General features: G+C 47.7%; 2 protein-coding genes across 2 annotated transcripts in view; both read right to left on the reverse strand.

Annotated features, from left to right (window-relative positions):
• Positions 1 to 4,174, reverse strand: part of LOC149364394 (putative chitinase 10) — a 12,252-nt gene extending 8,078 nt beyond the window's left edge. Inside the window, exons 1-3 of the mRNA XM_089570102.1 lie at positions 4,033 to 4,174; positions 2,709 to 2,920; positions 693 to 787 (exon numbers count right to left, since the gene is read on the reverse strand). Coding sequence (XP_089426228.1) covers positions 693 to 787; positions 2,709 to 2,920; positions 4,033 to 4,168 — 443 coding nt within the window. The 5' untranslated portion in view covers positions 4,169 to 4,174. The remainder of the gene's footprint in view (positions 1 to 692; positions 788 to 2,708; positions 2,921 to 4,032) is intronic.
• A 9,588-nt stretch (positions 4,175 to 13,762) lies between these two features.
• Positions 13,763 to 44,594, reverse strand: LOC149364395 (uncharacterized). The gene is made up of 11 exons (XM_089568681.1): positions 44,566 to 44,594; positions 43,676 to 43,771; positions 42,940 to 43,038; positions 41,314 to 41,423; positions 31,980 to 32,171; positions 26,960 to 27,174; positions 25,493 to 25,587; positions 24,721 to 24,832; positions 16,815 to 16,979; positions 14,823 to 14,942; positions 13,763 to 13,894 (listed from the first exon to the last, which is right to left on the reverse strand). Exons 1-11 carry the CDS (start codon positions 44,592 to 44,594, stop codon positions 13,763 to 13,765), a joined length of 1,365 nt encoding a protein of 454 aa, XP_089424807.1.
• Between the last annotated feature and the right edge of the window lie 27,495 nt (positions 44,595 to 72,089).

Here is a 72,089-nt window from a genome sequence, read left to right on the forward strand (position 1 = left end):
TCTGGACCGATAGTTCGCAGCGCTGCCGCAGTGTGGCGCCAGTTCCGAGAAAAATACTCCCGCCTCACTGCTTCTGTCCATGCCTTTCCTCTTCTTTTCACTTTTTCAACATAACGGCGAGGGTTAAAAACTTGAGCCTACCCGTTGCAAAAGGGATAGCCAAATCATCATCATCATCATTGCGATAAGGTCGAGCCCCAAGTTCAGAGATCACGATTTTGGAAATACTTGGTCGACTTGTACATAAGAAAAATACGGCAAAAAGCAGAAAATACGGCATGAAGCGCTATTCTTTTGTACAAAAACACGTGACATATAACATTCCAAGCTTCCGTGGCTGTAAGTAGCGCTATGCCTAGTGCACATAGGAGGCGCGTGCCGCGCGCTTAATGCCTTAGTGATTAAGGCTGATTAACGATACAAAATCGCTTTCTTAATATCGAACAGCTGTCGAGGCTGGTGATTACCCACGGGCGTCAGGAAATAATGAATGAACTTGGGATTGATCACCCTCTACCCGGAAAGTTGAATGCCTTCTCATATATTACGGAACACAAGTGAAACACGGTGCGCCATTTTTTTTTCCAGATGTCCAAAGACAGTGTATATCCTTTACCGCTTCGCACCTGCCGGCGAGTCTGCCATGAAGTGGGAATCGATATAGTGAACGCATGCGTCATGCGTCGACCTACATTTTCAAGGCGGTGAAATTGTAGGCGTAGATGACAGTCGGCGAGATGTGGGCTATTATCTTGAAAGCAGCGTCGCCGAACTCCTTGCGCACCGCCTGTAACAGAACGAGTACACATTTGTATCATAACGTCACCCCTTCGCTGCAAGTGTAACGTCCGCGTCTATTTACAGCGCCCGCTTCGTCGGTTCGCTGTTCTCGTGCAGGTGCAAATTTAAACGCTCCTTATACAGAGTTTCGCACTCACAAAATAAGTACGCTGTTGAACCTAAACTCGGCGTCAGAGTGCCCAGAAGGTTGCTATTTGAGGAAACGAATAGTGATCCACTTCCCACACACTCTCGCCCCTTTATGATTAATGTCGCCGCGGTGGCTGAGTGGTTATGGTGCTCGGCTGCTGACCCGAAGGACACGAGTTCGAACCCAGCCGTGGCGGTCGCTATTCGATGGAGGCGAAATGCTAGAGGCTCGTGTACGTGCGATGTCAGTGGACGTTAAAGAACCCCAGGTGATCGAAATTTCTGGGTCGTTTTGAGACGTTAAACCCCATAAACGAGAAACATTTATCATTACCAGCTGCTGCCTGTGACGTTACGGCTGATGCCCCGTAAGTGATAGCCCAGTAAGCTGGCGATTCGCCAGCTCAGGCTCCAAGGATTAGCTGGCCAAAGGAGTAAATGATATGGTATCGTATATGGGTTAATCTCCGAAAGCGACACGTGGTCTACGAGAGATGTCGTAGTGGAAGGCTCCGGATTTTTTTTTCACTACCTGACTTTATTTAACGAGCAATTTCGTCGCAGAGTACGCGGGCCTGTACATCGATATGCGGCCTCCGCGGCCGGTACTGAACCCGCGCCTTCGTTCTCAGCAGCTGAGTGCCCTAACCATTGAGCCACCGCGCGGATTCGAAGGAGAAAACATGAACTAAAGAAGTTCGTCATTGTAAGTTACGACCCCGCTCTCAGCTTCTTACAGCGACAGCTGTTAATCGAAGTTTCATGTTTATACGGCGTCGGTGCCGTTGACGTGATACACAAGTGCAACGCGTCACGCTGATTGGTTAGAACGGAGTGACGTCACGCAAGAGGTCATGATGTCGCTACACGCTGACTGGTAAGAATGGCAATACCTGACTGGTCCGATAATGACACAATGACATGACGTCATTACATTCCGATTAATGGAACCACCCATATCCTTATGAATAGATATGGATGGAGGAAAAATCGACCTTGTGTAACCGTGCTTGTTTAGCGCCCAGAGTTACCGAAAACTCCGCCAGGCATCGGCATTTCACGTAACTACAGCTGTCGCTGAATTTCGCACTACTACAGTGGTAAATATCGGATCATTCTTTTCCCCGCCGTTATGTACAGGCTACAAATTGTAGGGTCAGCAAGAATGGTCCGCAAGCCTTAAGCGGAACGGAAAGTAAAACAACCGCTTACCGGCCTATAACCAATAACGTGTGCGCCTAGGCTAGCTCTGATAAAGGGCATTTCAATTTGTTTGTGGGTGCAGGCTTTCTGTCGTGTAAAGACAGTGTCGGCCCAAAGCGTGGCCCTACGGCAAAACTGCCAAGAGCAAGTGTACAAAATACGTGCTGATCTGCACGAGCGATAAAGTTTGCGCAAGCCTTTGAAGCACCGAGAAAGCTTGTTTACATGGCAACGAAACACATTCACTGTAGTGGCTCTTGTGTGCTGAACATAAAGCGGTCCACTTGCAGCAGTTGTTGAAAGGCAATTAGTACTTCAGTTTCTTTTGAATAGGCCATTCGTGTAACTTCCACTTTAAAAAATTTCCCGCAGAACATCATCTGCACGAGGTAAATGCCTTCTTACTCATGATGCTAAACGTGTGGCCGGGATGAGAAGTTACGATGAAACGAAGACAAATGCTGCGCCCTTCACTGCGACGCAAACACACTGCGCAGTGTTAGGTATTAAGGCAATCTGTAGTCTTCCGAGGGTCCTGTGGGTGTGTGCATGTACAAGTCACTTTCGCGGCTCACCCGGTATAAGGCGACCTCCATTTGAGCGTCGACGGTCGTCCAGATGAATGCGGCGCCGTCCCACTCTGCGTAGCTGCTATGCAACGTCTGGGGGATGTGCGCCACTCGCAGGTCCGCCGCACCCGCGGAAGGTGCAGGCTGGAAGCGTAGGCCGAACATCACCTTCAGGTCCGTCGCGCGCTTCAGCTCCAGCCAGTCCTGGACGGTGTCCACTGCGAGAAAGCGGCGGTTTACGCGCAGTTTAATTACGGGTGACCAGGAACGAGCGAAGTGCCGGCCCAATACGCCCGGTTGCAGAACAACCAGGGATTCAAAAGGCCGGGACTTTCGCGGCACCGGAAAAACGCGGATATTTCCACCCAGTGCCTATGGCCGGCTAGTGGCAATTGGCCCAAACAACTAGAAACCTTTCTTATGGCTGTCTACAATTGTAGATTCAGGCTGATATACTTTTCTAAAGACAGCTAAAAAACATATGTATGGTTCCGAAGCTGTAGCTCTAGTGGCATAGATTTTTCTATAGCTGGAAATAAGTACCGCTTTGGGCGTGTATAGATCATAATAAAAGGCCACAGACGGACACAGCTTTTTCCATAGACGGGCCGTTTTTCTATGGGAAATAGGCCGAAAAATAACTGCAGGCCAGTAAAAGTGCGGCACTGGTGGCTATCATGGGAAATGAACTGCATGCTTGATAGGGTGCCGATGTATTCGAATCGTAGACCGACTGCGTGGCCATTCGGGAATTCGCTATGGAGTTGCATAGAAGGAACAGGTGTGTCACTCAAACGCCTCTGCTTTCCGTCTGTCTGTCTCTCTGTCCGTCTGTACAAGCACATTATTACAGCTCCCATCTATGCCTGCTCTCTGTACTGAATGCCACGCCGTCTATTTACTGCAATCAAGATCTTTTTGATCTCAACCACTGCGAAACTTCCCGTAGGGCACCTGACTGTTACGCCACTCGCGACATCCCAGTGAACAAAAACAGCCTAGTGCTTCATAATTACTGCGAAACTTCCCGTAGGGCACCTGACTGTTACGCCACTCGCGACATCCCAGTGAACAAAAACAGCCTAGTGCTTCATAATTACTGCGGTGAAAGAAACATCACGTGGCGCCATCGTATAGTATAGTTGACTTCTCAGACCATAGGCGGCGCCCTTGTCGCCAAGCTCTAGAAGCTAGCTTACGGTTGCTACACTTGTGACCAGATTTGCATTTGAAATAGTGTAACGAGTAGGATTTAGACAACTGTGCAGCCGTCCTACAGGAGCAACGGCCCAGTTCCTAACAATTCCTCCGCTCTCAGCGTGACTCCTACCAGGCGCCGCTCCGGTGCCGGTTCTCTGCTTGATGTTCCCCTGGACGTCGACCTCGAGGCCGTCGTAGATGAGGTAGGAGCAGCACTCGACGCACAGATCGGAGCGCGTAAAGGGGGGCGAGAACGTCGTGCTCATCGTCGGATCGAAGTAGCACAGCACCATGGGACTTGGCGTCGGAGTTGGCACTGCGTTCACCGTGCAAGCATAATTATGCAAGAATTCTTATCCGGTTGTGTTAAGGTACGGATTGAACACTCTGCGCTAGTAATACGATGGGACATCTAGTTTACAGGCGGTGAGTTTTAATTCGACAGAATATACGTGAAACCCTCAGAAACAAGTGTAGTGCCCATCTTGTGTATTTTAGAGTAGTGGATGGAATTAAAGGAAGGGCGACGGGGGTGGCGCGATGAGCGAGATATTATCCATCAGAAAACGCTGCCATCCCCAGACTGGTGTATATTGAAGGATGCTCCAATTGTTCGCGGTATTCACTACTTTCACAGTGAAGACTGTTTAGGGGAGCTCCTCCAGGGTTTCCGCGTTAACCTCATGGCTATTCACAATGTTACCAAGGTGTCCTTGAAGTAGGCATACTCAAAAATGTTACAGAAAGTGTTCCATGAGTGGCTGTGCGGCCCATGTGGGACTTGTGGGCCGGGAAAAGACCGCTCAGGGGAATGTGCACCGTGGGATGATCACATGACTCAGGCGGCCTACTCCATGGCTGGCTAGGGAGGCCTCCGGTAAACAATCTGGCATGGGAGGGGTATGCCGAGTAGGTATCGCTTTCACATTTTTGCCTAAGAGAGGGTGAAACATTGCGAGTCCTTTATGCACGCAGCGAGAGTAGAGAGCGTGGTTTGAAGCGTAGACACTTACGCGTTGTACGGTCACCTGTAAAATGTAGAAGTATAATGACGCACAAATGTGCATGTCTAAAGAAATACACAAGAATACATGTGTATATGGTTTTGGCATACCACAGGAAAATTGCCACGGGATTAATTACAAAAGTAGCCTGTGCACTGTGTCGTAAAAAGGTTGCAGTCATTGTATTGACGGCACAAGGCAATGCGGGCATTAATTTAACGGTTGATGGGTGCCGCGCCAACTGGCGCTCCTCGGCTCTGAGTCCGCTTCTGAGTTTGCGTTCCGCTCCCTTTGCTCCGGCCTCATTTAGCAGCGCGTTCGCTAGCGTCCAGCAAAACCAATACAGTGACGTCATCTGCCGTGCCTACAGATGTATACGATTTGTCGCTGCAGTTGCTATGCTATAAACACAGAGGATGCCACATATCAGTCGATTACACGACATATGCAGCGGGCCGTGCCTCTCAAAATTTTACGATTGTACACAGTAAACTCATTTTACCAAAAAACGTTCATCAAGATCTTTATTTAGAACGGCATGCGTCGATTTCTGATGTCTTTCACCCGTTGCGTATGTTTTCGAGGGACATATGTGTTCACGAATGACCTCAAGATGTCCTTGAGAAGAAGAGGGAGGTTGAAAGCGCACGTGCAACAGACTACTGAACATTACTTCGGAAGCTACGGCTGGCGAAGACGAACTGGATGCCGAGTCTACGGAGCCGCTCGTACGTGGGCGTGCTTCGTCACTGGCTGGTCAGAGAGACTGGTGATGGGCCACAATTACTCTGCCAGCGAATCAACATTTTCACACCTGCAGTCAGGCGCCTGCATTCGACAGCTGATGCTTTCGCTTGTACTGTTACATTATTTTTCTGACAAAAGTTTGATAAGACACCACTCATACCATGAATAAACGCAGCCGCGGGTGACTAGGACATCCTTATAGCCACTTTACCAGCTAGCGGCCATTTGCAGCATAAATAAATGCTTGTCATGAAAGGGACACGCTCCTTATAAATAGGGCACGTTTTCTTCTGAGGAAGCGAGCATGGAATAAAGAACATATGCGGGGACAAAACGGGTAAGAAAGTGCATTTATTTACGAAAGAGATATTGCGAAATTTGATGCAACGAAAAATCACTCACTTGACGAGAGAGAGATAACGTATGCGAGGACAGCAATGAGCACGAGCAGCACGAGGAAGCCGCTGAATACGGCGTACACCATGTATGTGAACGGCGGCACTGACATTTCCTCCCTGCGATAGAGAAGGGGTGGCTCTCGACTCTGAGGCTTAATAAATGTTCGGGCGGCCAAAGAAAGAGTTAGAAGTCCGCTTAGAACGTTGGCGCCTGTAAGGATCTCTATTTCCCGATTTATCTACACTACTCTTTGGTAATCACGCGAAAACCGCTTCATACACGTACCCACAAGGGCCACAATGTAGTCAGTAAACTACTGTCGATGCGATGTTTGCTGTAGGTTCTGTCGATGCGTGCAGTTACAGTCGCAATGCTGAAATGGAATTGGTGCGGTCAGAAGAAGGAGGCTGAAGCGAGGGGTCGGAAAGGGTGGTCGGCGTGGAAGTAGCTATTGGCAGTGTTAAAGGCACGTATCTTGACACACTTCTTAACTTGCGTATTTGGCATACATAGTTAAAGCCGCGGAAAAGAGGCAAGAGTGGCATCTGGAGCCAAAAAGAATGTTAGGATTGCTACAAAAGCAGTTTGGTGAACTGTTCACCTGTGCACAACGAGAGAGTCAGAATGTAACCGCCTTCACAGGAAGACACCATGACGTGCTCAAAGAAAGAGAATGCGTCGAGCACAGCACACAGGTCGGACGCTCAAGTGGCATAACTCACCGTGAGCACCAGAAGTACTCAAGCAACCCTTCCACAACCTTATGCATTCACCAAGAGAATAAAGAACTGCACCTCATTACCAGGAATTCGGGACAGCGCCCAGCCAGTGCCGCTAAGCCTAGCGGCCTATCACGTTCTGTTCTGCATGCCACTCGGCCACTCTTATCACGAATGGTGTAAACGCATTATTTTTGAATGTTCAAAGCTATGCGCCACGTCGTGGTAGCCAAGGGAACTAGAAACACTTTTCCCAAATTCCTGATACTAGTAACAACACAGGGACTGAGGCCTATGAGAGGAACACCCAAACGTGTAACTTTGGTACTCACGCATCGATGTATGACGGCGGTGTCGTTCCTTCGAATTCTTCGGGCATACTGACACTGCGCTGGTACCATGGCTCCTCTTCATCCGGAAATATGATTTCACTGGAATTGGAGATTAATGGGAGATGATTTGGCCCTGCAGTGGATTTTAGTGTGGCCGATGCTGGAGATGATGGTGATGGATGCCTAGGATAGTGCGCTAGCTGTTGTCTGCAGCCGCAATGCAAAAATATGGAGAGCTTTAGCGTATCATAGCTAGGAAATAATGTTATACTGCTACTTCATTGAGCGTGAACAATCATGCTTGACCTTCACTTGCGTGCCAGGTATTTTGGAAACGTTGAGTTATTTTACGCGAAACATCCTGCGCATGTTACATGACTACGTGACAATGAAACTACTTATAACAAAACGCCGTGAAGTTTTCAACATTAATCGTTTTGTGCAATAAGTAGCAAAGAAAGAAAAAAGCTGTAACTTAGTTGGCGCACCCAAGCGAGAAAGAAATCGCGTACCCGGCTAGGACGGCCTCTGCTGGCGTCAGTTTTAGCGGTGGTTCCGGAGGTTTGCCGTCCTTTGAGACACCGATCTGCAGGGTCCTGGTCACGCACAAGGGCGAGTCCATCGGGAAAAAAGTAGAAAACACTAGAAACACTCAAGAACGCTGGTGCCCAAGCCCATCTGCTGCCCAGTGACAGCGCTACCCACATGCGCAAGAACAGTTGAGAGTCATACGGGAAGAGAAGAAGGCGCTCATGTCGTGATCTAAGTCAATTACATGTATTCTAGAGGTGAGGCACAATTCAGGTCATTTTAAGTTTTTTACGTTTTATACATTGTACTCAGATACATGTCCATGGTGTGGTGATATTCCTACATTAACACACATTACATGGAAATGCACAACTAAAGCCAACCTCTTAAAGTCGCCCAACGCGGCGCTGGTGCAGTGGGAGGTGACGCTGGCCAGCGGCGCTCTGGGAGACCAGGGGGCGCTAGGCGCCATCACGGAAGCTACTGGAGTGCTGGACCGAGGACCTCACCCACAATCCGCTCCAGTCTCGTTGCTTACAATAAAAGTTACCTCTCTCTCTCTGTTTTTGCCCCATCGGAAGTCCAAGAATTAGTTTTTGAAAAAAAGGAAATGGAGCAGTAATTGTCTTACATTTCGGTGGACACCCGAACCGTACCGTAAGGTAAGGCAGGAAGGTGGGAGTGAAATAAGGAAATCGGAAGTCTGAGACTTTTCTACATTTCGTTCCCGGCGAAATATACTAAGAAAGCCGCCCTCACCAGAGCAGCAGAACGCCATAGCGGCAGAGCGCCATAGCGGCAGAACGCCATAGCGGTAGAACGTCATAGCGGCTGAACACCATAACGGCAGAACGCCATAGCAGCAGAACACCATAAAAGCACTTGTAGAACAGCACGAGGGAAGCAGACGGCAAGAACCAGCACACACAAGTACCGCTACAGAGCTACATAAGTGTGCTGACTACGGGCTGTTCTATGGGTGATGAGAAAACCAACTCGCCCAAACAGACTCAAGCGACATGAATGGAACTCCATCGTACTAGAAAGCCATAGACGCTGAGCTGCCACAGCGGGCTCTGGTTGCGACAAGAAACACAGGGATGCCAGGAAAACGCGCACAGCAAGAGGCTCACTTTACAGTTGACTGCGCCGTACTATCTGATGCTTAAAAATGCCTTTAACGCATGCGTATGTTGACCCCTTTCGACTCGTTCGCATGCTTACCCCTTCTTGTCGACAAATATATCTTTGGGGGTGTCCTGGCTTTGTTGTCCGCTCCTGCGGTGCAAGGAAGGAAAGAGCGGCACACTTAAAAATCCATCGTACTAGAACGCCATAGCAGCTGAGCTGCCACAGCGGGCTCTGGTTGCGACAAGAAACGCAGGGTGCCAGGAAAGCGTGCACAGCAAGAGGCTCACTTTACAGTTGACTGCGCCGTACTATCTGATGCTTAAAAATGCCTCTAACGCATGTCGCATGCTTACCCCTTCTTGTCGACAAATATATCTTTGGGGGTGTCCTGGCTTTGTTGTCCGCTCCTGCGGTGCAAGGAAGGAAAGAGTGGCACACTTAGTGAAAAGGAAAAAACAAGAAAAAACGAGCAGACTGGCCGTACTGAATAAAATAAAGTGTGCTTACACTACAGGCGAAGAGCTGTTGGGGCTGTTCGGCTGATCCATTCTTTCTCCTTCTCTTCTTCTAACAAAGCTGCACACGCGGTACCGGACATCACTATTCTTCTTTCTCGTTAGATTTACTGGCTGGCATAGGAGAAATACTGAGGAGCGCTTCGAAATGAAGAAAGGTAAAGTAAAAAAATTCGAAGAGACACTTATGACTGCTTACGTGTCGGAATGCGAAAGCATGTCGTGGATGCCAGACGTAGACGTTTGGTTGCGGTTTACGAAGTGAGTTTATTTAAGAGGATGAGTCTATTTTTCTATGTGTGACACCACCCACCCGCACACACGCGCCTATGACACCACCCGGAGCTATCCACGACGAACGGTTGCATCACAATTTTGATACGAAAGTCTGGGCAGGCATGCAATTGAAGGTGCATATATCATCGGTTTGAATCCCATTCGCAAACTAACTTAAAACTTCAATAACATATGTAAGCTATATGCAATGATGAATCGTTTGGCACCCCCCGCAACGATGTTCGACAAATGGTTGCGTCACTTTTGGTACGAATGTCGGGAAAACTGGCGCCACATGGAGGTCGGCCAGTGGCGAGTGTATACATATATAGAAGAACGACATGAATAGGATTGCCTGAAGTGGCGGTGCTCGGCTTGCTGTGTGCGTCATACGGCCGCTTGATGACGTCACCCTATTTTTCTTGCCATCGCTGGGATTTCCTGTACCATCGGCGACTACAGACAAACCCCCGGCTTTACTCGTAATGGGACTAGTAATGCGGAGGAGAAGGAATGAGAGGAAAGGCAGGGAGGTTAACCGAAAGAATAATCGGTTTGCTACCCTACACGGAGGGAAGGGGGTGAGGGGATAAAAAAATGAAAGAGAATGGAAAGTAACAGAAAATTCAAGTCACAATGAAGTAATGCTTTCCTATTAAAATAGCGAAGATTTTACACAAGGATACCACAATTTTCAAGCGATAGTTACAGAGGGGACCTTCTCCATTTTAAAAAGCGTCGCCATCTGCTCAGTACGATATAACCGAAAACTCCCATGTTCTTCTGCAGTATGGCCAGGCAGGTCCTCCGTCACCGTTGCCGCATGGTTAATTGCAAATTGGTAAATTGGTTTTTGAAGAAAGCAAACGGTGCGGTAAATCTCTCGCATCTCGATGGACACCCTAACTGCGCCGTGAGGGAAGGGAGAAAGGTGGGAGTGAAAGAAGAAGGGAAGAAAGAGGTTGTTTTTCTTGTTGTCCTCATAATAACGACGCGTACCCACTGCGGGGGATTGGCCAAGATACGTGCGACGACTGACAGGTGCTCAATAAAATAAATAACGAAACAAAGTATATTGGTAATAATGATATTAATTGGAATTATGAAATAAATGAAAGCAATTCAGGTTTGTAAATTGGAATAAACTTAACAAATAATGTGAGTTCGGTGACTGATAGAGGGAACGGGGCTAAACGGGCCATGTTTAGGATAGCTTTCGTTGCAGAGAATTATTGATCATGAGAAAGAGCAGAGGTGCTGCAGTGGTGGGATCTGGAATAATTTCGACCAACTGAGCATCGGCGGGTCGGACTAAATGCAAATGATTTGAAATTAATTTTCCTTTTCAAATTGAATTTGCAGTAAAGAATTTCGTTTAGATTTGAAGAATCGACGCCATGACAACGGCTCCAAACTAGGAAACACTATCCAATTCGCTTCAAAAAGAAATGCTTCCAAGACAGCCACCGAACATTCCGAGATCGCACCCTACGGTTACAACTAGTGCTACCTTTTACCAACTGACTTTAATATCCATATCGTGTTTGCATGGCTCCTTAGTAGCCTTATCAGAGCAATATCTGCAGTCAGGCTGCTGATGATTATGATGACCGTGCAAACATTGAAGACCGCCTACTCCTCGCTCCCTCCTGCCTACTTCTGTCTGTCTATCTGTGTCAAATACTCAAAGATGGTCTCTCTACTTTGAAGTCTATAAAAATCCTAACAACTACAAACCATCCATTCACGTCGTCCCCCATGTATCTAATAGGTCCCAACTTTCCCCTTCCTTAACAAACCAAATATCCCCAACAAATGGCCTCGAGCTTCCCTTTCTAAATAAATAAATCATTAATTCATTCATTCATTCATTCATTCATTCATTCATTCATTCATTCATTCATTCATTCATTCATTCATTCATTCATTCATTCATTCATTCATTCATTCATTCACGACGTAAAAAAGAAGCTTCAAAAAGTCAGTGAATCCAATATTACTTATATAAATGGGCACAGTGGTGTTAGGGTAAACGTACCAGCTGATATACAAGTCAGATCAGCTTGAGACGAAGGAAACATCATGTTCCGGTTACTAAGGGATTTATACATAAAAAAAACAGTTAAGAAAGCAAGTATTAGACAAATGAAACGAGATATGGCGTGAAGAGGGGCACACAAACCTACATATTTCAAGGTCTTAAAAACGGTAAGAATGTATCACCACTTTTTCCGGCAAACCTGGGTGGATATGGCTGATTCCCCTACTATGCCTAAACCGCTTTGGGACGGCTGACTAATTCTGCATTCTTTAGTGAAATTTTTTTTCTCACTCATAACTATCCCTATGTGTGTTCAACCTTCTAGGTCGGAAAATCTGGCTACTTAATGGTTTATAACATAGCTTAGGAAGCTGTCAGCTGAACTTTCTCTGCCGTCTAACCTCACAAAGTGGCCACATGGTTGGCCAATCATCTTTGGGTCCTAAGGTGAAAATTACCAGCTTGATATAAATTTTACGCGCTCTCTGGGGTTTGTTATTCCTTTTAGGTCTTAGGTAAGCCACATTTACACTCTTGAGTCGCGTAGTCCATAAATAGGGTTTAAGCCTTGTGGTTGTACAATTTGCAGTTGGCGAAAGTGCGACCCGTTTCCCTGGCTGGGGAGTCGCTGGTGGCTTATTGATTGCGTTCTCTTACTTTTCTTTTCTCTTACCTTTCTTTCCTCTTTTAATTCCTCATTCTCCCGACAACAATAATCCTTTGAAGTCTTTGGGTCGCCAACTACCTTTTGGTAATAACCAGTTTATATATATCGTAGCCTGTTGTCTCCCCTTTCAGCGATACATCAGTGGTGCGGGAGGCGACTACTTCTAAGATCTCCCTTTAAGATCTGACTAGTGAGCGTCGTTTCTGCTGGTAAGTTGCGTTTAGCATCGGGAAGCCTAGCATATACGCCATCCCTCAAGTTGATGCTCTCTTCCAGACCTTTTAATGCGAGAGCATTTGAAGTCGCATCGGAAAAAAAATGTGTCGTCAGTCACAACAATTAGCTGATTGGATGAAGTGGACTGACGTCTCCAGACCGGATAATTCCCATTAGTTCATGAGAAGTGACGTAACCAGACCCGACGTGACGTGATTTCTGGTAAAGGCATCAGCAGCTTCAAATGCTATCTCAATGCCATCAAAATTATCTAACTAGGTGAACGGTGCGTGTACTTGGTTTCTGGCATGGCGAACCTTCGGCATCGCGTGGAACAAAAGCAATGTTAAATTCTCTTAAGAACACGAACCTGATACGTGCCTCTTGGAAATCCTGTGTGCATATGCGAGTGTTTTGGTCACAAGTGAAACTGCGCCTCCTCCTATTCGTTGTCTCAGCGTGCCGACAACACCGATAATCTCGCGCTCCCAGCGTGAGGTGGTGACACAGCCTGTGGCGCCATTTCGTGAATATACGATGACTATGCGAGTTTAAGCTGTTTCACCGCATCAGCGATGCCGCAGGGAATGTCAGTGGCCATAGTTCCTAACGTGCACTAAATTGCAAAAAAAATGTGGTTAGTTCGACTGCGAATTTTTATTGTGTTCATTCAGCAACTGCGGATAGATTCTCAACACAGGATATGGAACATAAGGAGCTTGTGGAAGTTTTCTTAATGTTTGCCTCCATGGGAAGAAAACTTAGTACACTTACTGAACATGGACAGCGATTTTTTCATTGCCACTCTGAAAGTGGAGATTTCCCCCTCTTAACTTTGCCGCTGGCCAACCGAGGCTACAGACGGACGGACGGACAGATTTTACTAACTTGGAGCTCTGATGCTAACGCATTAACTGTTTCTTGGCTTAGCTAATGTCACCTGCAGTCTACAAAGGATGCGACTGGTACTAGGTAAGCAGGTACACAACGAGGAACTTTGCACAGAAATGGAGAGCAAACTTAATAGTAACTCTCGGTATTATGTTCGCAGTAACTGCATACCGGTCATAAATAAACGTGCGTGCAGAAGCAGTTCACGCAATACCTGGAAATTAGAGCGACTTCCGACACTTTGCGTAGTATTTTACTCGCGTTGTGCATGACGAAAGTTTTCTATGTCTTATTTCTTCGCGGAAGGAAGAACTCTTATCCAAAAAAGTCTGCAAAGTGATCATGAGATCACTCCGGAGGAACTGTTATTAAACGCCGGCCGCGCCGGTTCTCAGCCGGTGGTGAGGCCCCGGTGCACGGCGCTGAGAAGGTACGACGTGTCCTGGCTGCAGGCGGCCAGGTCATCCTGCTCCACGTTGAGCACGGCGAGGCCCATCAGGTGCTTCTTTTTAACGAGCTCGGTCTGCGAGAAAGGTTGGAGTTTCACGCAAGCAAGACACCACGTTGAGACCTAATCGTCATAGCAGCTGTGCCAAAAGAGTTTAGGTAAAGACGCAGTGAATTACGCCCGGCTATAAAAGCCAGAGTTAAGGGACCAGCGTTCGGTGGGTAGCTACATTACTACCGCTGTTGCCGTTGGCATTTTAAGACATTAGGGGAAACTTCCTAATAGTCCCGGGACAAGGCGTTCTCAAAACAGCCAAGGTGCTGTTAGTTGTGAGAAACTGGAAGCGAGTAAGATGTGATTAGAGGATCGGTGGAAGAGAAAAGTGGAATAGTAATGCTGGGGAGAGGATTGAGCTATGAAATATCCAAAAAACAAACATAACACGAGAATCAGGACGGCTGAGTGTGCAAGAGCATCACAGTTCCGTTCATACCTGGGTACTGGAAAAACCAAACGAAGCATCTCATAGGTCGGTTACCACGGTGTAACACGAGATTGAATGACAGATGTTGGGGCATTTATTTTCGCGATATATTGAAGTCAAGAATTTCAGAGCGGCATGTATATATGTACCAGTTGGACACCATTATTTTTTGTTCATACTAGTTCTTCGACTAGCAGTCCTCTACAATGAGGAGCCTCACATTGGGCGATGAATTTTGTAGCAGACGTTGTAGAGGGAGAGCGGCACATGCCTCCGCTCTCGACATACCTCCCATTTCCACGATAGCCTACTTTAGGCCATGCCTGCTTTCACAATAACCCTTCTCCTTCCGTGGTAAACACCGTCCGCCCTCGCCACACCGTCCTCCAGTTCCTTTCACGGTAACCACCGTCCAGTACGCGTTCCTTCCTCAATAAATCGTGATCCTCCTCCTATTAACTTTATTACTGCGCACCGTGGTCAAAGAACGGTCGTTTAGACACGTTGGCGTTGACGTACCTTAAGGACGACAGACCTCGCGCTTTCGAAGCCAATCCATTCATGCTTGCTGTTGGAGGCCGTATCACATTTCGTATTATTTTCCCACTTTAACGTCCACGATGCCAGTTCTTGGCAAAACTGTGCAATGGAAGAAAGTAGCGTTTACGTCAGACACTGAACCCAGCGGTTTAGGTATGCGCGTGCTGCAATTTCAGTGAGCACGAGGCCATATTACACCCCTTTGAATCCGCCCTTTTCACAAGATGTGGCGCCCCGTGGGGAGTGGTGATAACTAGTTTACTACTGGTTGAAAGCAAATACACGTGGCAGACACAGGTGCGATCTGGTTCCACGAGGAGGCAGCAGAGCCTGCGAAGTGGCAGGTGTGTGTGCCTGACAGCTGCCGCCATCTGTCGCAGGCACCTGTCACTAACATGAACTTCGCATGCGCAGTATAGGAGCTGGCGGTTTTATTTTGAACCAGTGGAGCTGGGGTTGAAGATGCGCGCATGTGCACGGCGGCCTTGTGAAAAATGTGGATTATATGGTTACTTACTGAAATTTCGTATATGCGACATTCTTTACGTGGCTGACGGCGCAGAATGTCATTTAGTGAACGAGGTGGGGTGGAAAATGTATAAAGTGCTGAGCTGCAGTGTTTCCGACTAGGCCACAAAAACAGGCTTGGTGATCCATGTTTCCTTCAAGCTATAATTTCATCAGTCACGCATTTGCCCCTATACGGGCACTGCAGGCAGGCGTAGCAAACTTGCAGGTATAGCAGAAAAATAAGTGGCTATATTTTGCAAAAATATAGCACGCAAAAGCGAAGAACAATTGATATGCAGCCGGCAGCCTAGGAAGAGTTTTAACACAACGCTGAAGTTGCTTATTTTCCCCATCTCAGGCTTCTTTCTTCAAAGGCTCGAGCTCCACCACCAAAACCGCGTACACTCACGGTCCCCTAAATTCCCCTAAGAGCTGTTTCAGTTATGTTCAAAAACGCTGTTTCAGTTATGTTCGGCGTTGCGTACATAACAGAGTAACCGAGGCTTACTTGGCAGACACCACTAGGACTAGCTACGTTTTCTGAGGGCTGGGATTATTCCGATATTGCCTAGACTCTCAGAACCTATACTGCGGATAGGAAAACATATTTTTCTCGAAGCAGTGCCACTCCTCGTGCATTGCTGTGATTCCACGTACATATTCACGCCTCACTGTGTCACTGCGGTGGAAACTAGCATGCCGCGCTGCATGCGATAATATAGAGTTTTAGCATAGCGCAGGTGTATTAGCGTACATTCTGTACGTACTACAGCGGACCGGCATGATGCCACGCTCAGGGACGAACACGCCATTGCGCATGTGCACAACACCAGGCCAGTCCACAATGTACAGACGCGTACAGTCCCGGTCATAATATTACGGAGCGTGCATCGGCGATCGAACTCTTGTTGCGCCTTACCTTGAGAAAAATTAAGAAGTACTGTAAGCATATATTAACACATGCGGCTGGTGCGTTAGCGCATGTAAACAAGAAACCATCATATCTTCTTTGCAGAACTGGTGAGAAAATTTCAAACGCTGAAGCCTGCTCCGTAGTATTTTACACACCTGTACGATCTTGCCAAGCTAAAACTCTCTACAAGAGAGGATTCTCCTGCGTTGTCCTCTCATTAAATTTTACACACAGTATGTGCGTGCGTGCGTGCATGTGTGTGCTTGCGCGCGTGTGTGGTTGTCTGTGTGCGTGCGTGTACGAGGGAGAGAGAAAGAGAGAGGTCAAGCACAACGGAGACGTACTAGAGTGCACAGATGATGAGATGGCTGCGGTGGGACACGAGGGGAAGACGCTCGCAAAATGCATGCTGCGAAATTGAGCTTCTCTTGAAAGGAAGAAAATGGCGGTCACATGTTACGTCCTGACGTGGTCTTGACCAAGTTAGCGCATGTTCCTATGCCAGTCGATCGTCACGAGGGCTGTACACGCGGCGTGGTAGTACGTACCACGACGAGGGGCACGTCGTCAGGTGTCGACTTGACGACCAGGTCGCCCATGTCTTCCTTGGCTGGGTCGGCGAAAACGTATTTTTTGCCCACTGTCGACACGGTGGGCACCAGCTTGCTGCTCAAGTGCGGTGCAGGGCCCATAATGAGGTTGAGGACGTCTACCTGCAGAAAAAATAAAGAAAAACTCGCAGAACCGTTACCTTTGTAAAGTGAGGCTTAGCAACAGCTTTTTGCTGCGTTGAATGTATTCTCGTTTATTTGCTATTTGTTTTCTCTTTTGGTAGAATGTGCGTGACGCCGCTGCTTCGTCACTTAAGACATCACTGTGTACGAATCACTCAGCGTGGTGCGTTGCCATGGTACATTATAGGGACGTCATGCCTGACGTCACAGCATGAGGATCAGTCAGCGTAGCTCGTTGCGGTGGCGTAACGCGTGATGCCGCTGCATGTTGACCAATAAACGAGGTGCGCTGTTATACGACGCCGACGCCGCAGAGCCGGGAAACACGCCTTTAACAGCTCTCGCTGTAAAACCCGACAGTCTCAAGTGTCCGCCATCTCTAGCAAAGCGCTTGTACAGCCTTCCTGTCCGCGCAGCATTCGCGGCGATTTGCTCACGCAGGGCGCTGCATTTGAGGAGGCACGATTGGCAAAATTACTGCATTGCTGCGCCCGTTTAACGTATTTCCTACCTTCAGTAGAAAACCAAGTTGAACTGGTTGGTATGTTTTTGTCTTAGAAAAGGATTAAATAAAAAATGGAGAACACGAGACAAGAAAAAGAAAAAAGCTACTGGACAAATACCAATCTGCGCTCTGTAGACGATTTTTTTTCGTGTGCTGCTTTTTCCTCGCTGTTTGCTAACTTGAGTAACCGGTTCACAGAGTGTGCAGACACGGGTTCGCTCTATGAATCGCAAATATGTTTGGGAAAAGCACTTTGATGGGCAAGCGCATGAAAATGTGCATTGGCAATGGCTGGGAGGTCCACTCCTTAGAAGTGAATGGAATTTTAGGCTGGTCTCTGTAGACATTGAGAGGCAGACATTAAGTGTCCAGCCATCAAACAAACAAAACCTAAAAAGTGCGCCGATCATTATTTTGGTATCCTCAGTACATCACCGGAGAGGCCACGGACCTGATGCCGTTGTGAAGCCGAGTAATAAGTTTTCGACTATAACGGCATCCAATGCGCACCACGTCCATGTGTGCAAACCGAATGTTTGTATCAGAACAAATAAAACAATTTTATCGCACGAGTGCTCAGACCAAGGAACCCAAATTCAGGAAATTGGTCGTTTTCGCGAGGTCTTGGTGCGCCATCGAGACTGTCTAGTCTGCTTTCTGGGGATTTTTTTGGATTGGATTGTAAAACGTTTATTGCCAACAGTCTGAAGGGCATATAGGCCCCCCGCCTAAACGACGGCCAGAAGGTCTTGGCTCCTGGCGGCGTCTTCGGCCAGTTGGACGACTTTTGTTTGAGTCTCCGGATCGGAGCTGAGTAGGAGAGCCTCCCATTGTTCAAGTGACTTTATTTTTTGTCCCTCCAGGGGGGCAAAAGGGCATTTCTAGAGAATATGGTTGAGATCCGCTTTGGCCTTACATTGCTTACACTCGTTTGAATATTGTCCCGGATAATAACGACTACACATAACCGGGTTCGGAAACGTATAAGTTTGGAGACGGCGCCAAGAGGTGGCCTGACTCTTTGTCAATGATTTATCAGCAGCGGGGTACTTTGTTCGATTGAGCCTATAATGTTGTGTGATTTCTCTGTAACCTACAAGACGATCCCTGTCTGCGAAGCCCTCGGTATGGCCACTGGCTCGGAAAGCAAGACCTCGAGCCAGTTCGTGAGCTGCTTCATTTCCAGCCAGGGATGCGTGTGCAGGTGTCCAGACTATGCGAATTTTGCGGTCGTCCCTTGCAGTCCGCAGGATTCCGTTCGTCAGAGGGGAGACCCTCCCCTTGGCAAAGTTCATCACTGCTACCTTTGAGTCACTGACTATCATTGACGCATCCGTGCCCACTATTGCAAGTGCGATGGCGGCTTCTTCTGCAATTTCGGGACTGTCCGTCGTGATCGAAGCGCCGGCTCGGAGATATGTCTCGGCGCTAGCTACCGCTATCACCATTCTCCCCCTCCCGCAATTAGCTGCGTCCACGTAGGCCACGTCTTCTACCGGATAGTTTTTGAAACATTTGCCGAGGGCTTCAGCCCGTTTCTCTCTGCGATCCTTGTGGTGGACGGGATGCATGTTTTTCGGTAGTGGTGGGATCATCAGCCTATCGCGCACGCTCTTAAGCATGTCCACTTTCGGACCTCGCTGACTCTCGTAATTTATTCCTAGTTTCGCGAGGATTTGCCTGCCTGTAACGCTTCCCGACAGCCTTTCGTACTGCGAGACTGTCACGCCTTCCACAATTTCATCCAATGTGTTGTGAAGACCTAGTTCTAAAAGTTTTGCGGTGGGGGTCCGAATTGGTAAACCCAGCGCCTGCTTGACACTTCTGCGAATGATCCCTTCCAGCTTGGACTTCTCCGCTGCCTTGAGATTAAGGAAAGGAGCTACGTAAGCAATCTTACTTATTACAAAGGCTTGAACTAATCTGATTAGATTCGTTTCTTTCATGCCATAGCGCCTATTTGCGATTCTGCGGATGAGCCGCATAGTCTGTTGCGCGCATATCTCCAACTTCTTTATTGCTTCTCCATTGAAACCGTTGTTTTGAATGTACAGCCCTAAGACTCTAATCCTGTCCACCGTCGGGATATCGAGTCCCTGAGCCTTAAGAGATATCCGCGGGGGATCCGACCGTGATTTCCTCTTTGGTTGGTAAAAAAGCATTTCCGATTTTTGCGGGGAGCACCTAAGCCCCCTATCATTTACATACTTTTCAACTTCTCCTATGGCCATTTGGAGAGTCTCCTCTATTTGACCGTCAGTTCCTTTGCCAATCCACATAGTAATGTCATCCGCATACATGCAATGACTGAGACCTTCAATCGCTGCTAGTTTGCTAGGAAGCCCGATCATGGCCACGTTGAAAAGAAGCGGGGACAGTACAGATCCCTGCGGGGTCCCCTTGCTACCTAGCTCTATGTAGTCTGATTTACTTTCCCCGAAGTTAATTTGGGGCACTCTGTCGGAAAGGAAATTTTTAACATAGTTGTAGGTTTTCGGGCCTACTCCCAGGAGGCTGAGATTATCCAGGATCGCCTTGTGCGTGACGTTATCGAAAGCCTTCGCCAGGTCAAGACTCAGAATGACCTTCGCGTCCCGCGTTTGTGAGTCCAGAATTTCATGTTTTAGTTGCAGCATCACGTCCTGCGTTGAGAGATGAGACCTGAATCCCACCATGGAGATAGGATAAAGATGGTGGTCTTCCATGTAGTTGTTGAGACGTGTCTGCACTACATGCTCCATCAATTTCCCTGCACAGGAGGTTAGGGATATAGGCCTTAGATTCTCGATCGACAAAGGCTTCCCCGGTTTAGGAATAAGTACCACCTTAGCCGACTTCCACTGCTTAGGAATCTCACCCGCCTCCCAACATTTCTGCATGTAGGCAGTGAGTGCTGTTATAGAGTTGTCGTTGAGATTTCTGAGCAATTTGTTGCTTACCCCATCCGGTCCGGGCGCTGAATTAGTATTTAATCTAGCAAGCTCTGCTCGCACTTCGGATTCAGTAATGGGTTCGTCCAAGCGATCGTTGGGTATCCCACAGTAACCATGCAGAGGTACCTTCTCGGTGTCCCCTATGTACTTAGATCGAATCTCATCGAGCAGCTCTTGCTCTGTACCCTCATGTTTATGCTGGATCTTTTGGAGGTTTTGCCTCTGGGCCGTTTTACATCCGTCAGGGTCTAGGAGGTATCTGAGTAAACTCCACGTGTGAGCCTGACTTATATTCCCGTCCATTTTGTCGCATAGCGATTCCCAGTTTTGCCTAGAAAGTTTGAGCGCATATTCCTCTATCTCTTTGTTGTGCCTTGCTATCCTTCTGCGAAGGTTACGATTCCACTTTTGACTTTTAAGTCGCTTTTCCATACTGGTTTTGGCTTGCCACATATGGAGGAAGCGGGTGTCCATTGTTTCTAGGCCTGAGTCTTCCGCCACAGTCTGGGTCGCTTTACGAGCGTCCAATTGGAGCTGCCTTATCCACTCCTCAATGTCATCAATTTCTGTGGTGTTAGCGCTCTGTTCCCGGATTTTTCGGAAGGCGTCCCACTCAACAAGTGAGTGACGTCGGCCTGGGCGTTTATAGGGCCCAGCAGTAATTACCGTTTCCAAAATAAAGTGATCACTGCCTAAATTTTCTTGAGTGTTAACCCAGTTTGCGCTGCCGACGTTCTTAACGAGGGTGAGGTCCGGAGATGTGTCCGTACTGACGCTATTTCCCGTTCTAGTGGGAGACTGAGGGTCCGTAAGTAGGGTGAAGGCCCCTTGTTGCACATCGAGCCAGAGCTCTCTACCCTTGACACATTCTCTCTGGTACCCCCAAGCAGCGTGATGGGCGTTGAAGTCCCCCATTACCACCACCGCTTGTTTGTTAGCAATGCGTAGAGTTTTTTGAAGAAGCGACCCGAAGCGAGTCTTTCTTTGTTTTGGACTGCTGTATATATTCAGCACAAATAGGCTGGTCTTAATTTTATTATTCGGAATGAGTTCTAGAAGAACGTGCTCTACGTGACTGATCCCCGTGTCATGCGCAATAGCCGTTATGTTTCTTTTGACGAGGGTGGTAACTCCCGCCTTCTCGCCAGAGGTATTAAAAGATTGATAGCCTGATAATTTTGCAATCCCCCCAGTTTCCTGAAGAGCGATCACGTCCGGGCAGTCTTTACCAATGAGGAGTTGTTGAAGAACTGCTCGCTTCCGGCGGTATCCCCGACAGTTCCACTGCCAGAGCGTATATCTATTGTCCTTATGTTGCCTGGCCATTTTGAAGTTGTTGAAGGGTTATCGTAATAGCGTCTGTCTTATTCTCTACGGCCTGCCGCCATGCATTCATAGCTAACAGCTCGTTTCCTAGCCTTTTGGTTTCTGTAGTGATTTCCTGAACAACGTTAAAAATGGACTGAATTTGTGCCTGAATTTTGTTATCTGTGGCCTGAACCTGGGCATCAATTTTGTCCTCTAGCCTCCTGCATACCTCTGCGAGCGTGAGCTCGGGCTGCGTGTTGTCACACGTCCTCTTTTTTGTAGGCGGGGGAAGCGATGGTGGCGCCACCGAGGCATCACTGACACCGGCCGCCGCCTCCACCAGTGCAGGCGTTATCTTTGGTTGTTGAGTAAGCCGGGATTGGCCCATCTTCCGGAGTTCTGAATTTTCCTTCTCTAACTGTTCTGTTTTTTTATTAAGTTTCCTTACGGTGTCAGTAAGGCTCTCAACCATCTTTCTCAATTGGAGGAGCTCATCTGCCCCCTTATCCGAATTATTTTGGGAGGATCGACCTACCCAGCTCACCTCTTTATGGTCGGCTGCCGTCTTGTTCTTGGCTGAAGACACCGACGGTGATCGCCCTCGGGAGCTCAAGCGGCCCCTGGACTGGGACCTGGTCCTGGAACCAGAGTGGGGCTTGGATCTTGAACGGCCCCTGGAGCCGGAACGGTCCCTAGAGCTGGAATGGCCCCGTGACCCGAGACGAGGGAAGGAAACCGAGCGGCCGCGATAGCCCTCTTCCTCCTTGTTCCTAGGTCGGCTCCTCCGGTTTGATGTATTGTCTGATGAATTTGCCGTCTTGTCGTGGGTCTTCTTCTCCCACTGGCGCTTTTTGAGTATGTAAGGAATCCTATACATCTCACGGCACTTTTTGTGTCCCAGTTCATGTCCCTTGCCACAAAGAGCACACTTAAGTTCACACGAGTGGTCTTGCGTTGGGTTGTCCATGCCACATCCTCGACATTTGACCACGCCTGCGTTCGGGCAGACATCGGCGCGATGTCCGAGCTGGCCACACTTGAAACACACTTCGTATTTTTCTTATATAATAGGCACCGAAAGGGGGTGCTCGCGTAGTAGATCCAATATGGCACCTTTTCATCTGCGAAGAGCAGCAGAATAGAGCTCGAGTCTTTTCCTAATCTTCTAACCCCGACAATCTCAGGGTTGTACTTGTTGATCAGGTTCTCACGCACCCGTTCAATCGTGTGAGTCAGCGGAACTCCGTGAATAACTCCTTTGCCGTGTCCATCCGGCGTCACAAGATACGCAAACGTTGCAAGTTTTTCCGTCCCTAAAGTGAGATGCCCAATATTCATATACTTCCGCACTCGTTCAGAGCTGTCGGTGCCTACCAGAATGGTGTTTTGCTTCTGATTCAGAAGGACGATATCATCTCTTGCGTCAGCCGCCGCAATACCTGCCGCCGACTTCACGATGTCAGAGACCGTCTCAGTTTTGCATGCTGAGAGTGGTCGAAGTCCGCCTTGCGGTCTAATGACGACTTTATGTAGTCCGGGGGGAAGACGAACGTGCTGCGTTTCCACCGAACGCATTGCCATCTTCCTGCCCTCCGTCTTAGCTGAGTTGGCAGCCCCTCGCTGACCATCTTGTTGTCTTCCTTCGTTCGGAACGCCATCCTGGCGTCCCCCTGCCTCATGGCTGTCGCTCTTACGAGCGCTGCGTTTTGACTTATCAATCGTAAACCATCCGGCTTGGATGGAAAAGTCATCCGGCGATAGCGTCTCACCTTCAACCGTAACTTCCATGTCGGCCTCCGAGTGCAGTCCTGGGCCACAAGAGGCCGGTGACTTGCCTCGCCGGCACCCTACGGGCGTCGGCGGCCAGAGTCGACGTTAGGCTTAGCTTGGTCGTCAAGCTGGCGAACTGAAGATCGTGATGTGAGCACAAAAAGTCAGTTCACTTGCCGTGGATTTGTTATCCCGGTAGTCCTGCAGACTTCCGGCGTCGGTCCCCGCAAAAGTTTCTGAAGACGCAGACTTAAATCCGCAGAAAGCATCGAAAAACCACGGAGGCGATGTGAGACACGTCCGCTTGCCTCAGCCGCTCGTAGCGCCCCCCCCCTTTCTGGGGAAAAAAAAAAACTATACGAGGGCACCATTTGCACGAGTGTGACGGGTTAGTGAGTTATGGCATATTCCAGTCGGCGATACGGACTAAGCTTTCTTGTTCTGCGAAACCGAACAGCGTGTTTCAACGGACTATTTGGATCCTGATCCTGAGTTCTGATTGGACCGCTACGGGTATCGTGCTCCCTCGCAGATTCGGAGCGCTTTTAGGATCACTGATTGCAATGAGCCTTTAGTTAACGGCAATGAATGGCAACATCGCGCTGCTTTTCAGCAGTGTAGAGCAACTTACGGAAGTCTGCTTTGCACTCAACTGATCGGTTTTCTAAAAATTCTCAGGCGATCCTCAGTGGGTCATTTGAATGCATTAGCATTTTCTGTTACTGCTGATTCTGTTGTTGCTTAGCCTGCAGGGTAGGATGCGGTAACGTTAATGGGTTAATGCCCATACACGCGGAATTGGTAATTCTTCACTTTTGTATCATAGATATCTGAGACTCCTCGTACCACTCCTTGCGCAGTGTTGCAGTGGTTAAGCGATGCGTCACAGCCCCGGCAGGTTGCTGTTTCAAACAAAGCCACCGGTTGGGCCTGTGAAACCCAGTCGCTCTTCCTGAGCAACTTCTCGAGACCAATCATTAATTAAACGGCTGCCCGCCACGGTGGGCAGTTTGCGCAAAACCCGTTGGGCAGGTTGTGATGACGTCACAAGGTTCGCATCACGTCACGTGTCAGCCATGACGGCGGTCGCCATTTACGCTTGCAAAGACCGTTATAATGCTAACGCATTAATAAGCGAAGACATGGCAGGAATGCACGCGAGATGGCGCGAGAGGAACGAGAACGATGAGCTTGCTGCACGCACCAGGTTTTTGTTGAGCGCGTTGATGTTGCCGCCCGACTCGTACATACAAGGCGGGTAGGCTCTTCCTTGGACCACGAAGTTGTGAGTCTCCACAACGATGGCATCCAAGTCGCTGAGGTATGAACATAAAGCAAAAGGTGCCAGGAGTGTCTGCTGTCAGCACAACAAATTTAATTAAGATTGCCGTTGGCTTGAATGCTACACATGCTGCCATCTAGAATTTGACGGAGTAAACTGAAAGTTCGCTACAGGATTGAGAGTAGACTTGACGGTCTCATCTGTCCCACCTACCACCCTGTCTATAGTATACTTTGTATTCTGCTGAACGCAAGTTCGTAGGTTAGATCCCGATCGTGGGGCCGTATTTCGACGGAAGAGAATTACAAAAAACACGTGTGCTGTGCGGTTTCAATGAACGTTAAGGAACCCCAGGGGGTCTAATTAACCAAGAACCCTCTACTACGGCGTCCCTCATAGCTTGAGTCACTTTAGGGCGTTAAAATCTCAATATAAACAATCCACTATACTTTCTTGTCAGTGTTGTGTCTTCAGTTTTTCCTGGCGCATTTTGCACCAAAGTTGGGTGCAATGATATTCCCCGAGGGAAGCTGCAGGAAGCGTTAATTTGGTGCTTAATGGCTCATCCAAGGTTGCAAAGTTTTTTTTAAATTTGATTATCACAATCGCGCTCCATTCCTCGCGCTCTTCGTTCAGAGCATTGTGAGTGAGACAACACCTCAAAGTGTGTAGAGGCAAATCAGCCACTACTAACCCGCCAAACGAGGTCCAGTCGTAAGATTCAATGGAGGCTGGCAGTACGTGAGCCCATATCTTGAAGCCCTTGTTGGCGACTTCTTTGTGTAGCGCCTGCAAAGGCACGACAGAGGAGCCCGTATCATTTCCCATGCTTACAGAGTGCGTGCCGCGATAGCTGCCTTCTGTGCCACTGATAACGTGCAAGTCCACAGAAGCGATAATGAGATTATGGGATCACGTCAAAGATGAAGGGACGAAGTGAGCTAATTAGCGAGTGAGTGAGTGAGCGAGCGCAAGAGCGAATGAGTGATGCTTGAAGAAGAGAGTGAGTATAAAAAGTGAGCTCGTATATCACAAGAACGCATAAACAGCGGCACCGGGCACTTTCGTCACAAATGCACGGATATGACGTGTATCATATATGGCTATAGTAGGATAATGCTTCAAAAAAAAAAAAAACTGCAGTTAGTAACTGTGGGTCATGGTTCGCTGCGCCCTGCATTTTTCTGCTGACTAACAACAGTGAATAGAATTAGTTTTTAATGGTTGACTGTATCAAATCAACCAGAAGCATCACATTTATTGAGCTTACAATTTCATCTTGTGATTAGCTTCTTGTTTAGGTAACAAATAATAATAATAAAATAATAATAATAACAATATTTTAATAATAATATAAAGGAAAAAATTTTGCTGGTCCCGGCATCTGCCATCGCTACTGGAAGCACCTGAGGTGGGCCAGCTTAAATGGAGGGATAGCAGGCAGACTGGAGAAGTGAAATGAAAGAGGTGAGGGTACAGCCAGAAATGATAGCGGGGAGAGAGGCATTGTATGCAAGTATTCTATGTACACAATAAAAGTATTTAATGTACACAATGTATTCTATGTACACCCTGTAGACAATGCACAGGCTGTCTATACTCCAGGTCAATGTTCTGTGGCACTAAAGCAGAGGCCAGAAAAGAAAGGGAAGGCGACTGGTTTTTGTCTCCGTTCCGTGGGGAGTGGATTGTTCATTGTTCGAGCTGTGGGTGCGGACGGGTGAAGGGAGGGGGGGGAGGAGGCTGGAGAGATGGTGCGGGGCCGCTCGGACTGAGGTAGCCCACTCACCATACACGAGGAGAAAGGCCCGCTTCCTTCCTTTTCCTGGCTATAGCCTCTGGTGCAGTGCCCCAGAAAGCTGACCGGAAGTACAGTGTTGTGAAAGGTCTTCAGGCGTCCGACACAACTCAAGAACGAAGCTGCAGATGCCCCTAAAAGGAGGCCTCCCCGCCGATGGGTTAATCCCCATTAATCTCCCACCCCATGCGATTTCACCCTGGCAGGTCCAAGGGGATCGGTGAAGGAGGAGAGGGGGAGTATCGATCGACGCCATTGGCTGGAGGGGCTCTTATGAGGGGCATCTGCCGCTTTGTTCTCGAGTTGTATGCGGCCAGTAGCATTCACTAGTAGCACGCGCACTGCCTGCGCCGCACTCATTGCCTCGTAAAGGACCGTCTCCTTTGCCACGTCCCCGAGCGGCTTGGTGAACACGGCCCCGTCCCATCCGGTGTAGCTGGTGCGCAGGGTGTTGATGAGCCCCACTAGGAGCGGGTCCGCCGCCGTCGTGAACTGCGGAAGTGCGGCGAACCGCAGACCGGCCAGCACTTTCAGGTGAGCCGTCTGCTTCAGCGCCAGCCAGTCGGCGATGCCGTCCACTGCGAGGGCAAGGCCGACGATTAGTTCCAACGAGCTTCTACTACTCACTGCGCGTATATATAGTTCCAGTAGTTTGGTAGTTAAGCATAAAAGCAGATACAGCTCTCTACAGATTTTTGATGCGTCAGCATTATTACGCCTATGCGCGCAAAAAGTGCTCAGCTATGTCGGCGCGTGAAGCCTTGAGGAAGAATGGGTGGGTTGGAGGCGACGGGTGGCGAGAGGGAGACCGGTCGGTAATCAGAATAGAGGGCTGGGGACAGTGGTAAGGTGGTACAGCGTGGCATACTGTGATGGCTGGATTTCATCGAGTGAGTGTAAAGGGAACCTCGATGCGATGACCATGCATGTGGTTCATGGACCATCATACTTTCCACGAACTAAACAATAGCACAACCATTGATATCGATGGCCTCCAGATAAAGCCTATATGGTATATTTTTGACCTTATTTTACCATACATCACGCATATCTTAAACATTTGTGTCAGTACCGCTGTATTTCCTCGTAAAATGCAGATTGCACGTGTAACAGTTATCTTTAAAAAGGGTGATAAAAACCAGCTCGGAAATTACAGGTCAATATCTATCTTACCCGTGTTTTCTAAGCTACTAGAAAAAGTAGTACTCAGAAACTTTTTGCAATTTGAAGAAAAACACAAAATTATAACAGCGGCTCAGTATGGCTTCCATAAGCACCGCTCTACTGAACTTGCACTATTAGATCAACGAGAATTTATATTGAACGAACTCGAAATGATAGGATAGTCATTGGTATTTTTCTTGATTTTTCGAAGGCATTCGACTTATTAAACCATACAATACTTCTTCGTAAACTTGAGCGTTGTGGCTTCCGCGGCCCTGCACTATCGCTTGTGCAGTCATACCTCATGGATCGCAAACAGGCAGTAGCAATAAATGGTCTCCTCTCAGATATGCAATCTGTAGTCTGTGGCGTTCCACAAGGTAGCATTTTGGGTCCATTTCTGTTTAATCTTCCCTTCAATGACATTGTACATGCAACTCCATTCGTTAAATTTATCATCTATGCTGATGACACCGGTATTTTTCTTGCTGGAGATAATGCAGCTGAACTCACAGATACTGCACACAATGCACTGAAGCAAATAGAAAACTAGAGTAAAAGAAATGCGTTGCGGATTAACACAGCAAAGACTAAAGTCGTTGTTTTCAGAGGTAGAAACAAGAAGGTCTGTCTCACCAAGAATATATTCCTTCATTCCGTACCCTTAGAAGTTGTGCCTCATTTAAAACATTAGGTATAATATTTAATGAAAGAATGTCATGGCATGATCATGTTAGCTTTGTAGTAAATAAATGCTCACGTATTATTGGTCTTCTTTAAAAGAACCGTGAGATACTTCCGCGAAATGTAATGCTAATGCTATATAATTCATTGATACAATCTCATTTCAGCTATTGCCATTTAACCTGGGTGCAATAACAGCAGGCAATCTTCAGAAACTACAGTTGTTACAGAAAAAAATTTTAAGAATTGTTGAAAATGTTTCGCATACCTACCATACGGCCGCACTTTCCTCAAAGTATAGCTTACTTCCAATTACTAAGTTTTATGACTATCGTCTAAGCAAGTGTGTGAAAAATGAGGTGTTGAACAATATATCTTTTCTATCCAAATTAGCTGGTTTAGAAAAACGAGATGCAATGTACAGCAAAAGAAATATAGCGCAATGGAACGTAAAAACATACAGAACTTTCTATGGTAATCGAACATTAGAAAATAAACTACCGCGACTTCTTAACAAACTCGCACAAAACGATATTGACCTCCAAAATACAACACGCCACAAACTGTTCGAGTATATTTTACACTACACGTAACCTTTTTTTTTCTGTGATTTGTTTACCTAATTCTTCTTTCTTTCACCATCATTGTAAGTTTTCCTTTTCAGCCAGGACAATGCTGTTAATTTTATGCTGACTACTGTAACCTGATAAGAGCTCTGCTATATGTATTTTTTTCCTTTGTTATCTGTATTTCCTGTATTTTCTTTCTTTTTGCGTGTGTGTGAAAAAAAAAAACCAAACCACTGCATTGCTGTCAAAGTGGGGGCCCGTGGCCTTGTCAAGCTGTCAAACGGCAGCTTTTACTACGGGTCCCCGCCATCATCTGTACCATGGTGGCAAAATAAAATTTGAATTTGAATTTGAATACTGTTATCAGGTAAAATCCTGGTGGCTATTTTCGTGCAGAAAACGAACCAGGCACCGGTGTTGTTTCTACGCGTCATCCACATAAAGTGGTCTCTCTAATTAGCGGCCGCGAGTTCAACTTCCTAAAGACTCACCTTGAAGCCTTTATTTCTGCGCAACCCGTAGTGTACGAGCACATCGCGGAGGTTAGCAGGCAGACACACCAGGTGGGAACGTCAAACAAGAACTATAATTGTTCGTCTCCATTAACTTCAAAAACGCTGCTATGGGCTGCTTATTTTAGCTTTTAATTTCTCTTTTGGAGTACAATACCTATCAAAGAAAGAATTGGGCGTGGGCAGAACATGAAATGCGATGGCAAGATAACCGATGCTCATTAAGGGTAACGGACTGGATTCCAAGAGGATGTAAGCGTAGCGGGGGGCGTCAAGAAGTTAAGGTGGCGGGGGTTGAGGTAAAGAAGTCGCCGGGGATTTGGCGGCCGCAGCTGGCACAGGGCCTTATTAATTGGATAGATATGGGAAAGGCCTTTGTCGTTCACTGGGCGTAGTCAGGTGAATCACGATGATGATGGATCTAGCCTTTTTGTTACTGTGTCTGTTCCACCGATTTTTGTTGCCAAACACCACAGCGGTTATACACCATATCGGAGTTTATAACCAGTACGCAGTCCATTTTACTGTCCACAGGCGTCGTGATAAACTGCTAACCGCCTAGTTTTGGCCCAGTAGGTGTGCTGGATTTATTTGTGGCAGATCTAGGCCCGGACTCCACCATTCTGAAACTCAAGAGAGTAGGCGAACAGGTAGGGCGCATGATCCGCCGCGTTTCCAACAAGCGGGGCGGTCTGCGGGGCAGGGACGCGCTTCGGCTCGTCTATGCCTTCGTGACTAGCCGGATCCTCTACGCCGTGCCATATCTCCGCACTACTAAGCAAGACGAGGCGCGAATAGACGCCATCATCCGCAAGGCAACTAAGCGAGCCCTGGATCTCCCGGTGGCTACCTCTAATGCCAAACTCACGGCATTGGGGGTGCTAAACTCCTACCAGGAGCTGCGGGAGGCCCACCTCGTGAACCAATACACGCGGCTCATGCAGACGGCCCCTGGGCGCCGCCTGCTAAACCGCTTACACATCCAACACGACTACACTCCAGAGGAGGCGGAGCGTATCCCAGTACTGTGGCGCCATATGCTCTGGGTCTCCCCGCTCCCCCGTAACATGGACACCGACATGCACGTAAACAGGCGACAAGCGCGGGCTCGGGCTCTTGAGAGACAACACGGCTCCCGACCCGGTGTATATTATGTAGACGTAGCAGGCCCATCGCCCACGGGATTTTACACGGCCGCTGTCGTTCACCAGGAAATGCACGTTGATGGACTCTCTTTTCGAGCCCCGAATTCAATGCGAGCCGAGGAAGTAGCGATAGCGCTTGCTGCCGCCCACGCCAATTCGAGAATCATCATTACGGACTCCCGAAAAGCATGTGATCATTACTTGGCAGGGGAGATCTCCCCCTTAGCTGCTTGTATTCTAAGACGGACTGCCACTGATCCAACGCCCAAAGGAATCATTTGGGCTCCTGGCCACCATGGCTTACGAGGTAATGAGGCCGCTGACGCGGCTGCCCGAGCGCTTACTCACCGGGCTCCTCATCCCAGCTCTTCTGGCTCGGAGACTAACCAGCCGCTGCTGCGATTCAGGGAAATTATAACGCATTATAGCGACATCCACCGCCTTTTGCCGGCCCCTGCAAAGGGGCTGAGTAAGACGGAGGAGCGAACTTTAAGGCTCCTGCAGACAGGTACTCTACTCTGTCCTGCAATCTTAAAGCATTACGATCCTAACACGGATGGGCGATGCCCGCACTGTGGGGAGACCTGTGATATCTTCCACATGATGTGGGCATGTACTCAAAATCCCCACCTCCCCCCTTTCCCTACCCCCTCCAGAGAGGCATGGGAGACTGCCCTCCTCAACTGCTCCTCGCTTGAGTCCCAAAGGGCTCTGGTGAAACGGGCGAGAGACGGGGCATTGTCATGTGGTGTCCCGGACTAGGGACGCCGACCATGTAGCGGGGCCACTCTGTGGCTCCCAAACTCTAATTCAGTAATTAAAAGTTTTCACCACCACCAGGCCCATTTCGCAACAGCTATGATCAAAGAGCTCTGACATGTCCCATTCGTCTCAGTACCTTCTGGATAACTCACTGACCAGTAGATGAACGAGGGAGAGGTTAGTTTCGAGAGCCTACGCCGATGGTGACTCGGCTCACCCAGGAGGGAGTCTTCGTTACAGCTATTTCCTTAAAATACAAAACGTTAGAAAATTATACAATGAATGTGTTGTGTAATACGTTGAGCGCTGCTGGTGGCTTCCGGCGCTTCGAGCAAGGTTTCTGATACGGAAGCACAAAAATTTCGAGGGGGCACTCTGGTGATCTAAAGTGTGGTGAGGCGAAAGGCTTTCCCGCAACGCTCTCCAGCGTCCTTACGCTAGACAAGGAGCATTGAATATGCGTTGGCAGGAAGCCGGGGTAGCATGTGGATGGGTGGCCGCCACTATGAGCCATTAAAAGCTTATGCCTTAATATCACGGCGCTCACCAGGCGGCGTTGCGGCCCCTGTCCGCTCCTGGATGCTCCCCGTGGCGTCGATGTCGAGGCCGTCGTAGACGACGTAGGAGCAACACTCGACGCACAGCTGAGTCCGAGTGAAGGGAAACTTGTGCTTGGTGCTCATGGTGGGGTCGTAGTAGCACAGAGCCGCAGGACTCGTGCTCGTCGCGTTATTCGCCGCTGCGTCAGCAAAGAACACGGCCAGCTCTCAGGGACATGCTCGATGGATGAATGGAAGATAGGAGCGTCCCCTTTGAAACGGGGTGGCGGCTGTTGCTATCATCCTCGGCCTTTTATTTATATTTTTTTGCAGGTTTTTTGAATTGGTCTATAAATTTGCCATTTCCTTTAAATACATTTTAATGCGACACTTCTAACCTTAAGTCACCTCGCTGCTTTTGAGCCACCAAACTTCCGATCGCTTTTTGTTAACTTCCACCGCAGATTCATTCAAGCGAACATGACTATCTCTAAACCACAGGGCCTCAGGGACAGTGATTGCGCCTGCATCGAAATCCGGATGGATACCATCACGTCACCAACTAGCGCCATCTGTCGGCTGCCAGTAGCGAACACCGCGTAGCTCAATGGATATGTTTTCACTTATGTTTGAATAAAAAGTACGATGCAATGCTGCGAGGAGATATTGATACTGATGACCTTCTCTGCCTATGTGCCGCACAATACCACTTCTAAAATGCTTTCCGCGCTCGCATCGACTAATTCAATCGGCCTTAGGAAATCGCTAATTGTACTAAACATTCAAAAACTCCTCCCGTAATTTTTGATGATCGGCACCACGTAACACGTGGTGGTGGGCGCGCAAAACAGAAGCGTTTGTTCAAACTTTATGGACTGGAAAGCAACGAAAGTGCATTATTCATTCGCCACTTGTACTTTGCCTAAGGCCTCCTCGATACGCGCTGAGAAACATGCTCTACCAGGACAGCTGTATGACAAGAATTGTGTTCTTCCGGATTTATCTAATTCTTATCGTCTTTCCAAGTGGCATATTGTTCCATTCCATTGCGGGGTACTGGAAGGTCTGAAATGGCTAGAAATGTTCCCTCTGATCCGGTACTCGGCTTTTGTTGTGTAAAATGCTCCGAAAAACGGGTCTTTGACAACTCGTGCAGACCAAAACACGTTAGGAATGGCGCGCTTTGGCCAAGGGGTTCTTGCGACATTAGGAAAAAATAATCATGATCATCACCACCACCATCATCATCCGAGTAGCCGATTACTTGTATTGCGGATAGTCGAAGATGCAGAACCGAAGCTAATACTCTTCTTATACCTAGTAAGCCACAATGACGCACTTCCCGATGTCAGTTTTTACTTTATTAGGCAATTTTTGTCGTCTCACAGATTTAGGTTCATGAGTTTTGTAGTTTTGTTGAATTTGAATATCCTACTCTGCACTTTCATTTCAGTAATGCGCTACCTGCATTATCTTCTCCTACAATGCACTCGAAAGAATGCATGAGTTTGAATTATTAACAAAAGAATAAATTAAAAATAAATTAGGTGCCCCTAATTATCTACTGAAATATTATTTTGGCGAGGCATGAGCACGAGCAGATGGGTGCAAAGCCTATATTTAAATGCCTGCTTCCCAGAAGCAAGCGGCCTTCATCAAACACAAAGTGGTAGTTAAAAACAAAGGGACAGTGCATGCTTACGTGGTGGAGCAGCTGCCAATAAAACAGGAGAAAAATGCCCGATAGTGCATTTCACATTTGCTCTGCCGCCGAAGCATTGCAGAGGACAGTGAACTATAAGAGGGAATATACGGCATAGAAGTTACAAAAATAAATTACAGAAAATACACTCAAGAATAAATGGGTCGTACAATATCACAGCGGCAAAATTAAAAGCAACAATGTAATAAAATAACGCTCAGGTAAGCGTCATCAAAAAGGAGCGCGAGAAATGCCTGAGAAAAAGCGCATAATATGCCTTAATTATGGGAATGTGCATACAGCTGTTTGATGTGCACATACTTCATAAGAACGATATTTAAAAGGTGTCTGCGGAAGTTAGCTAGAGCAGTTTTTGTAGGTGATCGGCACTTGAGGAGTGATAGATCGGTGACAATAAAACAAGCTGCCGCAGCTGGTTCATGTCATCTAAAGGTAAATTAACAGCGTAAATGAAGAATGAGACGCCATGCAGTCTCGTCTTCATTCTGGTCTAGTCTTTTTAACGAGCCATATGACACGATTCGAATACTGATTGCAGCAGATTTAACTAATTGGAGGGAAAAATTTACATGATGAATACGCTAAGCCTTTGCACCGACTGATGTTATGTTGGCTGTTGGAATATAGTTAGACAATGCGAAGCATATAGCATTATTCTAGACCATTTCAACCGCAAAATTAACATTATAATGGTTACGGGATCTAAGGTAAGCAGTATAGTTTTCGGCACCGAAGAGTTGTACAGAGAAGCAACTAAAAGGAAATAGAAGCGCTAATGAGCTCACGCTGCAAAACTTTAATGTGTCATTAGCACTGCTAGTCATTTGGTCAGCTCAGGAGTTCAAGGTTGAAGGAATGATTAATCCACTACACCTAGGCCGAATCGGAATGTCGCTTATACAACGAGGCACCTTGACCCTGTAGGGAGAGGCATTATTTCCAATTTATTAATGTTAAGTTCTGTTCTGTTCTAAGCAGCCGACAGACGCTTCAGTGGCAGCAACGCAAAAAGCTCTTTATTCGAGGCAGCAGCGTCGTTTTATAGGCAACGCTGCATGCCGGTCAGGTACACGTCATTTCCGTTACAATGTTATCAGACTGACTGGCTGATACAGAACATTCCTTCCTCCTTAATCAAAGCTACACGAGTTTCTTTCCGCGTTCATAACTGGAGGCTTGATAGCGATCAGGAGGACGTCTTGTTCGATTACTTCTTCGCAAATGGGCCTCTTCGGGTGTAGCCATGGTTGATGCGGTGGAACTTGAAGGCTGCGCTGCCATGTGTCTTGCCTCAGGCTGCGATGCCGGTTCCTCATTTGAAGTGGCGTCATCTATGCGAACATCCTCAAGCTTGTCCGCAGTGGGACCACTAATCACGGAGCCAGCAGGCACGGAGGGAGCTGATGGCAAGTCTCGCTGAACAGCGGCACTTGGAGTGGACTCAGGATGCGCTTCCTTTGCGACGTCGGGATGGAGTGATGACTTTGCACCCGATATCCAGCTGGGTCTCAAGTGGTCGATATGCACAAAACGAAACTGGTCACCGACTTTGACTACAAACGTAGAGTCGCTTACACGTTGCATTACGACCGCTTCCTCCCATGACAGGGTTTCCCCTCTCGTAGTCTTGACGAGAACTGCGTCACCGGCTTCCATCTGCGGGTCCCTTCCTCGGCCCTCGTTGCGATGAGTGGCGTCTCTGGCTTGGCGGCTGTGCATGTCCTGCACAAAACTTGGCTTCAGGAGCGAAAGCTTCACTCGGGGTTGTAATTTCAGGAACAGCTCAGCCAGCGTTCTTCCTGTTACGGAGTTCGGGGTGTTCCTGTAAGCAAGCAAGAAGTCGTTAAGTCGTTGATGCAGAGTTCTGTTCTGCCCTGTTAGGTTGTCGTGAAGCACTTGCTTGAGTAGAGTGGCCTTTGTCGTCTGAACTAGCCTTTCTGCTGCCCCGTTCGATGAAGCGTGGTAGGGTGGCGTACGCGTGTGGCGAATCTCGTGAGAAGAGGTGAAATTGGAGAACTCCTGCGCAGTAAACTGAGGTCCATTATCACTGATTAGTTCGTCCGGGTAGCCATACGCTGCAAATATCTCCATGAGACAGTCGATTGTTTTCGACGTCGTCGTAGTGCGGAGGCATTTTACTTCTATCCACTTTGAGTAAGAGTCTACTAGAAGGAACAAGTTCGAGCCATCCTTCATGGTGAAATCGACATGGACTCTCTGCCAAACACGAGTTGGATAAGTCCATGGGTGCAATGGCCCTGGTGCCTTCGCAGGCATGGTCGTTTGGCACTCTGTACAATGACGGATAGTGTCTTCAATGTTCTTGTCAATTCAGCAGGAAAATGGCGCAAAAGACGTGGACAAAAGAGACAAACACGACAGGACCAGCGCCATCCTGCGCTGGTCCTGTCGTGTTTGTCTCTTTTGTCCACGTCTTTTGCGCCATTTTCCTGCTGAATCATGAACCAACTAGCCCAAACTAGAGTTCTTCTTGAGCATATTTCTTGTCAATCAACGGCCACCAAACAAACGACCTAGCAAGCATTTTCATTCTTTGCATTCCAGGGTGTTCTTCATGTAGCAATGTTAATCCTGCTTCTCGAAGTTCGTCCGGAATGATCACTCGCTGACCCCACGTGATGCAGCCTTGCTCATACGATAGTTCGTTTCGACGAACGTAAAAGGGCTGAAATTTATCATCGTGGTGCGCGGGCCAGCCAGATAAGGTGAACTGCACGACTTTGGAAAGAAGGCGATCCCTTTTAGTCGCAGCAGCAACCTGGCTCGCAGTGAGAGGCGTTGACTCAAACACTGCAAGACATTCTTCAGTGTCGTCTTTATGCTTCACCAGAAGTGGAAGCCTTGAAAAAGCGTCGGTAACTTCCATGTTTTTGCCGTTCCTGTAGCGCAGTGTGTACTGATAAGCTGCTAAGGTGATAGCCCAACGCTGAATCCTAGCTGCAGCCAAAGAAGGAATTGGTTTATCTGATGCCAAGATCCCCAACAGTGGTTGGTGGTCTGTATACAGCGTGAATTTGCGCCCGTACAGGTATCTATGAAACCTGCTCAGACCAAAAATTAATGCTAGGGCTTCCTTCTCGCCTTGCGCATAGTTGCGCTCCGCTACACTCAATGTTCTGGAGGCAAATGAAATGGGTCTTTCCGAACCATCAGGCATGACGTGAAAAATTACTGCGTCAAGACCGTAGTCCGACGCGTCGCAGCTGAAACCGATTGGCTTTTTCACGTCGTAAAAAGTCACAACTTGACTGTCTACAAGACGCAGCTTGGCTTCCACGAATGATCTTGAACATTCGTCCGTCCACGCCCAACTCGTGTCTTTTTTTAGCATATCGTACATTGGTGCAGCTACTGTGGCTAAATCTTTGATGAATTTGGCGTAGAAATTAAGCAGACCCAAGAAGGCTCGTAACTCAGTTACGTTGCTTGGCTGAGGTGCTTCCGTGATGGCTTTTATTTTGTTGATGTTGGAAAAATGCCATCAGCTGTCACTTTGTGTCCAAGATAAACGACGGACTGCTTGAAAAATTCACATTTCTGTTCTTTTACAGTGATATTGTGCTTTGCCAGTCGTTGAAGTACAGCCTCCCTGATTTTTAATAATATAGCGCGAGCGTCGACCAAACTGCTGGTCAGCGCCTTATAACGGCGATAAGCGTGCAACAAGGCGAGAGTTCGCGCACGCGCACGAAGGCAGAGCGTCGTCTGCTACGCTGTTCCGAGCACGAGGACACACGCCCTGCCACAATATCAGTTCGCTAAATCCCGCCACGTCGTAGAGCGCATGCGCATGATTAATATGTGATACTTTCTTTCCTTTTATTTTTTCTTATCGTAACTTTGCATCGCCAGGCTGGCCTCCCGTAGTAGGCAAAAAAAAAAGAGGGAAAGAAATCATGTCTCATGCAGTCTCACATATTAACTACTCACTACTAACTACTCACTACCACAACAGGCAAAGAGATTTCGCTTGCGTCCTGCTTGACTAAGACGTTTGCTTTTCCAATTACCTTCAGCTTTTCTCCGGTGTAAGTGCGCAACGACACATTGGATTCTACACACTTAACATGCGGGAAACACTGCTTATATAACTGGTACGATCGTGACCGCTGCACCTGTGTCAATTATCATCGAAACAGACTTCCCTTCAATGTTCAGGTCGACGCTGTAGCCCGTTGAACTTTTGCCCGAGAAGAACACAGTCTGACAACTGAAGTCCTCGAATTCGTCGTCCGTGGTGTCGACGTATCTGACAGCTTTTGCTTTGGCTCCGCTTTTGCAGACGGCTTGCAAATGCCCTTTTTTGTTACAATTTCTGCAGGTGTGGTTGCGATACCAACATTTTTCTCCCGCATGACTCTTTCCGCAATGCTTGCAAGCACTTCGCCGCTCTTCCTCGCGTTTATCTTTTGGCCATGCAACCGTCCTCGATTTCTTTTCCTTATCACGGCGACGTTCGCCCTGAATGACGTTGACGCTGCACGGTTTTGTGTCAAACTCATGCATTTGCTTCGCCTGTTGTGCCGCCAGCTCTTTATCTAGCGCCGTTTGGCACGCCAGCTCGAACGTCAAGTCAGGCTGTGCAAAAAGAGCCCGTTGCGTTTCCTCGTCACGCAAACCAGCTACAAGCCTGTCCCTTAAGGCATCATTTAAAAACGTGCCGAAATTGCAATCTCTTGCAAGATGCTTCAGTTCAGTGATGAAATCTTTGACGCTTTCATTTTCTTGCTGCATTCGGCGATTAAATTTACAACGCTCTGCGATAATTGAATGAGCTGGGCTGAAATGAGCTTCCAGAAGCTGTCTAATTTCTTCGAAAGTCTTCTGAGAAGGCAAATGAGGCACAATTATCTTCTTTAGCTCTTCGTATGCTTGCGCATCGAGTACGTTCAGGAACAACTTTAGTTTCTTGTCTGCAGAGACATCATTTATGTCTACGAAGTTCTCGAAGCGTTCAAAATACGAGCGTATGTTGTCGATTTTCGGGTTGAATTCGGGCATTCTGCCGAGCTTAGGACCATGTCCAGGTTCTGCCATAATAAGCAAATTTCACTTATCTGCGTTCTTGCGCTCCTCCGGCGTTTCTGCGCTCCTCCTGCGTTTCTGCGCTCCTCCGGCGTTTCTGCGCTCCTCCGGCGTTTCTGCGCTCCTCCGGCGTTTCTGCGCTCCTCCGGCGTTTCTGCGCTCCTCCGGCGTTTCTGCGCTCCTCCGGCGTTTCTGCGCTCCTCCGGCGTTTCTGCGCTCCTCCGGCGTTTCTGCGCTCCTCCGGCGTTTCTGCGCTCCTCCGGCGTTTCTGCGCTCCTCCGGCGTTACTGCGCTCCTCCGGCGTTACTGCGCTCCTCCGGCGTTTCTGCGCTCCTCCGGCGTTTCTGCGCTCCTCCGGCGTTTCTGCGCTCCTCCGGCGTTTCTGCGCTCCTCCGGCGTTTCTGCGCTCCTCCGGCGTTACTGCGCTCCTCCGGCGTTACTGCGCTCCTCCGGCGTTACTGCGCTCCTCCGGCGTTTCTGCGCTCCTCCGGCGTTACTGCGCTCCTCCGGCGTTTCTGCGCTCCTCCGGCGTTTCTGCGCTCCTCCGGCGTTTCTGCGCTCCTCCGGCGTTTCTGCGCTCCTCCGGCGTTACTGCGCTCCTCCGGCGTTTCTGCGCTCCTCCGGCGTTTCTGCGCTCCTCCGGCGTTTCTGCGCTCCTCCGGCGTTTCTGCGCTCCTCCGGCGTTACTGCGCTCCTCCGGCGTTTCTGCGCTCCTCCGGCGTTTCTGCGCTCCTCCGGCGTTTCTGCGCTCCTCCGGCGTTTCTGCGCTCCTCCGGCGTTACTGCGCTCCTCCGGCGTTACTGCGCTCCTCCGGCGTTTCTGCGCTCCTCCGGCGTTTCTGCGCTCCTCCGGCGTTACTGCGCTCCTCCGGCGTTCTTGCGTTACTCCTGGCCGCCGATGAGATCGTGGCTGCAAGGGCTCCGTGTCGCCTTGCACCGTAGGCGGTTCAGCCTCGTGACTGCTGCTGCCCGGCGGCGGTTTACTGCGCGCCGGATCCCATCCTCGTCGCCAGATGTGCTGTTCTAAGCAGCAGACAGACGCTTCAGTGGCAGCAACGCAAAAAGCTCTTTATTGTTGTTGTTGTTGTTGTGACTGAGAGAAGGATGAAAAGGAAATTGCACGGGCCTGCCTACTGGCTCCAGCCGAGCCACCACCGCTGCCACGTGCAGATAGAGGAGAATTAAAAGATCAGAGGAAGGAGAGAGAGGAAAGGAAAGACACGCGTCGCAGCAACAACTGCGTCCGCCGGAGCGGACGCTGCTCAAAAAACAGATAAGCGGCCGAAGCCGCGCTCGCCGAAGCGAGAACAGAGGCAGCAGCGTCCTTTTATAGGCAACGCTGCATGCCGGTCAGGCACACGTCATTTCCGTTACAATGTTATCAGACTGACTGGCTGATACAGAACAAGTTCCATATGGCATTTCATGTTACAGAGTGTTATTTACTTGTACTGGCTCGTATGCGACAAACCAGTCAGCAATGCAGGTGACTGGACAATCCTTTCTATACCTTAACCACTCGCTCACGGTGGGCCCATGCTGACGGCAATGGCAGCGACCTTTTAAGGCATTATAGCCACACAGTGTTTCTTAAAGATGCTGCTCTTCTGCACGTTGCCTTGGCCTGAGGGCTTTCTTCTTTATATTCCGGGGATTTCGCCACCATCACTCTAAACCTAAAGAAGTGAAAAGGGAGCAAACTGCCCTGTAGCACACTCCCTTTTGTAAAAGAAAGTGTACTAGAGGGCCGCTTGTTTCCTTTTTACTTCCATATGGACGTATTTATATTTAGAGTGCCAATGGCTCAGGGAATTTCATTCTCGCGCCGTGGCCGGCACATTAAACGAACTTGTAGATGATAGCTCAGAGATCGAGACTTTCATTGCGGGAACCAGTACGATACAAAAGCGCCCAAAGAGGGCGAAGGAGTGAATAGGACAAGACCAGTGGATCGAGTAAGCACTCAACTGACTTGTCTTGTCGGCTCTTTAATTGCCTCGTTGTAACAATTTCTAGGGAAGCACTGCAGTTTTCAGCTTGTGTCGTCTTGTCGTCAAGGACTGTTCGCACTGCGTCTTCCGTCGATTCAATACCTCCCCGACAATTGTTTCCGTCCACGAAATGCTAACGCCCTGTTTGCTTTGTAATGTGAGTACACCTCTGGTGGTGGATATTGATCAGAAGCGCCCCTCCACTACAAAGTTTGTCACAGCTCATGTGCAGCTCCAGGGCGTTAAACATACCATACCATACCATGCCATACCATACCATACCATACCATACCATACCATACCATACCATACCATACCATACCATACAGCACCGTACGTTACCATAGAATACCATACCTTTCCATACCATACCATACCATACCATACCATACCATACCATAACACACCTTACCATACAATACCATACGTTGCCATATCATACTATACACCGTATACAAGCCTAACCATACCATGCCATACCACACCGTATCAATGCTTCATCGCATACCAAGGACAAACAATATAACGTTTGGACATTTAAATAAAATTAAAAATAAAGGAAGTGAGGAGAACATGCACTCACGCGCGAAAGAGATGAGGTAGGCGAGGATAGCGATGAGCACGAGTACCACGAGGAAGCCGCTGAAGATGACGTACACAATGTACGAGAATGGAGTCACAGAACCGTCCTCCCTGCATCAAAGGACGCAGCTTAACTTTCCACCTCTGTTAGTCTTTTTCCCGCAGAAAAATGACAGTTCGCATTAGGGTCTATTTCGGCTGCATTTATCGCTAATCTGGACATGGTTCTTCTTGAGGGCAAGAAGAAAAAAAAATTGCTCTGCCTCAGCTCAGCTAGGCCAGGATATAGATAGCGAAAGATATGTTAGGCGCCGAGCATAACACGCACGGCGCCTAACAACTATGGCAACCGGTTGCTATGGTTGACATGGTTACGGCACATGCGCAGTACTGGCCTGCGACGACTGCCCCTAACGCGCCGCAGACTAGCGTAGTGTAGCGTTCGCTACAAGAATTGACAGGACCATCATGAAACCTAATAAGAGAAAGCTACGACAAGAGCTGGAATTACCCTCGATGATTACTTCGGCAGTTTTACTCAAATGAATGCTTTTACTGGGTGGTTGGAGGCGGTGGGGGAAGGTGGCTGGTGGGGGGTGCGTCTAGTGGGCAGCTGGCCATCTCACTGCGTCTTTGAATATGATTTCGCCGTCGCTTTTTCGTTTCCTCTGCTGCATGGGCGTCTCGTTTGTGGAGGCCTTGTTGAGGGTAGAGATAGGCGGGGGACGGGGGGGGGGGGGGGGGGGGGGGGGGGGGGTGTGCGTTTTTGGAGGGAAGAGACGTCACCCACTGCGGCTTCACACAGAGAGAATGTCTTATCTTTACACAGATAACGTCGGCATTTTTGCCAAGTGCCAATCATACTGCTCTTGCAGTATATAAAAAAAAGGAACTAAGAAAAGCTCCTCTCGCAGTACTTTTTAGTTGCATGAGATACTTTAAACATGCATTCAGTTTCTTGATGCGACAATTATATTAGACGATTAAAGTGAAAGATGTTACTTTCACATATAAAGGAGTGTGATATCAGCTTTCCCCGGATGACAGAATTTTCTGACATCTTTTTTTTTGCCCCTTTTTCTCAATACCAGAATTCAGTTGCATCTCACCTAAGGCGCTAGATACAGAAAACCCACCCCTTCCTCCTGGGAGTCTGCTCTGTCCAGCTACCGGCCTAAAGGTAAGCGAAAGCTGATTAAAAGGGCCGCTCGAACGCCTGCAGACACTGGAGCCCTGGGGTGAGGGCTCCACCTGGGAGGCAAAAAAATCGAACACGAAGAGGCCCCCTGGGGGGTCTCGAAGCTTTTCAGCAACAATGTTTTCTTCCCTCTGTCTCTCCCTTCACTACAAAAGGACCCGAGGCTCCCTTCTTACAGACTCTGAACAAGAATACTCTTATATGGGAGTAAAATGGGAGTAAGCCCTCATATATCGCACTCCCTTTAATGAAAGGGCGTGGGCTATAGAGGACAACATACTCCCTTTTTACTCTTTTCTGCTTAGAGTGCATAGTGAACTCTACAACCCTGTAAGAAGTCTATGTACGAAATGAGACGGGCATCACAAAGCATAAGCCAGAAGAAGAAGAAAAAAAGACGCCCTTTCGATCGTCTGCCGATCCACTCACACTTCGACTGGTGGCGGCGTCACCCCTTCGAACTGTTTGGGGAGGCTGATGGTCTTCTCGAACCATGCCTCATCCTCAGAGTCCGGGAATAAGACAGCGCTGGAAGGGACGTTTGGTCGGTGAGGAATAAAGCAGCGCCTGTGCGCAGCCGTAATGCCACGAGAAAGCAAGTAGCAGAGCTCACGCAGTTCACAGTTATGCACCGATACTATTGCGACAGTCATGACGCCAGCACTGCTGCAGCTGAGTGCTGAAGTTTTCGATCTTGGGCCACACGGCGAGTGACATTTAGCGTCAAAAGGGCGATTACTTGGATTACTGACAGCGTATCTTCATCGGAACCATGTGTCAACTCTTAATGAGACCGGAAATTTCAAGGAAGCGAAATGGGTTTCAGAGAACTTTTTAGATATTTCGTCAGAGAAGTACAATAGATGCCTCGGTGTATTCGTTAGAATGGCCGTCTTCAGAAATGCTCCCAGTACATCATACACGTTAGATCCTTTGCACAATAGGGACCTTACGATATTGTCTCTTCAGGAATGAAGGGAAAGAACCTTAAAGTCAGGGCTTCTTGCGGGAATGGTCGTTTGCATAGGTTTTACCCGAGTGCAGACTATCCGGTCAAATGTACACCTAACGAACCGGCTCCCATGGTTCGACGCTGAAAGGATTACTCGACACGCGCTTCAGTCGGACCACGCATCTCGAAACGCAAGGAAGACGGGACACATACCCGGCTAGTACGGCCTCTGCTGGAGTCAGCCTCCTCGAAGGTCTCCTGCTTTCGCTCTTCCTCTCTTTTGCGAGGCCCGGCTTCGGGGAGGGTTGCCTGCGTGCGGATGAGATGCTTCCAGGAAATACTGCGCGATCAGCAATGTGACTGTGTGTACAGGGGAGGGAGTCCTAAAGGAGTATGGACACCTAACATTTGGGCGCGTGTTTTCTTATTGGTAATGATGCATATGGCATTAGTATACATGGATTGCCACGTGTTATCCTCCGGCGACCGCTAAATACTTTATGGTCGAATTTCTCTTGCTGTTACAGTTTCAACAGACGGACGATGTCAGTAATGTCAAAGTGTGGTTATAAGTCACGTGAGGCATGAAAAACTGCAACACTCGCTACTTATAGACTCGCTGTCATTCCGGCCCTTGAGGAATGCTGGCTTCAGCACTGTAGTGAATTAAAACGATGAAGCAGCGATTATATCGGCCTTTTTCGTGCCTCACGTGACATATAATCACACTTTGACGTCATAGCCACCGCTCGGCTGTTGAAACCGAAATCGAAACAGCATGGCAGAAAAATTCGATTCTAAATTATTTATTGGTTGTACGCGAATAGCACATGCATAGTAGTGTCTACCGCATCATTGTTAAGAAGAAAATGTGCCACCAAAATTAGGTGTCTATACTCCTTCAAAAATGGATTCTGCTATAATAACTGAAATACAGGAGTAGATTGTGCATGACAAAAGCAGGTCACGCGACACTTTTGGTTAGGTTATGTGATCTCACTATGTGATGACGCTGCCTCCTGCAGACGGCACAAACCACGAGATGTCGAGGGTGGGGTGGGGGGAATGCCACCTACCCCACACGAGAGCTCCCATTACCTAACCGCAAGTGTTTCTCCTGGGAGGTCGCCATTCTGGCTATATGGCGCAGCTTCGTCTTAATAGGCGCACCGCACTGGAAGAGATGGTCGGAGGACTCCTGGACTGAGTATCTCTCCCGGGGGAAGCTCACTGCTCGCGCTGAAACAATTAATTTTTCCTCCTCCTGATCCTCCTCTGTGACATAGCCAGCGCCTTTCGACCAGCGCCCACAAACAAAACTATGCCGTTGTCGATGCCCGTAACCTATACGACAGCAAAGTTTTGATTATTTTGGAATGAAATCATTCGTCGCCAGCCAGCAAAGTTAAACTTGATTACCATATACATGCCTTTAAAAATAGTGGCATGAGCGTGCTCAAGCAAACATAACACCGCCTTCGTCACTGGGTGGTCCACAGTCTTTTCCGTACGGTCTGACACCTCCAGGTGATTCACGCTATGTCGCCAAAGCCTCACCCCACCCCACCCACCCACCCCGCCTCACCCCACCGCCAAAGCCTCACCTCACTGAGGCCGTCGGCCTGCAATGGCCGCCTGAAAGTCTCAAGGCAGCGGCCACGAACTAGAAGCCTATTCCACGGACGTACAGTGGTGAGCAGCCTTGTCTAGAGCGCTTGAGCAGTGCGCACTTGGTAACAAAAACCGAAATTAGAGAGCAGCCCCTCATTACAGGGCAAAGTTTTCGTGCCTGCTTTGTTTACGAGGCTATCTGGCGCTACTTCCGTGCAAGCGTTGCAGCTGGACCCTAGAGGCTGCCACAAAATCTGGATTTGTTTGCAAGGAAGTGCACCGCCCGAGCGCTCTAGACAAGGCTGCTCACCACTGTACTTTTCGAGCTTGATTCTGGACCTGACAAATATAAGAGCTGTTTTGACTCAGATTTCGTACACATCTTCCTTAATAATGAGACGCGAAGAGAAAATTGACGCTGGCTTGGACTTAAAGCATTAACGCTTTATCAAAACAGGCCTGAAGAGACGAACCTCTTATGAGAAAGAAAGGAGCGATAAATGAAAGGCGGATGTTGCCATCACCGGCCGCTTGCACAGGTACACCATACGGTAATGTGAAGCGAATTGTTTTGTTGTATATAATAAAACACTATGAAATTACGTGCCCGAGTATTAAGGTAAGTCTTAGGTAGATGCGAGATACTAGTGCACGTTTTCACATGCTAAATTAAGCGCCTGAAAACTCACCACACTCGAAATACTAAACGTGTTCACGTGTCAAGAAGCACCCCAGACATTATAACAGATGTCACAATTTTAAATCGTTGTTGCGGAGAAAATTCTAATCTTCACGTCGAAAGGCCGTGCTATAGAATTGTACTCGGTACGAGTTCTTGAAGGAGTTGTGTTTAAAGTATACCTTCAACTAGCCTCACTGAAAAGAGCGTGCGACGAGTGTCACATACGTTTTTGCGTGTGCGTTTGTGAAATTTCAGAAATGGCTTGGGTTCAACGTAGCTGGAACCTAGCTATGCGAGCTAAAGCCCTGTTAAGCAGGGCCTCCGCTGTTTCAAAACAAATGTCAGGGTAAAGGATCAAAGTTGAAGGTCAGACACCCTGGACATAGTCATATGATCACGGGGTCATACTACCATAGATTGGGCCTTAGCACCGCGCAGTTAAGTTCGATTTGACCTTGCGAGGCAGGCATCGAAGGTCATTGTCGATGTGTGCCCAGTGTCTCAAATGAAATGTGAAGGTCAAGGGTCAAGAGTCAAGGTCAAGGTAAGGTACCCAATGGTCATCGAAATTTGAACTTGCACCCCAGGAGTACAGCTCTCGCTCAGAAACGGAAGCTCGCATATTTGCCTTACACACCTTCCGATGCAAGTTAGGGGTGTCGTTAGCTTTTCCCGTCCCTGTCAACGAAGATTCACTTGTGATTAGGCACTTTCCCACGCATCACTGCAAGCCTGCAAGGATCTATTTTTTTTTTAAGGAACGAAACTGCGCAACTAAAACGAAGGACCAAAAAAAAGAGTGACACGAACACGCGCTGACTTACAACTGACTGTTTCAATCGGAAAACCACATATAAATAATCTCTAATCGCTGCGTCAGAGCCTCACGTCGTCATCGCAAACTACTAACATAAAAAGAAATGAAAAAAACATTGGCGAAAAGTAAGCACCTATAGGCTCCCACGCTTTTCCAACAGATATATCTCGCGATATATTTTCTTGGTCCTTCGTTTTAGTTGCGCTGTTTCGTTCCTTAAAGATGCAATACCAACTCGCCCACTGTGCTATGTTGCTAGAACGATCTATTCGTGGGGACGACGAACACCTCTGCAGCAACAATCGTCTCTGACATTAAAGGGACACTGAGGAGAAATTGAAGTTGGCTTGTATCGACAGAATACCAGCTCCTGATTACAAAAACGCCACTCATACTGACAACAAAGCTCTTGTAACGTAGAAAAGAGCAAGAACCAAAATACAGGTATCGCCGCCACAGGCCAAACTCGCAAGTACAAGCGTGATGTCGTCATAGGACAAAGCAGTGTTGCTAGAACCAATGGTTCTAACAACTCTAGGACCCGAGAAGCCACAAATCCCTGAGGCGCAGCCAATGCATGCGCAAATGTCCTTGACCTCGCCAGATGGCGCCACGCGCCCGGCAACTACGCGCGCTCCTGAAGCATCGGGACCAATCAGCGCCTGTTTTCCGGCCGTAGGCGCGCTCCCGGTATTCCGCTAGCGGTAACAAGGTACACGGTATGCTAATGGTTTCTATTTGCGAGAACTTCGTTGACGACTTCGAGAACGAGATCCATCGTAACGCTGGCAAAACGCCAGTGCAAACGTAATCGAAGCGACTGTAGCGACGGCCGCAATAGCCGATAGATGCATTCAACGTGCGGCCGGAGGTAGCTTTCTTTTCGGATGCTGCCAGGCCGCACTATGCTAGCCACCATAGCCGCACTGCTGGCGACCAGAAATCACGGAGTCTGCGGTACGTCATGCGCACGTCATGTTTCACATCGCTTAGTCATGTGTCGTCATAGCAGAATCCCAAGTTTGAATCAGAGCGGCGGGAAAAACTTTTTCAACTTCGAATCCAAATTTCTTAGAAATACATGCATCTTTCGCTGCCGGCCAAGTGGCAACAAAGCCATGACATGCCGAACTATCGGATTTTACTATAAAAAAAATATTGATAGTGCTCTCCTCAGTGTCCCTTTAAAGGACGCACAATACAGCGCAAATAACGTCAAGTGAGACGCCGCCGGTTGAGTTCCATCAGCCCTTTAAGCGCTTGCTCTCGCAAAACACGAAGCATCCCTCCCCAGTTCTGCCAACATTTGGGACAAACGCTCACTTTGGTTGGTCTTCATCCCAGTCTTCTGCCTCCCCGTCTGGTGGTGCAGTAATCTGGCTGGGCGGTGCAGTACATCTGTAAAAACCAGAATCACAGTCACATGGACAGTGCGCAGTATTTTGGCGCAATAAGTAAATAGCTTATAAGGGTACTTGCACCGCCTGAGTCGTAATCGGGCTGCTCAGAACCTTTTCCATTCTTCTTCTGCGCGGAATCGCCTCGCGGCCACGCCCCTGCGCTCGAGGATGGGTGCTCCTGATGATGGTCGTTGTGACGTTGACGACAGCTTCTTGGCTGAGGAAAAAAAAGCGCGCAATTTTATCCATGGGTATAAACAGAAATTGCTAGCGTTTTATTTTGATATATTCCTTTGCTGTCGGCACGGCGCCAACGATTGTGAGCGCGGCTTTTCTAAATTTTTCTTCGAAGTCGGCTACATTTGAAATTCCTGCTCAAAAGACTAAAGGGGTCATTTTTTTTTTTTTGCTACGAAAAGAATCGCTTCACCAAGACAAGAACTAAAGATGGCCGTATCGAAGTACTACGGCGCGCCCAAGAGGTGCACTGATGATGATGATTTCCTCAGTCTTAATGACTTATACCCACGGCAGGGGATTTGCCAGGGCTTATAGCGGTTACAAACGCACTCATGTACAAGGAGCCGAGTATTTTGATAATTTTGGGACTTAGAGCTAGAATCTGTACAAAATAAAAAATACGGAAGAGAAAAAGCAGTGTTATGCTATCACTTCTTCCTTCTCTGACGCGGTGGACTGTTCTACTAAAGGACAGTGCAGCTGAGATTTCATTGCGGGAAATACTTCGGATGGTAAAGAAACTAACTAAAGTGATTGACCCGGCGTAAATGTGTTTGATAGAAGAATATGGCTGAAATTCCGCTACCTAGAAAATGCGTGAATTCCGGAACTTTTCGAGGCGTTCCTGTTGTTTTTGCGGTAATAGAGGGCTCTAAATATACACGCGCAAATTTTCTGATTTTTCTAGACATTAGAACATTTTTCATGTCAAAAAGGTTTAAGTGAATCCATGCTTCATGGGCAGCAAATACCTGTGTGGTTACTATCGGTTAAAGTTCTATTCAGGGGAGAAAAAAAAACACAACTTTTCCACGGAATGAAGTATTTCCGAGCATCCGGGTTTGAACCCAACCGCGGCGGCCGCATTTCGATGGAGGCGAAACGCAAAATGTGCCTATGTGCTGTGCGGTGCCAGTGCACGTTGAAGATTCCCAGGTAGTCGAAATTATTCCGGAGGTCTCCACTGCGGCACCTCATTCTTCCTTTCTCTTTCCACTCCCTCCTTCACCCCTTCCCTTACGGCGTGGTTCGGATGTCGCCCGAGATATGTGAGACAGTTACTGCGTAATTTCCTTCCCTCAAAAGCCTTTTTTTTTTTGGCGGTCATTGCATCGCTGTATCCCATTACTGCCCCCGTATGAGCAAATTCGCATATGATACTACTTTCATGTGATTTCGTCCCATCGTTGCCTTTGAGTACAAACTACTGGGAAATGCGCATCCGAGCAGCACTGTTCACTCTGCTCTCTAAACACGAAAGGAGTACGACGGGAGTAAGCTGTCCTCTAGATTACTCCATTTAAGGGGAGGGTATGCTGCCCAAACACCGTGATAGGTTTCCATCATTTAAAATACAGAATACTTAAGGTTGGCAGCGGAAACAGATTCCCTCTTCAGAACATGCGAGGATCTAGCAGTTACGAAGATTTTAAACGAGGTTTCAACCTCCCCTGTTTGCTAACCTCTGGACCTGCGGAGACGCGTTTAAAAGCCGCCTCTCATTGCTAACTGCAGCAAGCTAATATGCTTTGCAGTGGAAATACACCTCCGCTGTCAAGAGTGAGTATTTCAGATATTTAGTGATTGAAATACACTCCGGTACACGGGCAGGATACCCTGCTCCTGAAACGGTGTGCGCTAGAGGACAGTTTACTTCCTTTTAACTCCCATACGGGCGCATTCGAGTTTAGAGTGTGGATAAAGATCCCGTTACTGCTACCGTCGTACAGACAGAAAAAGAGGAAATGGCGGGATGAGTAAACGCCCAACTGCTTTCTCGTGAGTGTGTGACAGCATGACCTCAACAGTGAAACTGATCTCTGAAACCACTTTCCCTTGTTTACGTGATGAAATACTTGTTGTATAGTGATAAACCATTTTTCGATTGCTCAGAGCCTGGTCCAGTGCGTTTTGCCTGTGGGTTTGCTTTGAAGGCCGGATGTGCTTGCTCGTGCATAAACTACAGGAAAATATTTTCATCTCAATATATCTTTGTAACATAACCGTGACCACATAGCGCAGCCATCGCAGTCGCGCACCACGCCCCTGTTGGAGATGTCGAGTCCATCGGGGGTTCTCATACGGCACTTGGAGCACAGCCGTGGTTGCAGTTGGTTCGTGGTGGAGTACCCAGAGCACTGAACACAGTGAGAATGCGATTTTGTTCACGAACGACAACTGCGGACTGCTCTTTGCAGGCAAGATGGGAGGCATTTCGAAAAAAAATTGGCGCCTAGAACAAGCCAGATAGTAAAATAAAGCCTCACAAAAAAACAAAACCTTATCGTTCTCATTGCGGCCACCAGATGGTGTGACGCTTCCAGTAAACTTAGGGTGTCTGGATGCAGCTTCCTTTGCCAACTTTGGGGCGCATCGACGCAAGGAGCGCTGCATCGAGGCATCCCAAGCAATCTGTTATAATGCCTAGGCTATGCTAATATAGCGGTTAGGATAAGTATGTCGCAACGGCTCGTTACGAAGAGAATAGCCGCGAGCGAAAAACATCATCCAAAGCCGCTGGATGCAAAGCCGGAAGAAGCACACACTTATAACTAGATACATTCGAGAACGCTGCAGCGAAAGTAAAGCCGTAGAGCCTTATATAGAAGAAGAAAGTAGGGCAATATCTCATAAACCCTCTAGGATTGAAACTGCAGCGACGGTGCTGTATAGAATTACTATGAAAGAACAATAGAGAAGAGTGCAGGCCCATTTGGATGTATGATGTTTCAACACGCTAGCGTTAAGGAGCTCGTGTTGAAGAAAATCCGATGCCGACGACGGCCTCGTCGGCGTCGGGGTCGTTGACCGTGAGCGAGAAATCCACGAAACATATCGAGAGAAGATCTTGGAGTTAAGGGGGGCACCTAGGTCAGGCAACCTTGTGTCGTCATCGCAACCTGCTCACCGGATTCTGAGAGAACTGGCCAGTGGCTTCTGGCAGGTGGCTTCTGGTTTGATTTATGGTTTATGCGGGTTTTACGTCCCAAAGTGGCCCAGGCTATGATGGACTCCCTAGTGAAGGGCTCTGGAAATTTGGACCACCTGGGGTCCTTTAACGGGCAGTGACGTCGCATAGTACACGGTCCTCTAGAATTTCGCCTCCATCGCAATTCGACCGACGCGGCCGGTATCGAACCCGCGTCTTTCGGGTCAGCAGTCGAGCGCCATAACCACTGAGCTACCGCGGCGGCCGACTGGTAGCTTTTAAATTAATGACTGGTTGCGAGAGATTCCTCGGGAAAAGCAACCTGGGCCGCACAAGGCTCACCGGTGGCAGCAGCTGCCATCGCAGGGCCGTGGGCCCACCGCTCAACATCTGCACCTCTGCGCCACAAGTGGCGTGAGGGCTCCCAGGGGTCTACGAATGCGAAGTAGAGGATGACCAATTCTGCATATATGGGCATTCACCCATTACGCTATCGCGTCATTCCCGTAAGGCGGAGCTTTTCCGTCTGTCAGCGCAGCTATACCCGGGCAGCACAGGTAATAGACCCAATATTGGTAATGTATTCGCCAAGGCGGGTCGTACAGAGGAGCACAGTGAAACCATCCATTATGCTGGGCCAATTACGAGTGCTGCTTGGTTAATTCCTTCAAATCATTCAGCCTGCTCTTCAGGATTTTCTCAAGAAATAACACAACTCATTTTGAAAATAGCCATGTATTGTAATATATGTGGCCCCACCTCAGAATAAGAGTCGTTAGGGACAATACAGTCAACTTAACATAAATGGGTGTAATTAAGCGAATTTGGCTGCTGCTTCTCCGATGAGCGGCAATTGACCGTGCGGAGATTCGCGTAAAAGAGTATAAAAGTGGTTTTTCTTGCACTCTTTAACAAATCCTCAGCCATCTAATAAGTTGAATTTCTTTTTAATGCGACTTCCTACTAGGCTATGTCGGCGGGGTCGTGTCCGCAAAATGTATCGGCAGGAGTTGTGGGCAACTCAGAAGAGGTAGCGTCAAACGAGTGGTTGTAATCTAAAGAAGATTATGTGAGGATACTGCGCAAAAAAATAAAAAATTTATAAATTGGATGAATAGTTAATTAATTGCAGCCAGAAATCTTCAAAAAATTGTCGGGGCTAGGGCAAAAGTGGCGCCAAATTTGCAAATGCTGGAAGTGTGGGACCACGTGACCGGCAGTGTGGGCGGAGCCTAGCGCCGAATTTGAAACTCCGGAATGAATACTGAGATTAAACGAAGGAAAATGTGCAGTTAATCGAAATCCAATCAATAAGTAATCATTATAAAAAGTGTCGCGTGAATTAAGGTAAACTAAGATGCATTAATTGTGAATTAAGGAGATTTATTATGAATTAAAGGGAATCACTGTGATTTAAATGTAAATTAATGGCACATTAAGGTAAATTAAAGTGAATTAACTGCGGAATAATTGCAAATTAAGGTGAATCAAAATGAATTCATTGTGAATATAGTTGGTTTTTAAGGAGCCAATTAATAACAAGAAAGCAACTAGAAATGAGGAGGCATCATTACTTCAGCATTACTCCAATGCGGGTTACCGCAGTGATCTCGAATTTTTTTTCGTGACATATGCAGCCGCCAAGCGATGTACTTTCAACTGGGCGAGTTGGTTCACAATGTGGAAGAATTGCTGCGAGAGACCAGATAGGGAAAGAAATACTCACGTGCCCAACACAAGAGGGTACCTGGCGCTGCATGGCTGTCCGAGGGTTGTCAGCGCCCGGTGGAACTTGACTTTCCTGTGAACCCAAACATTGCGATGCTAGTGAAGTGCCCCTGTCCTGTACTAAATCTGCAATGAAACCGCAAATAGACGACAGCCTATATTGAGATGCTATTCTGAGCGCGGAGATAGGTTGGCGTTGACACATCGGAAGTGAACTTTCGACATCTATGTCTGAGTGGGAAAGTAAATAAACAGTATCCCCACTAGACATTTCAATCTCATATCCTTGCCTCATTCCAGTTCACATCCTGCACGATGGTTTCGTCCACTCATCCGTCCATTGCTTCGAATTGGGCTCTGCCACCGGGAATAGTCTCACCTGCGGGCTGTTTTCACGAAGTTCGACGGGCATTTACACCCCATATACGTGTGTTTTAAGAGCAAACAATTGAGCTAACGGCGAAAATCTGGTGCGCCCAAACAATTTTGCACAAGATATTTTCTTTAGTAAACGCCGAATGTGTGCCCGCACATTATCTATGGAAGAAAAACAGTGGCCCAGTTCTGAATTCGGAGTGGTTGGCCAACTTCCGCCGTGCGCGTTGGCTCGCTGGCCTTTAAAGTTATACTGGGTTGAGGAAATGTGGAAACATTTCTGGTGTTGACGTAGCTAGCAATGGGCCGGCCAGTAAGTCACTCGCTGCTGTAGTTCGACAATATTGTTGTTTCCGCTTTTTTGGCGACCTTATATACGACGTTCGCTAAGCTCTCACGCGTCCGATGAAATTGATCACTTCCGCTGCGCTTTAGCGGCTACTGCTGTCAAAATCAATGCAGACCTTGGCGAACCGAAGCGTTTCACTTTCGATGTTTCTCGACGCCGACGCAGCTACGGCGTAATCCTGGCCCGCGAGGGGCATTTTATTTTATTCTACCGAAAACGCGCCGCCTATGAAACGCACGCGGCTGTACCGCCAAACCTGCACCATCATGTGCGCAAGAAAGGGGCGCGATAAATGTTCATAACAGCGCAAGTTCGGCGGCGTGGCCGCGTGCGTTTAACACGCGGCGAGTTCTAGCGCGAAAAAAAAAATTCAGGGGGCACTTTGACGGTCTAAAGTGCGCGATGCGAAAGCCTTTCCACGTGACTGGATGCACGGTCGTAGGCACGCACGACGCGGCTATGGGGCGACTTGGATTGGCTAGCATGATTCATGACCCATGACTAACTAGTCATGAGTAACTAGTCATGATTGGTTATTGACTAACTAGTCATAATTGTGAAATAACTAATTATTCATGCCTAATTAGTTGATGACTGGCTAGTCATGATTCGTTAATGACTAACTGGTCACGACTGGTTAATGATTAACTTGTCATGACTAACCAGTCATGACTGCCTAGTCATGACTGCTTAATGACTAAATAGTCATAACTAACCAGTCATGACTAACAATGACGAGTTACGACTTTCACTTCAAACGTAACGGACGGACGGACAGAGTCATGGTTGCGAGTATGAGCGCTTAAAGGGTCAGTCTACTCACCGAGATGAGTGTATAAATAATGGCATATTCTGGTAGTTGGCACCCTGTAACATAAATAACGAGGGAACTGCTCCTGGTTTAGTGAGGAATTTATTCTAGTGCTTTCGTTTTGTTCTAGTAAACTGTAGAAGGCGTACCGCTCGCTTTTTCTGTGAATCACATTAATATTTATAGTTACACGTACGCAAAACGCAGGCACATTCTCACTTTTAGTTCAGCGTATGCTAGCAGCGACACAAAAATAAACTCAGCCTATAGTGGCGCCATCTGGTTGTCAGGACGGGAACCACTGCTGCAAACAAACCGACTCTCCACTTAAGCCTAGGAGCGGCAGAATCGTCACTCTAATAATTAAAATAAAGCAAATTTATCTCTTATATACTTTCTTATAGGCGAGATGAGACGAAGCGAAAGACCGGCGCCCCATTTATGGCCAGTGAACGCACTGAAAAAGGCAGCAACAACGAGAATTCAGTCCGAAGCGAGAGGTCCGGCTTCGATGGGCGCCGCCATGTTTGTCGCCGCGCGGCGGAAATCCAGATGGTTGCCAGATGAGACTACCATCTCATACAGATGTGTTCCCACATCAATAAATTATATTTTAAAATGTTCTACCGCACTTCTTGGCACCAGAGCTGGCTAAACGGTAATTTGATTAAAGAGCTATCGGTTGCCGCAAAGAAAATATGGTCGATAAAGTTCAGTAGACTGACCCTTTAAAGGCTTTCGCCTTAAAAAAAAACAACAAACGCTTCATGCAGGCAAGGCTTTAGGGCAGTGTCGGCGTCGACCTATGCATAGTAGTGTATGGGCTGTCTTAGGCAGCAGTCATCGTATTTCTCGTATTGATTTACTGCTACAAAAGAAACACTTTAGGGTTGTAGGCCCGTAACGGGGACCTTGATCTGCAGTTTCGAATCGCATGCTTTGACAGCGCATACCGTCAAAAAATGAGCTATTCTGGTTGCTCCTCACCATGCCCTTGTGTGAAAGCCCTGCCGCATAAAATAAATTTGAATGCCTTTAATATGAAAGAAAACAGGACCTCCTGCATCTATTCGTCGCCTTGCTGAACAGTGGCATGGTCGGAACGGTTCAACGGATTGACAACTTATGTTGCGTAAATTTGAGTGCAGGTTCGGTTCTTTTCATGCAAACTTCCCTCTCTGAGGAAGAGGAGAATCAGAAGAAAAAAAAGAGAACACGCAGACCTTCCCCCATTTTAGATAAACAGGCGGCACTAGCAGCTGCAGTTGCTGCTCAGAATTTTCTTTAAAATATCTGCAGAACAAGTTAAACCTCTCACCTCTTAGAGCTCCTTTACCGGTCACAGGCGGCGGTACACATGCCGCAGTATATCTTCAAGTGAAGATTTCGCAGGATGGCTCTGAAGTGGTCGGCAACCACAAATGCTTGCCATCCCTGCATCCACAACAATAAAAGACTTATTTTCGCGGAGGCAGTTACGTTGCGGCCTTCTTAAAAACGACATTTTTTTTTTCACTGCATCCAGTTCATAGCTGCCGAACCGAAACATGAGGGAAATAGGATTCCACGAGTGTCTCAGGTTCCCTTGAGTGCGACCGACCGCCGACCGAGGACTTTTGCGAAAAAAATATTCAGCTCAAGCGCTCGCCTCTTGTAAAAAAAACTGAAATATTTACATGCATTGCAGCGATGCAGTTTTCTGGTGTAGCGGTTAAAGAACTTAGGTAAGGTGCGCTGTTGTGTTAGTTGGTTGAGTGCTTCTTGTAACAAATGCTGAAAGCTATACTTAAGGTACAGTAATAAAGGGACCGGCCGAGCACAACAACGCATGCGCAAAACAAACAAGACAAAAACAAAATGAAAAGTGTGCGGTCAAGAAGCAGGATCGCTAAAGCGCTTTCCTAAAGAGCTCGATGTGTTTACCGCGCAGGAGTACAGGTGTGTAGCTAACGCGTTGCATCCTTTTTTTATGTGATCGACTCCAAAGAGCTCCCGCGCAACAACATTCTGGCTTCTGCCTGAAATTATAATTTCTTCCAATCTGGCCATGTAGAGTCTTTACATTCCTGAATGTGCAAACGCAGGTACTAAGTGCCTTTGTTTGGGATCACCTTTTTATGCTCTCGTGCGCGGTTACTGACGCATATTCCCGTCTGCCTTATATAAACTTTGCCACAGGTGAAAGGGATCTCATAGAGTACGCCCACCTCATATTGTCCAGCCGTCTTTCGAGTGAGCGCCCGTTTTGTCTGTCTACTTGTTCACGTGCTTGTCTTATATATTACGCTCAACCTTTGTTCCAAGAAGTGGTGAGAGAAGAACGATTTAGAGCAGCGACGTTGCCAGAAAACATTTGAACGTTTACTTACTTGTGTTAGATTTTTTATATTAAAACTTCGGCCACATATAACTAAGTAAAACGTTCCCCTATAGACATTGTCGACACATTCTTTAATAATGGACCATTCCTCTGCAGCGGTCTTTGTTAATAATACCGAAATTGTTGGCCAGTTGAGCACGTCAGGGTGTAGCGAAGCTGGTGGCTTCATGCTTGAATACAAAAATAGACAGGTGACAAGGAAGGAAGAAGAGATGGTTTTGTATTCAGAGATGTGGAGTGGTAATCACGTATAACGAACATCTCGAGCATCAGCGTCTTCAACTCTGGCACTTCTGTCCACCTCATAAAAAATTACACACCTCAGGTGCCGTGTTTTGGCAGCAGCTACAGACTAACACCTTCCTAAACCTCCATAGACTACATCTCATACACATGTTCCTGCTGCCAGGACCGCCCTACACTGTTGCACATTTCGTGGGGATGTGGAGCCAAACTAAACAATCAACAGACGCAGAATACGACTCTCGAGCAGTGGGAGGCGCTGGTGACCAGCAATAACCTGGGGTACCAACGGACCCTTATACAACTGGTCCGCAGGGCAGCTCAAGCCAGTTGAGCCCCCCCCCCCCCCCTCCATAAGTTCAAGCAACTACTTTTTTGGCTAATCAAGTTTCCCGCCTCAACCTTTTCCTCCTCAAATATGCACCAGCTAGCTCAACTTTTAGTTTTACTGTGGCTTTATGCACAACATTCGATTGCGCTGCAAAGCTAACATACCAGCGTATGCACGGAATAATGTCCCTTTAAACTAGATATCGAGAACCTGCCACGGATTTGACTGTCTGCATTAATGTTGGAAGGTGCATACAGGCCTTTAAGAAGGGTGTGCACGTTGGGAGAGTTGCGCGTGGTATAATTTTCATATGAGCAGGAGAGAGAGAAGGAGAGAGACTTTAATGAATACAGGAGAGGGCTGCCTCGTTGTTAGCCTAACACGCTACTACAGGAAATTAGCAAGTGTCTTTACAAAGCTAACCTTATTTAACCTCAGGGCGCCAAATCTATAAGTATTAGCGGATGTACTGTGCACTGCGTGAAATCAGTCCAGCGTATGCGCAAAAAGCAGCGCTAAAATATACCGACAGTCGCTTAAGAAAATCATCTCGCTATATTAAAGGAAAAAAAAAAAGGTTACAGTGAATACACGAAGTGCCCCACTATTTTTGTAATCCGGAGAGTTACCAACCTGTATACTGAGCTTTTCACTTGCACCAAACACGAGATAAACTGCATTTGAGAAGAGCAAATAAAAGAAAAACAAGAGCAATGAGAGCAGTGCTTATTAGCTGATGGGCTAGGCTCTCTAGTTCTCGTACACGAGCAAGTTGAACTTCGAATGAGTTTTAAAAAACCTCCACTTGTTTTTCAAACCCAGACTGAACCAACACAAAAAAAGCGGAAGATCTGAAGGTCAAGTATGCAGTGATGAAAGGAGTAACGAAAAAAAGACATGATATTGAAAAGGGCTGGCTCAGACCTGAAGCTGACTCTACTTTGCCTGCATCTTCGTGTTATAACTTATTGATCATGTTCGCTTTTCCGCAGGCAACCGCCATAACCTCCTGGCTTCTTTTTGTGCCCTGCATTGCGTTCCAGCGCTCCGAATGAACACTGCAGCTAATCTCTGCTTTCCTTGACTGGTTTGTTTACAGCGCTTGGTTTATGGTTATGATCAAAATGAGCCGGTTGCCGCCGTTTTATGCATTTCCAAGTAAAAAGTAATTAGCGTAAGTTTACCAGGATTAATTCTAGTTTTTACGTTATTTCTTCCCTCTCGTCGATGGAATTTTTCCTGCTTTTCGTTACTCTACGTCTTTTAAATCTCCAGGCACAATTTTGATGGCATTTACAACTTGTTGAGACGCCGAAAGTAAAAATATATGCGTAAAAGGGTGGTGTTGAAAGTGTCAGCACGAAAATCGTTCGTCGTCTAAAGGGTGGCGGTTCTCAGCTGAAGCCTTCATGTTAACAATGAGCTGTTGTTCCAAGTCTGAATTTTAAATTTTTTTGGGGGAGGGGGGATAGTCTGGAACGTGATCGCCTTACATTTAGTATAGGCTTGGCGTGTTTGTGTACGCCACCTTTGTCGGAGCAAGTGCAGCTCCACGGGCAAGAATCTCTGCTAATGAGGAACTCTTAGCCGTCATTCTCCTGTTCATGTGATGACTGCTTTATGATGTTTTAAAGCTTTAGTGAGACAAAGCTTTCATAGAGTTCACAGCTTTCTTCGTGCCCTTTATTGTCTCTAGCTTATTTTTCTCACTTAGGTGCTTGCGTAAAGCATGGCCGGTTTACGTATAGCAGTGACATTGCAACTGTCGCTGTAGTTGGCGCTCGTAGGGCTCATGGAATGACATGCTAAGGCAGCAGCGGCACCTGGCGTGGTTCAGGCCCTCACCGAAAGCGAGAAGTTGTTGCGGCATTTTTTTTTGGGGGGGGGGGGGGGGAGGGGGGGGGGAGGGGGGGGGGGGGGGGAGGGGGTGGTGCTTTCGGGCTTTTCTTCCGGACTTATAACGCGTTAGAGGCACCAGTGCATTTCCGATCACATCGATAGACTGCATAATGCACAGTACAATACGTGCATAGACAGATCGCGATATCCATTAGCAGTACTGTACAAGGACGACCACCTAACACATGTTCGACGGATACTACTGGTTATTTAAGGCCGCCGCGGTGGCTCAGTGGTTATGGTGCTCGGCTGCTGACCCGAAAGACGCGGGTTCGATCCCGGCCGCGGCGGTTGAATTTCTTTGGAGGAGAAATTCTAGAGGCCCGTGTACTGTGCGATGTCAGTGCACGTTAAAGAACCCCAGGTGGTCGAAATTTCCGGAGCCCTCCACTACGGCGTGCCTCATAGCCTGAGCCGCTTTGGGAGGTTAAACCCCATAAACCAAACATATTTACGAAGCTCCTGCATTACCTTAAGAGGCAGCTACCAGAATTCTCACAACGTGTCCCCCCAATCTTCACTGGGGAAAACTGTTGATCAGTAAAGTTATCCGGATGAATGCTGTTGGTATTTATGCTAAATTTTGAAGCACAATCCGGCAGGTGTATATACGCCGTTCAGATAGCGCAAAACTGAGGTGAAATAACTTCAATAAATATTTTGTAATTTTTCATGAATCTGAACGTGAAACTTTTATCGAAAATATCTTGCACTTGTCTTCTAGCCAGTATGCAAAGTTCTGCGCGAAAACTCTATGGAACATCTTCCATACTTGTAGGAAAAGATGTCTTACAGCCGGCCTGAAAGATAGGTTTCATGGACATCGTGCAAGAGCTTACGACTCCGGCATCTAGCAGAAGCGCTGCACATATGTATAGCCCGGACGTTTTCTAGGCAGCGTATAAAGATCGGTTTTCAACGCGTTCTCAAGCTCAAAGCCCTAAAAATTTTTAATATATACCATCTAGTCGTCCAGAACGAAATGCCTCGAAGGAGGAACAGCAGAAACAATGACAACTTTTCTAGCCAGAGACATCTTCGGCATTCCTAGATTTAAAGGCAACATCTGCAAGTTTCTTTTTTTTCTAATCAAACCAGGGTTTTTTGGTTCTAGAATTATTACGACAAGTAAACTATAAATGTGAAGGTACCAAAGTCAAACGACTTTACCAGGACCATTGATAGAGCATTACACCATGAAGAAATAATAACAGCAAAATTAGCAGATTGGTTACAGCACATGCAGCAATATATGAGCAACAACACGCGGAAACAAAGACAAGCTTCACAATGACACTTGCACTAAAATTATGCAGAAACAAAAGAACGGATGCACTGGGCACCCGCGGCAGCTTTAGCCGGGCTTTGAAGCGGTAACATCGATGATACGAGCGTAGCCTAGCCTCTGAAAGCTTGCATAGGCGCGGAGGTTGGAATGTGAGGGCTCTTCGAAGTGCATTGGGAACCACTACAGCTCTGCTCGCCTTCACATGTGTTCTTCATGCACCATTTTCGCACGTGGCTTCCAGTCACATGGACGACTCCAGCGAAAGCAATTCACTTTCATAAACGTTCGAGCTCCTTAATAACGACGCGGCTAGCAAAAGGACCCTTTAGTAGGTACCAATCTATAGTCGTACGCCTGGTGCTAAAGCTACTTGACCTTGTTAAGTAGTTCTAACCGGAATGACTTTATAAGCCAGTCGATACGAGAGTAAGAGAAAGAGAGAGAGAGAGAGCACTTTATTTCGCAGCTATAAAAACAAAAATGAATATCTGTTTCGGTCCACCGATGAAGTCGGTGTCGTCAAAGCTGTTCTTGCTGACGAGAGCACATATGCCTTGTACCATATGCCGGTGAGGAGAAAAAAGGTAAATCCCAAAGACGACCTTAGTTGTTACAGCCTTGCTCCAGGACAAAAATTTATACAGTGGCGAAAATTTTCAGGAAGAAAAAAAGAAGAAAAATTTGACGTTTAGGTTATTTTAAGCTGCAGAGCTTTAACTTCTTTTAAACATGTACGGTGCTTTCCGGATCGCGATGGCCGACAGCCCTTCTTGTATAAACTGTGCCTGTGAAGATTCTATCACTCATCTCTTTTGTGAGTGCCCTGTCTTCGTTGACGAAAGACGTAACCTGCGTTGTGCTCTGGACCGCCTTGATCCTCGCCCTTCCACAGAGGCCAAGATCCTCAGTCCGTGCCCGCAACAGTCGACTGCCATCAAGGCTTACAAGGCACTGTTTTGTTTTTTGAGAGAGACTGCGTTGATTGACATTGTGACTGTTTCCTGTTCCTTCTCTCCTCCCTCTTTAATCCCCTCATTCCCTTCCCATGAGCAGGGCAGCCAACCGAAATCCTTTCTGGTTAACATACCGGCCTTTACACTCTCTCTGTATCTATCTATATAAAGGTGTTCTCTAGTGAGGTGTTCCAGGGTGGGCCCATTACTCGGGCACACGACAGAACTTAAGCTGAATGGACGTATTTTTGGCTTGAACAAAAGAAAGTAGACATTTGCCGGGCTGGTATGGCCGCTCAATCCATTTTGTATGTGCATCGCGCAAAAAGCCACGTACAGCACATGGTGATGACGACGGTCACGCCGCGACGCAGGAAATGGCCATTGCTCACTTAACCCCACAAGAACTGCGAGCTTCGCCGAGAGCCTTTTGTGTGCCGACTGCGCCAACAAAGCGCGTATCAAGAGCCTTAACGACCACCACGGGCTACCACTGCTCGGCCCCGGTGTACGATCATTTCAACGGAATGAACGGCTTCTCATGAGGCAGCGCTGCACCAATGCGGTCTTGGTAGAGCGGCGTCGTGTTTGTAGGTGCAGATCGTGCCTTGCATTATTACCGCCCTAACGTCATCGCTTTGAGCTAGCGTATGATACGACGCATTCTGCACCCTGTGCCAAACTCTATCAGGGCCATTTGCCGTAATTCTTTCGCGAGTTCTGGCGCCTTTGTTTTGCCGGCTTTCTCGTCGTAATGGCCCTGACCTTGCCCCACGTGCTACATCACCTATGTAGAGCTTGCTTTCGTTGCTTTGTTATTAGCGCTTGGAGGAAGCGTCACAACGTACCGCTGAAGAGGATAGCGTCTCGACCACGTGAATGCGCACCCCTAGCGAATGCCTATTCGCTGCCGTATCGTGCAAACAGTTTTGGAGGACAGCATCTCTTAACCTTAGCGTCATGTAGGAAAATTGTGGCATGCAGAAAAGGACCACTGCTGCCATGTGAAACGGTTCCCCGGGAACTTGTCGTTTTCCTTTGATAGCAACGTTCATCAGTACGGGCCCCGTGCAGATTGTCGAGTGTTCTTCTGATGATGACTTTTTTTTTTTTTATGGCGCAAGGGAGTCTGTAGCCAAAGAGCGCCATGGCACATGGTATTTTATTGTTTTTACTCAAGGTGTGGTCATAGACCCATTTCCCAAGCAATTAACCCTAAAGAAGCTGAGCACCAGACCAGGGGAAAGCCTGCACCCATTGTATCACCGGTAGGTACGTGGCGGCGCTGAGGTTCGAACACCGCACCTCCTCCATGCGAGGCGGATGCTCAACGACTAGGCCACCGCTGCGGTTGCGTCGAGTGTTCTTGGAAATCATATTGCCACGTATCATTGTAGTGTTTGTTCGTTCACGCTCAAGGCTGCAGGAAAGGGCTGTTATCATTTTTGTTCGTGACGCGAGAAGCGACCAGTCTAATCTCGATTGATCGCAGCCATGAAAGGCTGCATCTAGGTTTTTCCAGATTACTGTAGATGATCTTGTCCTGCTATCTGGAAGTTTCTTTGCCGGCTTTAAATTGAGCGATGCCGCGAGCGGCGGGCATTCGTAGTTCGACGACTGACGAGCACGCTTGTTGCTTACGCCGCCGCCGAGTGATTCAGTTCTTTTACGGGCGCAAGTCAGCCCAAATAAAGAGCTTCGTTTGCAAGCCTTGTTGCTGTATTCCTGACTGCTGGATTGCCGTCACTACAACGTGACATCTGGTGGAGGTGCGGGGTAGCCTTCCAGGTACCGGACAACCCCTGCAAGTCGTGACGCCAGCCCTCTGAGTCATTCACCTGAGGACCTGACTCCAGTCCACCGCGCAAGCCGATGTCTGCTAGGGGACGCACCTGAGTTCGGGACTCTGCCCGACCCTACCCGGAAGCGAAAGCCAGCAGCAACATCCACCATGAGCTTGCCCCAGCCGACGACTCCAATCATTCTTCAGCAGCCCCGGGTGCCACCAACCCCGACCCGGCCAGCGACCAGCCAAAATTGAGGAGTTCTTGCGCCGGGAATAATACGCATCGCCGAGCCGCCTATCGCGTTCTCCGTCGGCATCGTCACCGCGCTATGTATCTCCTAGCCGAAGCTACGCAGTGCGTGGACGCTCCCCCAGCCCCCGAAGGTTAAACTGGATAAAGCAACCTTTGGAGGCGAGGTTGCTTCATAGCGCAAGAACTAAGATCTTCCATCGACGAAAACACAAGACTATGCCTTAACTACGACGAGAACTACGACGACCCCTACGACGACGACCGCTACGACGACGACCACTACGACGACGGCCGACGACAACTGCGACGACGACGAAAACTACGACGACGACGACGACAACTACGACGACGACGACAACTACGACGACGACGAACCCTACGACAACGACGACCCCTACGACGACGACGACCCCTACGAAGACGACGACCCCTACGAAGACGACGACCCCTACGACGACGAAGACCCCTACGACGACGACGACCCCTACGACGACGACGACCCCTACGACGACGACGATCCCTACGACGACGACGATCCCTACAACGACGACGACTACTACGACGACAAATACGACGACAACACCGACGACAACACCGACGACGACGACGACACGGCCAGACTTAAAGCTTTTACCGCTGCCCTTACACCTTATTAGGAACGCTAAAGGACTCTAAGTTCTCGAAGCATCCTCCGTGTTTAATTTCATTATAAAGCATCGAGACGATGCTTCTTTGGAAGGGGGGTAATGCCACGTATCATTGTAGTGTTTGTTCGTTCACGCTCAAGGCTGCAGGAAAGGGCTGTTATCATTTTTGTTCGTGACGCGAGAAGCGACCAGTCTAATCACGATTGATCGCAGCCATGAAAGGCTGCATCTAGGTTTTTCCAGATTACTGTAGATTATCTTGTCCTGCTATCTGGAAGTTTCTTTGCCGGCTTTAAATTGAGTGATGCCGCGAGCGGCTGGCATTCGTAGTTCGACGACTGACGAGCACGCTTGTTGCTTACGCCGCCGCCGAGTGATTCAGTTCTTTTACGGGCGCAAGTCAGCCCAAATAAAGAGATTCGTTTGCAAGCCTTGTTGCTGTATTCCTGACTGCTGTATTGCCGTCACTACAACGTGACAATATCAATTGAATCGAAATAGAATGTAATTGAAAATAAAACGTTCAGAGCCGCTACGTATGACTATACATCAATGTGCGAAACTCCGTTATTACAATTTGGCACAGTTTTGTCACAATGCCGCCTGTAGTACTTTGAACTAGCGTTTCACCCGACGCATCACCCATCTTGAGCTGCTCATATCGAGCAGGTTGTGCCAAAACGTAGGAAGAGGCGAACGTTCGAATTAACACGCCAGTGCTGACAACGCGATTGCGCGACCGTGGGGCCGGCTGAAAACATTCCTGCAAAGAATATTGCACCTGCTGGCACTTCTTCGCGTTCCAGCGGTAAATTGCAAGATGTGCCCGTTGTGACTGCTTTCAACACCAAAGGTGCCTGTAAGGCCGCTCAATATCGTCCGCAGTGGTCGAATCAGAATGTGTGCTTTTGTTCAGGCAATCAAAACGAAAAACTCTTCAGCAATACGATCACAGAAAGCATCGTACGGGTTTTTCGCCTTCTCTCGGTTGCGGAAACTCCAGGAGCTTTCACTCTATTGTTTTCTCTCTCTCTCTCTCTCTCTGTATATATATATATATATATATATATATATATATATATATATATATTGATATATATATATATATATATATATATATATATATATATATATATAGATAGTGAGAGAGAGAGAGAGAGAGAGAGAAAGGTAGACATGGGCGTTGACCTTATGTGAGACGAAAACGAAATTAAATGGCAATTCACTGAAAAAGGCACCACCTCTACGCCTCGTGAAAAGCCTCACTATACCGGCGACCTCACCTAGGCGGGCCAATATAGGCAAAAGCAGTTTGCGTTGTTGCGATCGACACGTCCGCTGAATCGACCTGTTGGCTCGTCGTCGTGTATTGCACTGCAAAGCCAGAACCTTAGGGCATATATCGCTGTGCAAACACAGACATGCCGGACACAGGGCACGTGTGTATGGAAGACATGCAAAATGCCATGAAAGTAAAAACAAAAAAGAAAGGAAAGGAACAAACTAGACAACTCGAAAACGATTCCGCCAACAAAGACAGATGACAACATCGACCGGCCACGGTCTTATGACATGAAAGCAGGACACGTGGCAATACCAGAAAGGGTGACTGTGGTGGCGCAAGGGCTCGTGCGTATGCAAGACGAGGTTAGGCGGGCATTGATAGCCCGTGTTGCACTCGAATTTCTTCGCTAAGAGGTCATTGCCCTATATTGCAACTGACCACACAGAAATTAAACATAAATACCACTCATCACTGACGAGCAGCCGATCATTGGTCGATTGCTACTTTAGTCATCCAATAATAAAGCTCCCTTTATTTTATTATCGAGCTCTTTACTGAATTCCGCGCATAAAATGCACATGTGAGTCTGCATACACATTGAAAATTTCTTCTAGTTTAGTTTTCACGCTTCTTGGGGTGTCGTTAGCGCTATACAAGACGAGCAACTAAGGCGCTGCAACTAAATACGCAACTCCACGTGCCTCTTTGCACAGATAATGCTTGCCCAACGCACAGAGAGCCGTTCTGGGGTGCCGATATCAGACTCGTTCATTGCTCCATGTATAGCTGAGTCGAGCTTGGCCAGCCAGCGTTTAGCGTGACGCTCTGCTAGTCGTGTGAGAACTCACGACACGCGCTTGTCAAACGCAGTACATGGTCAACGGAGCGAGAGACGGTGAAACTGCTTCAAGCCGCAAAAAGAGGAACGAGATAACCAGGCTTGCGTTATGATAGTAGGGTTGCCAACCGTTCCGACTTTTGGTCCAAATTCCCGAACCTTGTCGGGCGAGTCAGATATTGCAAAATCGGGCCTACCCGCACCAATGCACGCCAATGTCACACCCTGCAAACACCCTGAGTAGAAGCATGCATCTAACTACAGCCGTAAAACTTCACTGGCGCCATTCGTTATGAGCAATTCTATGGACTACTCATGGAAACTACAGCCGTTATCACAACACTTTACGGTTCTTCACAATGAATACGAATTTAAATTTATGACCTATGGCTTAACGGTGGGGGAAATGTCAGTACTTCTGTATGACACTATAAGTGGATGAAAGGAACGCTTTGTTCTTGTCGCCGTTTTGATATTTTTTTTCGTGTGCTGTAGACGCATTTTTTGCTTACGGTAACTGTCGTTCTCTAGCGACTCATAGCTAAGTCAGCGAGTCGTATTTTTGTTGTCTACCACCGTTGTAAAATGTGACGTGGGGATAAAAAAGTAAAACCTGAGAAGATAAGATTACTTCTAGTTGTAGTTTTGAAAAAAAAAAAATGAATGTGCGATTACTACGAACCTCACCTCCAGGCTCTTCGCCCACCTCTTTTTGAGGTAGCATGAAATACCCAAGTTTAGCCGACGTTGTTCGATATAGTTTTATCGGATATTTCTTTGTCCACTGCCCCCTTTTGTCACTAAAATATTGATGGTTAAAATAATGAATAAAGGTTAAGATAACTAATAGAGGTACTCACAACTAGTCTGAACGAAGCTCCTAAGGAGAAGCTGAAGAGTCTGTCAAATTCGAAAACCTCGAGCTGCCGGACGAAGGACCTAACAATCTAGCAGAATATATTTTTTCATCTATTTCATTCTTAGGAGCGGCGTCCTGTTGCTTCGCCCTCGGCAGTGCTCAAGGAGGAGAGCAGAGAGTGAAAACCGGCTAAGTGACGTAAGCGTTGACGTCAGCACAAAGTGTCTTCAGAGTGCGGTATGAAGACGCGAAGAAAAATAAACATACAGGAAAACTCAATCACAGGTTGGCTAAGCATAATAACTTCCGGCATGTTATGCGTAGAGCTCCTGTGTGTATAGTTTTCGGAAAGGTGAATACCAAAAGGTTTTTGTTTTGAATCAAGCAGCAGTCGGCCGTCAGGCGACAATCAAATCCATATCTGGTTTTCTTGCCATTGCTCATCGCTATGCTTTGAGTTCACCTCAGCAGAAATTTTCGCTCGTGAGTCAAGCAAAGAAGAGTAAGTGGAGAGCAAGAGAGAAAAAAAAAATAAAACAATCAGACAAAACATATGTTTTACGGATCGCATCTTTCGTCATCCCGAGGCTCAGTAAGCACTCAAAGGAAGTAGTGGTCATCTCGCTGAAAGGAAGAACACTTCCCTTGCCTTCAGTGAATGTATTAGAGTAGAGTATGAGCAATGCTATCACGCGTGGGAGTGTTGTATCAGGTCTAACGCAAAGCGAAGGACGAACATATCGCGTGCGGGGTAAGCGGTTTCTCAAAATCCTCGAGTGGCTCCTGACGCCACGGAGTTTTACGAGTCCACAATCGACAAAACCGAAAGTTCACTTAAAATGATAATCATTCGAACGAGTTTAACCGACTGAGTTACCTTAAAATAAATAAAGCCGGGAAACTATGCTGGTCTTGATACCGTGGAACGAACGATAGTCGTAACGAGGAAAAGCCTACGAATCGAGGACTCTTAGAGGCGCCAAATAAAACTGGCCGAACTGAAAGAAAAATTCATCGACGCCGCCTGCACTGAAAAAGTCGTAATTTCCTTTTCAGCACCCGGGAAGGAAGTTCTTTCAAGGGCGTCAAAGGGTCGCGGCGTTTTTGGACGACGAAATGCGCAACTGAGCCTGCTTCTGAGGCCGCCACACTTGTCCAGCGCGTAGCAGTAGTGCTGATTGTTTTTCCTTTATTTTTCCGCACTACTTCAGTGAAGTAGTAGTCGCCGTCATAGCCTGGCGATTAAGGCATGCACACAGCGCGGCGCGTTTTATCGCGTGCTGTAACGCATTCCGGTGACCCTGTAGTTTCCTTCTTAGCATTCAGAGCCACCCGCTAGTATAAAGGCGCAGTCTGAGTCCCGCCATTCGAGCCGTAACTACTACGGAGGAAGGCGACGCCGTAAGGCGAAACGTTAAGGAAGCGGTTTATTGCATTGCATGGAGGCTCTGCTTGCGCAACCTTCATGGCTGGCTGTTAAAGGTCTTCGCTTCTTTTTTCTCCGTGCTGGGACCTGGACATGACGCTCGGAGCGCAGATTGCGGGAATCCAACGTCAAGGTCATTTCAGAGTGTCCCTGGCGTCCTCTGTCGTCCAGCGAAGGCAATGGTTTCATGTTGTCTTGATTTTAAAAAGCGTTCTAGAATGAACTGTGCATAAAGAAGGGCTATTTTAAACTTCACGCTCTTGGCACTTCTTGGCGGAGATCGACAAAGAGCATACCGACTAGAGTTAAGTCCGTGTGCAACATGATACCACATTGGTGTAGAACTTGATACCAGCATGACATTGTAGAACGCGTGACGTACGTGGCACAATGAGAAGAATTTTGGGATTTAATATAGAGCGTTTGCAGTGGTTTTGCATCTCATTTCAGTTCCAATTTCGGATTGTTTAGTTGGCACACAAAGCTGGAGGGCTCAGCGAAGTATGTTGCTTAGAATACATTTTTTGTAATATTTTGACTATATGATATCTAGCAACATAGCATAGTGGGCGAGTTGGTATTGCCTCTTTAAGGAACGAAACAGCGCAACTAAAATGAAGGACCAAGAAAAAGAGAAAGACACGAACACGCGCTGTTCGTGTGTTCGTGTGTTCGTGTTCGCGTGTTCGTGTCTCTCTTTTTCTTGGTCCTTCGTTTTAGTTGCGCTGTTTCGTTCCTTAATGATATCTAGGCAATAAAAGCACGAGAAAACAGCATTATTTTGGTATTATTGCTGTTAGTTCGTAGAATATTTTCATATATTTGACATTACAGAAAGAGAGAGAGAGAGAGACAGAGAGAGGTTAACCAGATTAAGGTTTCGGTTTGCTGAAGTGAAAAGGGATACAAAGGGGAAGGGTAAAAGCAGCTAAGTTAAAGACTGTCAAGCAAGGATCGAACGTACGGCATATACATAGCATTTCACACAGCCACGACATCCCCAAGAAACGGAAGTTTCTGGCTAGTCTTCAGACACAACAATGATAGTGGTCACAATCCGAGAATCTTCATCTGTGTTAGCGGGCGCAGGTTAATAGGTCTAGTGTACAGCACAACGATTGCCTCTCGTCACTGAATGCAGAGCATTTAAAGAGCACACGTTCTACCATATACACCACTGCAAAGGCTCTAAACCATACCGGTGAGAAAGGTCTATCGGTTTGTGATTTCAACTCCAATCCGCACAGCAGAGTTGCTTCACGTCGCGGTAGGCAGGGTGGAAGTCTGGGCTGTGGTTCAGGGCCCGGGGAATGTAGACCGGATTACTAAAGTTAGCCTAAATTCCATGAGGCATGCTTGCGTGATCGCTCACGTAAGCGTTCGAATCCTACATCCGGTGACGTTGGAATTCATTAGCAGGGCGAAAGCAGTTAATGTGCATGCGTATTTATTACTGCATGAATAAAATGAACGAGTATAGACGTTCCGTAATTTTTTAGCGCCCTTGGAACAGGTCTTTGAGAATTATCGAGAGCACAAGGTGGTGAAATTCCATCCACCACTATGGTGGAAGCTACGACTATCTGAGTAACCAGATTGACATGGCCATTAGCTCTCTCGGAAGGCCCTTGTACTGCCCGCAAGCGACTTCGGGACTGTTCTTCGGAAGCCTGGCGTTTTCATTTGCCAGGGAGATGATGAAGATTTAAGATACAGCGGGCCTCCGAGTGAACGGGAACGGAGAGATCGTGCAAGCGGATCGCTGGTCCTGGCTGTCGGACAGCGCCGCGGCTGCCTACAAGTCGAAGGCCGGATGTCTTGGTGCAGAGCCCGTCGACTTGTCCGACATCGCTGCCTCGGAGGTCGTCTCCAAGGCGCTGTCAAGTGGCCTGGTAACACCACCTCGCTTCTGGAGACGAGCCGCGATATCGACGAACAGAAGACGTTCTTCATAGCCTTATGTTCTCAGAGCTGCGCTGTGAACGAGAGTCGCTCGCCCGCCGTGAACTGCAAAGCCCTTCTGTGGCACTCGCGGCAGTTTTCTGAAGTTTTTCACTGCAAAACTGGTTCCCCTATGAACCCATTTAGGAAGTGCTCGTATTTTTAAGCAGCCATTTCTTACGACGTTCACTCAACTCCGTTTTTTTTTAGCAGTGGGGAATATTTTTTAAATTTTGTATCGAGATAATCTCGCGGCATAGCTATAAGAACATTGCATAGTTTTCTTTAGCTTAAGCATCATTATTCTGCGTACATAAGCCAGTTTACTTTTCTATATGTCACTGCTCAGTCAGCTTTGCGCACTAACAACAAACCCTCGTTCTCATGCTAACCATCCATCTTTTCTTGGCTAGTAACATGACGCTCAGCTCTTCACATTTGTATTCTCGTTCACAGTAAAAAGGAAAATTGGTTGTACGTTGCTTTTGTGTTCCAATTTCTAAGTTTGTTTCAGGTTTTGACTTGAGCCGGAAAATAAACTTTATCTCTCGGATGACACGGGTGTCATCTCACGTACTGGAAGGTTTTTGTAGGACGGAGATTGCATTTTATTCAGTCACGTAATTTATTACGCACTTATGCGGTTACTAATGCCGTCTTTGGATCCTAAAGACAACTCCGTTTAACTTTAGATCTATGTGATAAATAGTTCTATGGCTTCTTTCTCACTCGCATGCCACGGAGGACGCCAAACATCTTTCTCTTACTAATTGCTCGAGCACAGAACTCACGGGGAGTCTAGCGAAGAACTCGTGCAGCACGATGACAAATCGAATGCCAAACTGCAAGGGGCGCTAGCTGCACTGACAAGTGCGAGAGTGCTACACCGTCAATTAGTGCAGAAAGTGCAGTCAAATAGAGGAGACCTGTTCTGGCAATGTGGTTCTTTAATCGCACGGATAATATGAAGCGGTCGTAACTAAACCTGGCTAGTGAACAGTTAACTTAACGTTGAATGAAATAACTATAAATGACACGGATCTCGTTGAGATTAGAGCTTGCGACGGCCGAGGAGCATAGAACAACGGTAAATAGTGCTGAATAGGATCTAAAAAATTCATCCCCAGTTTGGCGTTCATAACCGATACTCAACAAGCCTGAGGAGTAAAATTAACGTGATATATCAAAATGTTGTAATGATTACCGCTAGGTAAATGACAATAAATTCGACATCAAAATTATATTTCACAGCGAAGGGGCACTTAAGCATTTAAGCGCTTTAAGCATCTCTGGTATCACTTACCATAATGACTAATTTACATGCAGGCCTCGCAGGTAGCTTCAACGCTAATGTCATTCTGTACTCATCTTGCTGTAGAACTCCACGATGCTCTCTGGGCGGTGTTTCTTTATGTAGATTTCAATTACGAATAAGAACTTCCTCCATATGGGTTACGTGGACCCCCTTAGCGTAGTGCTTCCGTAATTGTTATGAGGGACATGTCGCTGCCAAGCGATCTAATTGAATCACCAGGCGACGGGGCTTGCGAGGCAAT

Source organism: Amblyomma mixtum, chromosome 2 (genome assembly GCF_055824585.1).
Source record: "Amblyomma mixtum isolate Tamu chromosome 2, ASM5582458v1, whole genome shotgun sequence".
Classification (NCBI taxonomy): Eukaryota; Metazoa; Arthropoda; class Arachnida; order Ixodida; family Ixodidae; genus Amblyomma; species Amblyomma mixtum.

What these genes read in the sequence shown, in the direction of transcription:
- LOC149364395 (XM_089568681.1), bottom strand. Translation starts at nt 44,594, where the DNA reads ATGGCGACCTCCCAGGAGAAACACTTGCG. An exon ending in TCCCAGGAGAAACACTTGCG is followed by an intron (nt 43,772 to 44,565) that starts GTTAGGTAATGG and finishes ATCCGCACGCAG; the next exon opens with GCAACCCTCCCCGAAGCCGG. An exon ending in ACGCGCTCAACAAAAACCTG is followed by an intron (nt 16,980 to 24,720) that starts GTGCGTGCAGCA and finishes TTTTTTCTGCAG; the next exon opens with GTAGACGTCCTCAACCTCAT.